This window comes from Drosophila willistoni, unplaced genomic scaffold (assembly GCF_018902025.1).
Source record: "Drosophila willistoni isolate 14030-0811.24 unplaced genomic scaffold, UCI_dwil_1.1 Seg346, whole genome shotgun sequence".
Taxonomy (NCBI): domain Eukaryota; kingdom Metazoa; phylum Arthropoda; class Insecta; order Diptera; family Drosophilidae; genus Drosophila; species Drosophila willistoni.
The window spans coordinates 27,761-99,849 of record NW_025814296.1 but is presented as its reverse complement, the minus strand read 5'-3'; the positions used below and the strand labels follow the sequence as shown (position 1 = coordinate 99,849).

General features: G+C 41.1%; 1 protein-coding gene, 1 long non-coding RNA gene and 3 other non-coding genes across 9 annotated transcripts; all 5 read right to left on the bottom strand.

Moving 5' to 3' along the window:
• Nucleotides 1-8,248: 8,248 nt before the first annotated feature.
• On the bottom strand, nucleotides 8,249-11,105 carry LOC124461325. 5 transcript variants are annotated; one of them, XR_006955025.1, is made up of 7 exons: nucleotides 11,091-11,105; nucleotides 10,644-11,028; nucleotides 10,417-10,477; nucleotides 9,100-9,539; nucleotides 8,811-9,008; nucleotides 8,529-8,568; nucleotides 8,249-8,475 (listed from the first exon to the last, which is right to left on the bottom strand). XR_006955025.1 is itself a non-coding variant. In XM_047012855.1 (4 exons), exons 1-3 carry the CDS (start codon nucleotides 9,245-9,247, stop codon nucleotides 8,551-8,553), a joined length of 342 nt encoding a protein of 113 aa, XP_046868811.1. In that variant the 5' UTR covers nucleotides 9,248-9,571; the 3' UTR covers nucleotides 8,249-8,475; nucleotides 8,529-8,550. The 5 variants fall into 5 exon arrangements, 1 of the variants encoding a protein (XP_046868811.1); XR_006955024.1 differs by lacking the exon at nucleotides 11,091-11,105 and having other exon boundaries at nucleotides 10,644-10,783; nucleotides 10,861-11,070; XR_006955023.1 differs by lacking the exon at nucleotides 11,091-11,105 and having other exon boundaries at nucleotides 10,644-11,069.
• A 28,550-nt stretch (nucleotides 11,106-39,655) lies between these two features.
• On the bottom strand, nucleotides 39,656-53,749 carry LOC124461323. The gene is made up of 2 exons (XR_006955018.1): nucleotides 52,940-53,749; nucleotides 39,656-40,082 (listed from the first exon to the last, which is right to left on the bottom strand). It is a non-coding gene; the product is annotated as an uncharacterized LOC124461323 (long non-coding RNA).
• Nucleotides 53,750-54,294: 545 nt separating this feature from the next.
• LOC124461328 lies at nucleotides 54,295-54,474 on the bottom strand. The gene has a single exon (XR_006955028.1). It is a non-coding gene; the product is annotated as a 5.8S ribosomal RNA (ribosomal RNA).
• Nucleotides 54,475-55,087: 613 nt separating this feature from the next.
• On the bottom strand, nucleotides 55,088-57,081 carry LOC124461331. The gene has a single exon (XR_006955031.1). It is a non-coding gene; the product is annotated as a small subunit ribosomal RNA (ribosomal RNA).
• Nucleotides 57,082-71,392: 14,311 nt separating this feature from the next.
• LOC124461329 lies at nucleotides 71,393-71,572 on the bottom strand. The gene has a single exon (XR_006955029.1). It is a non-coding gene; the product is annotated as a 5.8S ribosomal RNA (ribosomal RNA).
• Between the last annotated feature and the right edge of the window lie 517 nt (nucleotides 71,573-72,089).

Genomic DNA, 72,089 nt, shown 5'->3' with positions numbered 1-72,089 from the left:
ATATTATACTTACCTCTAATCCAAACTCTAACCTAAAGCATAAAAAACGAAACCAATAATACTTACCTCAATTGCCATACCTAAATCTAAATCAAAGCTAAAATAAACCTAATACTTACCATTAATATCTCTATTTCACTAATAACTCTAAATATACTTACCTATTATACCACCTAAGCTGAAATTTTTATCTATGTCTATTTTTAAGAAATTATATGTAATCAATTTTTAAAGGGTATTATGTCGCCCATATAGATTGTAAGTAGGGAAAAATTGTGAAGATCTCAGTTGAGATATATACAATAAAGTGGCCAGCAACTCAGTTGCTTGGCTATGGGCATATGCTTCGGCTGCCAAACAGGAAAATCAAACCACAGCCACTACGATCTCCCACAAGGGGGCCAACCACTAATTGGGCTAGCCTTGGGCCACTAGCCCATCCCGTAGTACCGAATCACAGCTTCGGTCGGCTGTTCGCAGTCGAAACTACTAGCCATATGTGTCCTCGACAACACGGAATGGATCGTCCTCGACTCCCCCCAACTAGGGTTCGTCTACCAGATTGCAGCTTTGGCGGGCTGTTCGCAGTCAGAGACTACTAGCCATTTTAGTTCAACACGAACATGGAATGGATCATCCCCGACTCGCCCCTCATGGGGTTTGTCTACCAGATTTGCAGCTTTGGCGGGCTGTTCGCAGTCGAAACTACTAGCCATTTCTGTTCAGCACGAACAGGAAATGGATCATCCCTGACTCGCCCCTCATGGGGTTCGTCTACCAGATTTGCAGCTTTGGCGGGCTGTTCGCAGTCGAAACTACTAGCCATTTTAGGCAAACATTGACATGTGGGCGTCCTACTCAGACTTCTCTCATACAGGAATGCATTCAGCGATCCATAGCCAGTCAGCAAGAATCCAGCGTGAAGTCCAAAACCAAAGTCCTTCCGGCTGAAGACGAAGCATGCGTCCGGGATAAACTCATGAGTCGGTCGACCGTGCTCATCGTCATCCCACCTGCATTGCCACTCGCAGCACATACGTTCGTCTAGCATCGCCTTCATCTGCTTCCGATCCAGATTTGCTACATCCAGACCGAACAGCCAATTGCCTTCCTCGAGGGGGTGGGAATGCTTCACCCTGTACCTAATCGCCAGTTGCCTGGCAACCAAGTCCAACGGGGGGGCTCCAGCAAGCACCTGCAGTGCCACAGTGGACACTGTACGGCATACCGGCAGGCATCCCAAGAGCATGACCGTCTGGCAAGAGCAGAGGTGCCTCCTGGCGACCATCGTACTCTTAACCGCGGAATACCACACTGAGGCACCAAATAGCGCACAAGGCACCATGAGTCCAGCATACACAGTGCGTCTGGATCGGGACTGAGACCCCAGTCAACCCTCAGAACGCGACTGAGTGCACCACTGACTCCAGCCAACTTACCGCGTAATCCTGCGATGTGCGGCTCTCAACGAGAGCATTAAATGCCCGATGGCCTTCCATTAAAGCGACAATTCCGGCAGTCCACCGGATTTTCGCACTTCCAGATCTTGTCGCCCTTCTGACCACATCGGAAGCATGTCGCCTCTGTTGCACCACACTGGGCCACCTTATTGTCGTAGCCTGCGCATCTGTGGCAGTGGGTCCTTACGATCCAGCGGAACCTGTAGCTGAACCACTGAATGTAGAACCTCTCACGGCCTTCCAGCAAGGACGCAATCGAGTCGTCTACCTCGATAGAGACGTTCACTCTCTTGCCTTCTTGCGCGACCCATGGCTTTGACACCATGTGCACTGCCTTTTTAAAGGACTCTACCGTCATCTCTTTGAAGTTGTTTTCGTAGAGCTGCTGCATGAAGACCTCCGGGTGAGTTTGGTGTCAACCTCCATCACCTTCAGGGAAGGTCTTGCCGCCTTCTTCTGTTGGACATTCAGTCCAACTTCTGCGAACTTCTTATTCGCTACCACCCGCTGTATTTCGACAACCGACGGCGTGCGGATGACAGCGCCTCCGCTCCTGAGTTCGCGTACTTCATGTACACGCACTCCCAGCGTCGGTGCGACCTCCTTCATCACCCGCTCGGCCACTTGCTTGCTGGACACGTTCGGGTCCCGACTCGTGACCACCGCGGACCACGTCTCAGCTGGCTTGCTGATCCGTGGCGCGGCGACCGGCACTCCGGGGACGGGGACAACGGCAGCAGCTCTGGCGGTGACCGCGGGGAAGGCAGCATTGTACGCAGCAATATGCGCAGCAACAGGGTGGTGGGCGGCTGTGCAGCAGGTTTGCTCTCTGCCGCTTCCAACAGAGCGTTCCTGAGGGTCAGCGATGTCGCCAACTCCTCCAAGCGTCTGATAGCAGACGATAGCTGCGATGCAGCTACTGACTCCATGTCAATCATGGCATTTCTAATGGCTTGCCCTGAGGCGCCAATCTCTGCGAGAATCGCAGACGAGCCACCGGCGACAATTCGCCACGCTCCGCTTCGCGGTATCTCCGTCTCGGCTGGTCCAGCGGCTGGACTTTCGACAGCTTCAGGAGAAGCAGCAGCGGCGGCAGCCTTACGTTTGGCTGGCTTCACGGGGGGCGCGGGCATGGATACGCTGTCCAGATGCGGCTTTTTCGCAACGGGGGCGACTTGCTCCAGCACCGGCGACGAACGAGCCGAGCGAGCCTTCGCTTTCCGCGACTTCTTTTCCCGCTTACCGACGACGACCGTCATCTCGGCGCCCGACTCGTCAACGGTGTCACTACCAGTGACATTCATCGACTCCGCGGCCGACTCAACACACGACGTAGCGCTGCGGGCGCTTTCAACAACGCTGGAAGCGCTCATCACGCTGATGGTGCTTCCACTGCGTTTCATGGATCCGTCCATGACAACGTCTCTACACGAATAGTTCGTGTCACGAAAAAATTCGAAAAAAATTTTCCGTGTCACGCACGAACTATCGGCTCACGCACAAACAATCGGCTCACGCACGAGTCCGATCACGCACGCCGAAAACAGCACTTGGCCCTTTTAGCGAGGGCGCACTGTACTAGCACTCTTCTCGAGTGTCCACTGTACTTGAGCACGTGCTCGCACACACACTTGCACTGTCACTCACACGCACAGTCTCAACTGGTAAACAAGTTACCGTTGCTTGGCACACTAATCCACTTGTTTACGACAAGTGAGCACTTCACCGTTTCAATCGGTGTCTCTGTCTTGCACTTTTCCACTGTTTCTTTTGCGTTTGATTTTCGCAACTGACACTACCGCGACACAACCGCACGCAACGACAGTCCAAACAAGACTGAGTAGATAGGGACATGAAGTCTTATTTGTTTTACGTGGCGTGTACCCATTAATAGGGTTTAACTACCACGGCACTCGAGTCGAAACTACTAACCATTTTCGTCACCGCCAAACAGGAAATGGGTAAACCTCGCCGCTCGAATCGGCTACTGCTGAAAAATTTCAACAGCACCCAGGAAGCACCACTTGGAGGTTTCGAGTCGACTTGACCTGAATCATGACTTATGAATTACGGTACATCCAGGCCCCTTCTGCGATCATCAGGCCCAAGCTTCCCAGTAGATAGGGACATGAAGTCTTATTTGTTTTACGTGGCGTTTACCCGTTAATAGGGTTTAACTACCACGGCACTCGAATAAGCCACAATTGTGACAAATAGTACACGTGACGATACAATGCGTCGCCAAACGCCCATTTGAGAACTGCTTTTGCAGTTTCTCTCCAGTGCCAGTTGAATGCCATGTTGGTCGGACATGACATTCCCTCTTGGGTGAGGCGAGGCCGACCTAAAACCTCTGCTGGTCTTTGGGTGCAGCACCCGGTTGTTTGCAACTCCACATTTGAGTTAAACTCATCCCCGCATTTGGGTATTAAACCACAGCCACTACGATCTCCCACAAGGGGTCCAACCACAAAGGGCTAGTGGGCAAACTAGCCCATCCCGTAGTACCGAATCACAGTTCCGGTCGGCTGTTCGCAGCCGAAACTACTAACCATTTTCGTCACCGCCAAACAGGAAATGGGTAAACCTCGCCGCTCGAATCGGCTACTGCTGAAAAAATTCCAACAGCACCCAGGAAGCACCACTTGGAGGTTTCGAGTCGACTTGACCTGAATCACGACTTATGAATTACGGTATATCCAGACCCCTTCTGCGATCATCAGGCCCAAGCTTCCCAGTAGATAGGGACATGAAGTCGAGTTTATTTAACGTGACGTGTACCCATTAATAGGGTTTACAACCACGGTACTCTAATATGCCACACTTGTGACATATAGTACAGCGGGTCAAAACAATGCGTCAACCAACGCCCTTCGGAGATACTGCTATTGCAGCATCTCGTCAGTGCTATTGAATGCCATGCTGTCGGACATGACACTCCCCCTGGGTAAGGAGCGAGGCCCATCTAAAACCTCTGCTGGTCTATGGGTACAGCACCCGGTTGTGTAACGCAACTCCACGCTGAGTCCAATGACTCTCCCCGCATTTGGGTATCAAACCACCCGTAGTGGGGCATAGCGACATATCTCCGACGACATATCTCCGCCCAGTACATTTTTCTGGCGGAGATATGTCGCATTTTTAACGGCGGAGATATGTCGTTGTAAAACGACATATCATCGCCGGTGATCTGTGCGGAGATATGTCGTTTCAAAACGTCATATCTCCGCCGTTAGAAAAACGACATATCTCCGCGCGAAATTATGTCGTTTCAGAACGACATATCTCCGCGCGAAATTATTGTTGGGGTTTATTATTATATCATCGCCGGTGATTTGCGCGGAGATATGTCGTTTCAAAACGTCATATCTCCGCCGTTAAAAAAACGACATATCTCCGCGCGAAATAATGTCGTTTCAGAACGACATATCTCCGCGTGAATTTATGTCGTTTCAGAACGACATATCTCCGCGCGGAGATATGTCGTTTTTCTAACGGCGGAGATATGTCGGCGGAGATATGTCGTTTTTCTAACGGCGGAGATATGTCGGCGGAGATATGTCGTTACCCCCCACTACGATCTCCCACAAGGGGGCCAACCACTAATTGGGCTAGCCTTGGGCCACTAGCCCATCCCGTAGTACCGAATCACAGCTTCGGTCGGCTGTTCGCAGTCGAAACTACTAGCCATATGTGTCCTCGACAACACGGAATGGATCGTCCTCGACTCCCCCCAACTAGGGTTCGTCTACCAGATTGCAGCTTTGGCGGGCTGTTCGCAGTCAGAGACTACTAGCCATTTTAGTTCAACACGAACATGGAATGGATCATCCCCGACTCGCCCCTCATGGGGTTTGTCTACCAGATTTGCAGCTTTGGCGGGCTGTTCGCAGTCGAAACTACTAGCCATTTCTGTTCAGCACGAACAGGAAATGGATCATCCCTGACTCGCCCCTCATGGGGTTCGTCTACCAGATTTGCAGCTTTGGCGGGCTGTTCGCAGTCGAAACTACTAGCCATTTTAGGCAAACATTGACATGTGGGCGTCCTACTCAGACTTCTCTCATACAGGAATGCATTCAGCGATCCATAGCCAGTCAGCAAGAATCCAGCGTGAAGTCCAAAACCAAAGTCCTTCCGGCTGAAGACGAAGCATGCGTCCGGGATAAACTCATGAGTCGGTCGACCGTGCTCATCGTCATCCCACCTGCATTGCCACTCGCAGCACATACGTTCGTCTAGCATCGCCTTCATCTGCTTCCGATCCAGATTTGCTACATCCAGACCGAACAGCCAATTGCCTTCCTCGAGGGGGTGGGAATGCTTCACCCTGTACCTAATCGCCAGTTGCCTGGCAACCAAGTCCAACGGGGGGGCTCCAGCAAGCACCTGCAGTGCCACAGTGGACACTGTACGGCATACCGGCAGGCATCCCAAGAGCATGACCGTCTGGCAAGAGCAGAGGTGCCTCCTGGCGACCATCGTACTCTTAACCGCGGAATACCACACTGAGGCACCAAATAGCGCACAAGGCACCATGAGTCCAGCATACACAGTGCGTCTGGATCGGGGACTGAGACCCCAGTCAACCCTCAGAACGCGACTGAGTGCACCACTGACTCCAGCCAACTTACCGCGTAATCCTGCGATGTGCGGCTCTCAACGAGAGCATTAAATGCCCCGATGGCCTTCCATTAAAGCGACAATTCCGGCAGTCCACCGGATTTTCGCACTTCCAGATCTTGTCGCCCTTCTGACCACATCGGAAGCATGTCGCCTCTGTTGCACCACACTGGGCCACCTTATGGTCGTAGCCTGCGCATCTGTGGCAGTGGGTCCTTACGATCCAGCGGAACCTGTAGCTGAACCACTGAATGTAGAACCTCTCACGGCCTTCCAGCAAGGACGCAATCGAGTCGTCTACCTCGATAGAGACGTTCACTCTCTTGCCTTCTTGCGCGACCCATGGCTTTGACACCATGTGCACTGCCTTTTTAAAGGACTCTACCGTCATCTCTTTGAAGTTGTTTTCGTAGAGCTGCTGCATGAAGACCTCCGGGGTGAGTTTGGTGTCAACCTCCATCACCTTCAGGGAAGGTCTTGCCGCCTTCTTCTGTTGGACATTCAGTCCAACTTCTGCGAACTTCTTATTCGCTACCACCCGCTGTATTTCGACAACCGACGGCGTGCGGATGACAGCGCCTCCGCTCCTGAGTTCGCGTACTTCATGTACACGCACTCCCAGCGTCGGTGCGACCTCCTTCATCACCCGCTCGGCCACTTGCTTGCTGGACACGTTCGGGTCCCGACTCGTGACCACCGCGGACCACGTCTCAGCTGGCTTGCTGATCCGTGGCGCGGCGACCGGCACTCCGGGGACGGGGACAACGGCAGCAGCTCTGGCGGTGACCGCGGGGAAGGCAGCATTGTACGCAGCAATATGCGCAGCAACAGGGGTGGTGGGCGGCTGTGCAGCAGGTTTGCTCTCTGCCGCTTCCAACAGAGCGTTCCTGAGGGTCAGCGATGTCGCCAACTCCTCCAAGCGTCTGATAGCAGACGATAGCTGCGATGCAGCTACTGGCTCCATGTCAATCATGGCATTTCTAATGGCTTGCCCTGAGGCGCCAATCTCTGCGAGAATCGCAGACGAGCCACCGGCGACAATTCGCCACGCTCCGCTTCGCGGTATCTCCGTCTCGGCTGGTCCAGCGGCTGGACTTTCGACAGCTTCAGGAGAAGCAGCAGCGGCGGCAGCCTTACGTTTGGCTGGCTTCACGGGGGGGACGGGCATGGATACGCTGTCCAGATGCGGCTTTTTCGCAACGGGGGCGACTTGCTCCAGCACCGGCGACGAACGAGCCTTCGCTTTCCGCGACTTCTTTTCCCGCTTACCGACGACGACCGTCATCTCGGTACACACGCACCAAGAGAAAGACAAAGGAAAGGGCCGATAATATGCCTGGCAAAGCGGGATCGCCAGACGACGAGTGGCCCCCCCTTTATGCCCCTTGCCCGATCAAAAGCTCGTATGCGGAGAACAAAATAGGCGGGCTGCCTGTTGCCAGCCTAAAACAACTGGAAAAAATCTTTTCGCCTATCCCACATCGCCCCCCCCCGTCGCTCCCGCCCACCTAGCTGTGCAAGCGCGGGAATAATGGACGATGATGATGCTATTATCAATGTTAACCAACAACAACAACAGCTACCAATATGCCCAACTAACAAAGGGCTACATATAAAGAAGGAGCGGCAAATGGACTATGAGTCCCCAGAGGAGTCCAACGAAACCGTGATCTCCATTAATTCAACCCCAAAAAATTACACCCACATCGACTCCATATCCCCTATGGTCACCGATGATGACAGCCCAACCCCCTCTAACAACCCAGATCAATCCAACAAAACTACACCGAATAAAATAAAACAATACTTAAAATCTATTGAGGCACACTTAACTACAACTAACAATGATAAAAGAAACAACAACAACAGCCAAAAAAATAGTGAAAACATTGAAACTCACATAATTGATCACAAACAAACAAATTATAATGCTACAACTAATGAAACTAGTGACAATAAAACTAACCACCTAGAACAACCACTAAAACAGCAACAACAAACAAAACAGCAGCAACAAATTAAAAGAAAACTAAAACAAGAAACCATAACCTCGCACATCTCTACTACTGCTAAAAAACCCACAAAAACGATTGCCCAAGAACTAAAAAAACAAGCCAACAACAATTTTAAACCAAACTTAAAGCTATTTAATTTTAATGCTCATACTATAACTAAAACTAATAAAACAAATACAGAGTCAAAAATAAAATTAAATACTACGACTAGCTCCATTGCGACGTGCAACCAAGGTGAGAGGAGAGACGAGCAATCCGTAAATGACGGCCGTTCTGCTTCTGATCACAGCGGTCATCGAAGCGAGAGGATTCCGGACATCTGGATCTCCCGCATCCCAGACGTTGGCCCGCTGCTCGCCCAATTAGAAAACCTAAACCTGAAAAATAAATTTACAATTAAAGCTGAACAAGGAAATCAAATCAAACTTACCTGCTACTCCAATGAAGACCACTCAGCCGCAATGACGCACCTAAAAAGAAACAAATATTCATTCTTTACATTCCAACCATACAATCAAAAAGGATTTAGAATCATCATAAAAGGACTCCACCATTCAACACATGTTAAATGGATCCCCAATGAGCTTACAAGAAGCGGATACCGTGCGAGATTTGCCAAGCTGTTAGTGCAAAATCGTACAATGATTCCGTATAACTCGTTTGAGGTGGAACTGGAGCCCCTCACTGATGAATTAAAAAAGAATATACTCACTCTAAAACTTCTAGGCCCTTACCAAGTGAGAATTGAAAAATTCCACAGGCGCCTGACCCCGGCACAGTGCCACAAATGCCAGGCGTTCGGACATACAAGGAACTACTGCCATGGTCAGGTCGCCTGTATGAAATGTGCCGGCACTCACGACACCAAGGATTGCCAACACAAGAGAAACCCCAATCCAGTATGCGTCAACTGCAATGAAAAACATATTTCAAGCTTCAAAGGATGCAAAGTCTACCAGCAGGAGCTGGCAAAATTACAAAAAAAAGGAATAACAACTTACCTTTTAAAAGAGAGGCTGACTGGCATTTCCCCCGGGTGCCCTCGACGCAATATTTTGGCGAAATAAGCCAAAACTCCACGACCGTCTCCTGCTCGAACTCTGCTATGAACACAAAACTGGAAAATACAAACAAAACGTTAATAAACATTAAACCTAATACTAATAATAACAAACAAAATGATAATACAACACGATACAAAAGTAAAAGCTACTACAACAACAATAAACACCACTACACAACACAAAAACAAAACACTCCCCTAAAACAACGACTGCCACAAGAAGCAGATACTCCTGGTCAAATGCAGCCAATATATCGAGACCTCATGGCCATGATGCAGCAGCTAAATTTGGTCATCGGTCAGCTGATGACATTGTTGCGGGATCCAAACAGGAGCAATCCAGGACTGACGCTGTCGAATTTCTCATCAAATTCACACCTAAAAATATAAAATAAACAATATTAAAAACCATACAAAAAAATGAAACAATTAATACAAAATAAAAGAATATATAAATTACCTAAAACTAAAACTACAACAACACATCTTAAAACACAACAAAACTCAATTCAAAATAACATGCACGCAACACTGCAATTTAAAAGAATTTAACTAAGGAACTAATACAACAACATAATTAAAACTAAAATAATTCATATAATAATTACCCAATACAACAAAAATCTATAAACGTCAAAACAAACGAAACAAACTAACAAAAATATACAAAATGCATTAAAATTTACTTAACTAAAATACAACAATAACAACTAAAAACTAAAACAACATACATCTTAACTGTCTAATCTAACCCAAATTTATAAACACATTGCATAAACTAAAACTACAGAAAAACACTTAAAACTCTATAACAATAAATCAAGCTAACATGGCAAAAAACCACAAAATAACACAATACAATACTAAATTAAAATCATGCAAAAACAAATATCTATCCAATAAGAACAGCAAAACTAAATTAATACATAAATACACTATCTAAAACAACAATACATACAAATCGTTTGGCAAAATTTTTTAACAAAAACAACACATACTTAAACATACCAAAGCAACACATATGAATACAAGAACACTATATTAACAAATGCAACACAATACTAAAGAAAAAGCACATAATCACAACAAATAATACAAATTTAAAACTAGAACTAATACAATACACAAATTAACTATTTAATACAACACAAAAATTCTTAAAATACCTACTTAAACTATTAATATAACAAGAAATACAAAACACACCTAAAACAAAATAAAATCAATTCATATTATAATAAAAATTAAAACGAACCAGCGGAGTCCTTCTGGTCGGCGCCTTCGGATCCGACATCTCCAATCCTGATGCACAAAACCTATAAATAAAAAGAAATTAAAAACGAATTAGATAAAATTGCAACAAAAATCAAAACAACAAGCTATTCAACTAAATAAACATGCAAATCTAAAACTACGCAAAACAAATCAACTAAACACAGATAAAACATACACAACATGCAACCAAAACAACATGTACTACACCTGAACAACACAAACTGCCACAACACAGCAAAATGTGCCAATGAGACGTCCCACCTGGCCCCAACAAGCTTACATGAACTGTCGAGGTCGCTCTGGAAAAGTCAACTCCTTACTGGGCTTTCACTCCAACCTGCCCATACCTGAAAATAAAAACACACAGATGAATATCGGGATTCCTGCCTGGCAAATCATCCTCTCCTTGCAGGATTCTACTTACCTCACACCAACGCCTACTCTTCACCTGTGGCCGGCATGAGCTGGCTGGCAACCCAAAGGCCAAGTCACGACAACACCTAAAAAACAAATGAGACCAATACTTACCAACAAATTACCTACCCGTGATTCCTCCTAGATGCGCCGGAAACCTGGAAGCGAAACATGGTACCTGGAAAAAAGAAAAATTGTAAATTATAACTCAAAAACTTTGCAAATTGGGCCTTTGTTTACCTTTTTCATCTAATGTGACCTAACCATACAATTTAAATAACATGCCCACTAAATGTTAAATCAAAATGTTAATTAACATGCCAATGTAAATGACTGCCGATACTCACCACATCGCATACATTTGCAATGGCACTACTTTCAAACCATTCTACTTTAAACAATTCTCTTAAAAATTTAATCTAAGGCATGCAACTAACTAATAACTCTAATAACATAAACATTTTCAAGCCGATACAACAATTAACATAACTCTTAACATCGATAACAATGCCACCAAACGATAAACCACAGTCGATAATGTAAACAAAACACACACATAGTGGCAGCCATAACTACTAACACACTTAAAAGAAACACTTTGATACAAATTCTATGATAAACACATGAAAATAACCAGATCTTAACATAAAAACTTAAAACTACACAAGCTACCTCTATCTCACACATGTAACTAACTAAAACAATGCCCAATATTATGCTAAAAATAATTCTACCAACAAATCTACCTACATACTATGCTAAACATGCAAACCCTGAAATTTTTAATACACACTGCACACTGGTCAAACCACTATATGACATGCTACAAAAAAAATAATAAGAGAAATTAAAAACACTCTGAAATTAGCAAAAATCAGGGAAAACACACTAAAAAAAATACTTCAAATTGAACTAAACACTAAAAATGGGCAAAATATAATATAAAAAAAGCATTAATAAAATATATACAAAAATAATAAAACTAACACATAAAATAAACTAAAAACAAACCATAAAACAGACTAAACACTAAATCAATCTAAACATAATACATATCACTAAAACTAAATCAAAAACTTAAAATACTCACCAACACACTCACATAAATATCCTAAACATGCTATAAAATAAAATAAATTACCTAAATCATTCTAAACATAATACATATTACTAAAACTAAATCAAAAACATATAATACTTACCAACACACCCACTAAATATCATAAACATGCTATAAAATCAAATAAATTACCTAAATCAAATAACCAAAAATAATACTTACCACAAAAATTAATATTAAAATATATATAAAAAACAATTTAAATCATAAAATATACTAAATAATACAAACCATTCATACTTACCAAAACACTCACCTAAAAATCATAAAACAAACCTAAAAATCATGAACCTAAATCATAAAAAGATTTATAAAGAAATACTATATATTATACTTACCTCTAATCCAAACTCTAACCTAAAGCATAAAAAACGAAACCAATAATACTTACCTCAATTGCCATACCTAAATCTAAATCAAAGCTAAAATAAACCTAATACTTACCATTAATATCTCTATTTCACTAATAACTCTAAATATACTTACCTATTATACCACCTAAGCTGAAATTTTTATCTATGTCTATTTTTAAGAAATTATATGTAATCAATTTTTAAAGGGTATTATGTCGCCCATATAGATTGTAAGTAGGGAAAAATTGTGAAGATCTCAGTTGAGATATATACAATAAAGTGGCCAGCAACTCAGTTGCTTGGCTATGGGCATATGCTTCGGCTGCCAAACAGAAAAATCAAACCACAGCCACTACGATCTCCCACAAGGGGGCCAACCACTAATTGGGCTAGCCTTGGGCCACTAGCCCATCCCGTAGTACCGAATCACAGCTTCGGTCGGCTGTTCGCAGTCGAAACTACTAGCCATATGTGTCCTCGACAACACGGAATGGATCGTCCTCGACTCCCCCCAACTAGGGTTCGTCTACCAGATTGCAGTTTTGGCGGGCTGTTCGCAGTCAGAGACTACTAGCCATTTTAGTTCAACACGAACATGGAATGGATCATCCCCGACTCGCCCCTCATGGGGTTTGTCTACCAGATTTGCAGCTTTGGCGGGCTGTTCGCAGTCGAAACTACTAGCCATTTCTGTTCAGCACGAACAGGAAATGGATCATCCCTGACTCGCCCCTCATGGGGTTCGTCTACCAGATTTGCAGCTTTGGCGGGCTGTTCGCAGTCGAAACTACTAGCCATTTTAGGCAAACATTGACATGTGGGCGTCCTACTCAGACTTCTCTCATACAGGAATGCATTCAGCGATCCATAGCCAGTCAGCAAGAATCCAGCGTGAAGTCCAAAACCAAAGTCCTTCCGGCTGAAGACGAAGCATGCGTCCGGGATAAACTCATGAGTCGGTCGACCGTGCTCATCGTCATCCCACCTGCATTGCCACTCGCAGCACATACGTTCGTCTAGCATCGCCTTCATCTGCTTCCGATCCAGATTTGCTACATCCAGACCGAACAGCCAATTGCCTTCCTCGAGGGGGTGGGAATGCTTCACCCTGTACCTAATCGCCAGTTGCCTGGCAACCAAGTCCAACGGGGGGCTCCAGCAAGCACCTGCAGTGCCACAGTGGACACTGTACGGCATACCGGCAGGCATCCCAAGAGCATGACCGTCTGGCAAGAGCAGAGGTGCCTCCTGGCGACCATCGTACTCTTAACCGCGGAATACCACACTGAGGCACCAAATAGCGCACAAGGCACCATGAGTCCAGCATACACAGTGCGTCTGGATCGGGGACTGAGACCCCAGTCAACCCTCAGAACGCGACTGAGTGCACCACTGACTCCAGCCAACTTACCGCGTAATCCTGCGATGTGCGGCTCTCAACGAGAGCATTAAATGCCCCGATGGCCTTCCATTAAAGCGACAATTTCGGCAGTCCACCGGATTTTCGCACTTCCAGATCTTGTCGCCCTTCTGACCACATCGGAAGCATGTCGCCTCTGTTGCACCACACTGGGCCACCTTATGGTCGTAGCCTGCGCATCTGTGGCAGTGGGTCCTTACGATCCAGCGAACCTGTAGCTGAACCACTGAATGTAGAACCTCTCACGGCCTTCCAGCAAGGACGCAATCGAGTCGTCTACCTCGATAGAGACGTTCACTCTCTTGCCTTCTTGCGCGACCCATGGCTTTGACACCATGTGCACTGCCTTTTTAAAGGACTCTACCGTCATCTCTTTGAAGTTGTTTTCGTAGAGCTGCTGCATGAAGACCTCCGGGGTGAGTTTGGTGTCAACCTCCATCACCTTCAGGGAAGGTCTTGCCGCCTTCTTCTGTTGGACATTCAGTCCAACTTCTGCGAACTTCTTATTCGCTACCACCCGCTGTATTTCGACAACCGACGGCGTGCGGATGACAGCGCCTCCGCTCCTGAGTTCGCGTACTTCATGTACACGCACTCCCAGCGTCGGTGCGACCTCCTTCATCACCCGCTCGGCCACTTGCTTGCTGGACACGTTCGGGTCCCGACTCGTGACCACCGCGGACCACGTCTCAGCTGGCTTGCTGATCCGTGGCGCGGCGACCGGCACTCCGGGGACGGGGACAACGGCAGCAGCTCTGGCGGTGACCGCGGGGAAGGCAGCATTGTACGCAGCAATATGCGCAGCAACAGGGGTGGTGGGCGGCTGTGCAGCAGGTTTGCTCGCTGCCGCTTCCAACAGAGCGTTCCTGAGGGTCAGCGATGTCGCCAACTCCTCCAAGCGTCTGATAGCAGACGATAGCTGCGATGCAGCTACTGGCTCCATTCAATCATGGCATTTCTAATGGCTTGCCCTGAGGCGCCAATCTCTGCGAGAATCGCAGACGAGCCACCGGCGACAATTCGCCATGCTCCGCTTCGCGGTATCTCCGTCTCGGCTGGTCCAGTGGCTGGACTTTCGACAGCTTCAGGAGAAGCAGCAGCGGCGGCAGCCTTACGTTTGGCTGGCTTCACGGGTGGCGCGGCGGGAGCGGGCATGGACACGCTGTCCAGATGCGGCTTTTTCGCGACGGGGGCGACTTGCTCCAGCACCGGCGACGAACGAGCCTTCGCGAGCCTTCGCTTTCCGCGCCTTCTTCTCCCGCTTACCGACGACGACCGTCATCTCGGCGCCCGACTCATCAACGGTGTCACTACCAGTGACATTCATCGACTCCGCGGCCGACTCAGCACACGACGTAGCGCTGCGGGCGCTTTCAACAACGCTGGAAGCGCTCATCACGCTGATGGTGCTTCCACTGCGTTTCATGGATCCGTCCATGACAACGTCTCTACACGAATAGTTCGTGTCACGAAAAAATTCGAAAAAAATTTTCCGTGTCACGCACGAACTATCGGCTCACGCACGAACAATCGGCTCACGCACGAGTCCGATCACGCACGCCGAAAACCGCACTTGGCCCTTTTAGCGAGGGCGCACTGTACTAGCACTCTTCTCGAGTGTCCACTGTACTTGACCACGTGCTCGCACACACACTTGCACTGTCACTCACACGCACAGTCTCAACTGGTAAACAAGTTACCGTTGCTTGGCACACTAATCCACTTGTTTACGACAAGTGAGCACTTCACCGTTTCAATCGGTGTCTCTGTCTTGCACTTTTCCACTGTTTCTTTTGCGTTTGATTTTCGCAACTGACACTACCGCGACACAACCGCACGCAACGACAGTCCAAACAAGACTGAGTAGATAGGGACATGAAGTCTTATTTGTTTTACGTGGCGTGTACCCATTAATAGGGTTTAACTACCACGGCACTCGAATAAGCCACAATTGTGACAAATAGTACATGTGACGATACAATGCGTCGCCAAACGCCCATTTGAGAACTGCTTTTGCAGTTTCTCTCCAGTGCCAGTTGAATGCCATGTTGGTCGGACATGACATTCCCTCTTGGGAGAGGCGAGGCCGACCTAAAACCTCTGCTGGTCTTTGGGTGCAGCACCCGGTTGTTTGCAACTCCACATTTGAGTTAAACTCATCCCCGCATTTGGGTATTAAACCACAGCCACTCTATCTCCCACAAGGGGTCGAACCACAAAGGGCTAGTGGGCAAACTAGCCCATCCCGTAGTACCGAATCACAGTTCCGGTCGGCTGTTCGCAGTCGAAACTACTAACCATTTTCGTCACCGCCAAACAGGAAATGGGTAAACCTCGCCGCTCGAATCGGCTACTGCTGAAAAATTTCAACAGCACCCAGGAAGCACCACTTGGAGGTTTCGAGTCGACTTGACCTGAATCACGACTTATGAATTACGGTATATCCAGACCCCTTCTGCGATCATCAGGCCCAAGCTTCCCAGTAGATAGGGACATGAAGTCGAGTTTATTTATCGTGACGTGTACCCGTTAATAGGGTTTAACTACCACGGCACTCGAATAAGCCACAATTGTGACAAATAGTACACGTGACGATACAATGCGTCGCCAAACGCCCATTTGAAAACTGCTTTTGCAGTTTCTCTCCAGTGCCAGTTGAATGCCATGTTGGTCGGACATGACATTCCCTCTTGGGTGAGGCGAGGCCGACCTAAAACCTCTGCTGGTCTTTGGGTGCAGCACCCGGTTGTTTGCAACTCCACATTTGAGTTAAACTCATCCCCGCATTTGGGTATTAAACCACAGCCACTACGATCTCCCACAAGGGTCCAACCACAAAGGGCTAGTGGGCAAACTAGCCCATCCCGTAGTACCGAATCACAGTTCCGGTCGGCTGTTCGCAGTCGAAACTACTAACCATTTTCGTCACCGCCAAACAGGAAATGGGTAAACCTCGCCGCTCGAATCGGCTACTGCTGAAAAAATTCCAACAGCACCCAGGAAGCACCACTTGGAGGTTTCGAGTCGACTTGACCTGAATCACGACTTATGAATTACGGTATATCCAGACCCCTTCTGCGATCATCAGGCCCAAGCTTCCCAGTAGATAGGGACATGAAGTCGAGTTTATTTAACGTGACGTGTACCCATTAATAGGGTTTACAACCACGGTACTCTAATATGCCACACTTGTGACATATAGTACAGCGGGTCAAAACAATGCGTCAACCAACGCCCTTCGGAGATACTGCTATTGCAGCATCTCGTCAGTGCCTATTGAATGCCATGCTGTCGGACATGACACTCCCCCTGGGTAAGGAGCGAGGCCCATCTAAAACCTCTGCTGGTCTATGGGTACAGCACCCGGTTGTGTAACGCAACTCCACGCTGAGTCCAATGACTCTCCCCGCATTTGGGTATCAAACCACAGCCACTACGATCTCCCACAAGGGGGCCAACCACTAATTGGGCTAGCCTTGGCCACTAGCCCATCCCGTAATACCGAATCACAGCTTCGGTCGGCTGTTCGCAGTCGAAACTACTAGCCATATGTGTCCTCGACAACACGGAATGGATCGTCCTCGACTCCCCCCAACTAGGGTTCGTCTACCAGATTGCAGCTTTGGCGGGCTGTTCGCAGTCAGAGACTACTAGCCATTTTAGTTCAACACGAACATGGAATGGATCATCCCCGACTCGCCCCTCATGGGGTTTGTCTACCATATTTGCAGCTTAGGGCGGGCTGTTCGCAGTCGAAACTACTAGCCATTTTTGTTCAGCACGAACAGGAAATGGATCATCCCCGACTCGCCCCTCATGGGGTTCGTCTACCAGATTTGCAGCTTTGGCGGGCTGTTCGCAGTCGAAACTACTAGCCATTTTAGTTCAACACGAACATGGAATGGATCATCCCCGACTCGCCCCTCATGGGGTTTGTTTACCAGATTTGCAGCTTTGGCGGGCTGTTCGCAGTCGAAACTACTAGCCATTTTTGTGCAGCACGAACAGGGAATGGATCATCCCCGACTCGCCCCTCATGGGGTTCGTCTACCAGATTTGCAGCTTTGGCGGGCTGTTCGCAGTCGAAACTACTAGCCATTTTAGTTCAACACGAACATGGAATGGATCATCCCCGACTCGCCCCTCATGGGGTTTGTCTACCAGATTTGCAGCTTTGGCGGGCTGTTCGCAGTCGAAACTACTAGCCATTTTTGTTCAGCACGAACAGGAAATGGATCATCCCCGACTCGGCCCTCATGGGGTTCGTCTACCAGATTTGCAGCTTTGGCGGGCTGTTCGCAGTCAGAGACTACTAGCCATTTTAGTTCAACACGAACATGGAATGGATCATCCCCGACTCGCCCCTCATGGGGTTTGTTTACCAGATTTGCAGCTTTGGCGGAATGTTCGCAGTCGAAACTACTAACCATTTTTGTGCAGCACGAACAGGGAATGGATCATCCCCGACTCGCCCCTCATGGGGTTCGTCTACCAGATTTGCAGCTTTGGCGGGCTGTTCGCAGTCGAAACTACTAGCCATTTTAGTTCAACACGAACATGGAATGGATCATCCCCGACTCGCCCCTCATGGGGTTTGTTTACCAGATTTGCAGCTTTGGCGGAATGTTCGCAGTCGAAACTACTAACCATTTTTGTTCAGCACGAACAGGAAATGGATCATCCCCGACTCGCCCCTCATGGGGTTCGTCTACCAGATTTGCAGCTTTAGCGGGCTGTTCGCAGTCGAAACTACTAGCCATTTTAGTTCAACACGAACATGGAATGGATCATCCCCGACTCGCCCCTCATGGGGTTTGTTTACCAAATTGCAGCTTTGGCGGAATGTTCGCAGTCGAAACTACTAGCCATTTTTGTTCAGCACGAACAGGGAATGGATCATCCCCGACTCGCCCCTCTTGAGGTTCGTCTACCAGATTTGCAGCTTTGGCGGGCTGTTCGCAGTCGAAACTACTAGCCATTTTAGTTCAACACGAACATGGAATGGATCATCCCCGACTCGCCCCTCATGGGGTTTGTTTACCAAATTGCAGCTTTGGCGGAATGTTCGCAGTCGAAACTACTAACCATTTCTGTTCAGCACGAACAGGAAATGGATCATCCCCGACTCGCCCCTCATGGGGTTCGTCTACCAGATTTGCAGCTTTGGCGGGCTGTTCGCAGTCGAAACTACTAGCCATTTTAGTTCAACACGAACATGGAATGGATCATCCCCGACTCGCCCCTCATGGGGTTTGTTTACCAAATTGCAGCTTTGGCGGAATGTTCGCAGTCGAAACTACTAGCCATTTTTGTTCAGCACGAACAGGGAATGGATCATCCCCGACTCGCCCCTCTTGAGGTTCGTCTACCAGATTTGCAGCTTTGGCGGGCTGTTCGCAGTCGAAACTACTAGCCATTTTAGGCAAACCACTAGCACGTACTGCCAGTCTTCGCACAGCGCACCACATTGACATGTGGGCGTCCTACTCAGACTTCTCTCATACAGGAATGCATTCAGCGATCCATAGCCAGTCAGCAAGAATCCAGCGTGAAGTCCAAAACCAAAGTCCTTCCGGCTGAAGACGAAGCATGCGTCCGGGATAAACTCATGAGTCGGTCGACCGTGCTCATCGTCATCCCACCTGCATTGCCACTCGCAGCACATACGTTCGTCTAGCATCGCCTTCATCTGCTTCCGATCCAGAATTGCTACATCCAGACCGAACAGCCAATTGCCTTCCTCGAGGGGGTGGGAATGCTTCACCCTGTACCTAATCGCCAGTTGCCTGGCAACCAAGTCCAACGGGGGGGCTCCAGCAAGCACCTGCATTGCCACAGTGGACACTGTACGGCATACCGGCAGGCATTCCAAGAGCATGACCGTCTGGCAAGAGCAGAGGTGCCTCCTGGCGACCATCGTACTCTTAACCGCGGAATACCACACTGAGGCACCAAATAGCGCACAAGGCACCATGAGTCCAGCATACACAGTGCGTCTGGATTGGGGACTGAGACCCCAGTCAACCCTCAGAACGCGACTGAGTGCACCACTGACTCCAGCCAACTTACCGCGTAATCCTGCGATGTGCGGCTGAAAACTAAGCCGCTCGCCGACTGTGATGCCCAGGTATCAGTATTGTGTTACATACCGTAGGCCTGCTCCTGCAAACTCTACAAAGGGTGACCTAGAAGCGGCCAATCTCCCTTTAAGTAACATCATTGCCATCTTGCTGGTCGAAATCGAAACTCCGACTTCAGCTCCCCAGGCTCCCACGACGGACATCAGCTCCTTTCCACAACGTTTCAGCTCGGCTCTTGACCTTCCCTCGACGAGGACCAGCAGATCGTCTGCATACGCACTGAATACACACAGGGCTCCAAACGTTGGAGCAGCACATCCATCATAGTGTTCCAAATAAATGGTCCACTGATGGATCCCTGCGGACATCCTCGAGTGACCTCCACGTCAACCTCTCCGAATCTGCTGGTCATCCTCGCTTTTCTGCCACTGAAGAAGCTTCTCCATAAGCTGGCTTCCTGGCATCCCGCGTCGATCAAGCGGCGCATCACAGCGCTCCACTCAACGTTGTCGAAGGCACCCTTAAAATCCACGAAAAGACCCAACACGTATACCGCCTGGCTGGCGGCAACGCTGGCCCTTACGTGGTGCCAGGCATCCTCAACACAGCGTCCAGGTCGAAAGCCGAATTGCCATCTATTTCCTTCCGGAAGCACCTCTTTCATCCGATTCACCATAATCCCCTCTAGCACCTTGCCAAACACTGGCAGCAGGCAGATGCCCCGATAGGAAGCTGGATCACTCGTTTCCTTATCGGGGCCCTTGAGGAGCGCCACTACTCTCGGGCATTTCCACTCAAGGGGAAAATATCCCTCTGCCACACAGCGAGATAACAACGCTGTTATGTGCTCGGGGATAGCACGCCATACTGCCTTGCAGATACCACCTGTGATGCCGTCCAATTCGGGAGAGCGCCTGCTCTTCAACCGGGCGACGCATACTCCGATCTCGAAGGCTTCGAGAACCGGTGTAGCTCCGCTTGGAATGACAATGTCGTCACTCGCTGCCGCAACTGGGAAGAAGTTACGGAGGAGGAGACTCGCGCAGTCGTGCCAGGTTACGACCGGCCTGCCATCCTCGCGAAGGCATCCCAAATCTGTGGACCGCTTTCGTCCTCGGCAAATCTTGTACGCATGCCCCCATGGGTCATCTCTGTGGTCTCCAACGAAGTTCCGCCAATGGTCCTCCTTCGTCTTTAGGATGAGCTTCTTGAACTCGCGGACCGCCGTCCGCAGATGAGTTGCAAGAAACTGCGCAGATTCGTTCCCTCTGCGCCTAGCATCCTGGAGCCTCCGCCTAAGTCTCCTGACTTCATGACGTTTTGTACTCAGCTCAGTGGACCACCACTTCACCTTTCCAGCGGCTCGCGACGTTCTGCGACCTAGCACCCTGTCGCACGTAGACTGTACGGCAAGGCGTAGCGCAGACACCGAGGAGTCCAACAGCGACATCCTGATGTGCTCCAACGGAAGGTGCTCCCGAATTTCCTCTACCAGTTCAGAGTCGAACAACCGCCAGTTAGCATTCCTGAGCTTCCAGGACGGCACAGGAGCATATGTGCTCTCAACTGTGTCTGTCAATATCGCTCTGTCCACGGCGATTATTGAACGTGTACACCTCGCTGAATCTGTTGACGACTCCGGCTCGGCTTGCGAGAATCCAATCCTCTAGCTGCTCACCCCGTCTGTAGTTCGGCTGGCCACGATAACTATCGTAGCGTTTACAGAACCACATCGGAGATACAGCGTTTGCATCTAGGCAGAGAATGACCGGAGTACTGCTCGCCAGTAGCAATATGGCATCCATGTACTGGAAAGCGCCTATCAACTCAGCATGTGCATGGCAGTAAAGTGAGGTCAGGTAAATAGAGCCAAATTTACCCGTGACCCTCACGCATACTCCAGCCTCGGTGATAAGCGACTCGACCGGTAGGCAGATGGCATCTGGATCGTTGATGATGACGGCAGAGTTCCTTCGGTGTCCCTCGAAGATTCGACTACCGACATCCCGGCTGGGAATCCAATTATTCGGCCATCCAAGTCTGTGTGGGGCTCCTGCAGCAACGCAAAGGAGTGGCCGAAACCTCGCATACGCATACCGATATCGATGCACGCAACGCGACCCCGACCACAATTGGCTTGGAGGAAGCTAAACATTTCATTAAAGCGGCAATTCCGGCAGTCCACCGGATTCTCGCACTTCCAGATCTTGTGGCCCTTCTGACCACATCGGAAGCATGTCGCCTCTGTTGCACCACACTGGGCCACCTTATGGTCGTAGCCTGCGCATCTGTGGCATACGTGGGTCCTTACGATCCAGCGGAACCTGTAGCTGAACCACTGGATGTAGAACCTCTCACGGCCTTCCAGCAAGAACGCAATCGAGTCGTCTACCTCGATGGAGACTTTCACTCTCTTGCCTTCTTGCGCGACCAAGGCCTTTGACACCATGTGCACTGCCTTTTTAAAGGACTCTACCGTCATCTCTTTGAAGTTGTTTTCATACAACTGCTGCATGAAGACCTCCCCGGTGAGTTTGGTGTCAACCTCCATCACCTTCAGGGAAGGTCTTGCCGCCTTCTTCTGTTGAACATTCAGTCCAACTTCTGCGAACTTCTTATTCGCTACCACCCGCTGTATTTCCACAACCGACGGGGCGCTTTCAACAGAGCGTTTCTGAGGGTCAGCGATGTCGCGAACTCCTCCAATAGTCTTATGGCAGACGATAGGAGCGATGCAGCTACTGGCTCCATGCCAATCATGGCATTTCTTATGGCTTGCCCTGAGGCGCCAATCTTTGCGAGAATCGCAGACGAGCCACCAGCGACGATTCGCCACGCTCCGCTTCGCGGTATCTCCGTTTCGGCTGGTCCAGCGGCTGGACTTTCGACAGCTTCAGGAGAAGCAGCAGCGGCGGCAACCTTGCGTTTGACTGGCTTGACGAGGGGCGCGGTGGGGGCGGGCATGGACACGCTGTCCAGACGCAGCTTTTTCGCGACGGGGGCGACTTGCTCCAGCACCGGCGACGAACGAGCCGTGCGAGCCTTCGCTTTCCGCGACTTCTTTTCCCGCTTACCGACGACGACCGTCATCTCGGCGCCTGACTCGTCAATGGTGTCACTACCGGTGACATTCATCGACTCCGCGGCCGACTCGACGCACGTCGTAGCGCTGCCGGCTCATCACGCTGATGGCGCTTCCACTGCGTTTCATGGATCCGTCCATGACGACGACTCTTCACAAATGATTCGTGCCACGAAAAAATTCGAAAAATTTTTTTCTTGTCACGCACGAACAATCGACTCACGCACGAGTCCGATCACGCACGCCAAAAAACGCACTTGACCCTTTTAGCGAGGGCACACTGTACTAGCACTCTTCTCGAGTGTCTACTGTACTAGAGCACGTGCTCACACACACACTCGCACTGTCACTCACACGCACAGTCTCAACTGGTAAACAAGTTACCGTTGCTTGGCACACTAATCCACTTGTTTACTACAAGTGGGCACTTCTCCGTTTTAATCGGTTTCTCTGTCTTGCACTTTTCTACTGTTTCTTTTGTGTTTGATTTTCGCAACTGACACTACCGCGACACAACGTCACGCAACGACAGTCCAAACAAGACTGAGTAGTAGATAGGGACATGAAGTCTTATTTGGTTTACGTGGCGTGTACCGATTAATAGGGTTTAACTACCACGGCACTCGAATAAGCCACATTTGTGACAAATAGTACACGTGACGATACAATGCGTCGCCAAACGCCCATTTGAGAACTGCTTTTGCAGTTTCTCTCCAGTGACAGTTGAATGCCATGTTGGTCGGACATGACATTCCCTCTTGGGTGAGGCGAGGACCACCTAAAACCTCTGCTGGTCTTTGGGTGCAGCACCAGGTTGTTTGCAACTCCACATTTGAGTTATTTAACTCATCCCCGCATTTGGGTATCAAACCACACGATCTCCCACAAGGGGTCCAACCACAAAGGGCTAGTGGGCAAACTAGCCCATCCCGTAGTACCGAATCACAGTTCCGGTCGGCTGTTCGCAGTCGAAACTACTAACCATTTTCGTCACCGCCAAACAGGAAATGGGTAAACCTCGCCGCTCGAGTCGGCTACTGCTGAAAAATGTCAACAGCACCCAGGAAGCACCACTTGGAGGTTTCGAGTTGACTTGACCTGAATCATGACTTATGAATTACGGTACATCCAGGCCCCTTCTGCGATCATCAGGCCCAAGCTTCCCAGTAGATAGGGACAGTAGGAATCTCGTTAATCCATTCATGCGCGTCACTAATTAGATGATGAGGCATTTGGCTATTTTTTTTTTTTTTTTTTTTTTTTTGATCGCCGAGGAAGGAAATCTTCTAAAGATACGAGCAACCAACTACTGGACAATCTCGTATGCACGATTCGCTGCATCATCAGGACAATGAAGTCCCACAGCGCCTACGTACTAAAACCACCTCTTTTTGACAATGCGATGTTTGTACCTTTTTTCCGTTTGCACCATTTTCCGCCGTTAATCTATCTCGAGCCCTTTGCAATTCGTCGTCAATGAAAGAGCTAGCTACCTCGGATTGTTCGAGGTGGGGCCATTTAATATTGCTCAATCGCTTCAGACGCAGCATCGGTGCCATCCATCTAATTGACGGAATCCCGAGACCCAAACAAGTGTGGGGGGCGTGAAAGTACGCTACTGGTACATCCAGTGGGAGATCTAACCATCTCCTTACGAATTGCCGTACCAATCTGTCACATTTTCTTAGGACGCCTATCATCACACTCCCAAGTGTTAGTTGGTGATAGAGTTGTGGGATAAGGACAGTCCTAAGTGCAAATAACTTCTGTTGTGGTTTCAGAGGGGCTCTTGTTAATCTTAACAGCTTCGGACCGAGGTCGTCTGCTGGACTATATTGAGCCCGCCCATCCGCAGTGAACCGGTTACCTAAATACTTCCACTCTTCAGTACGCTTCAATGAAGGACACTCGCGCTAGTTAACATCTTGGCCAAGTCGTGTTCGAGGAAAAGAGTAACTTTTCCCTGTGTTTATTTACTTTTAGTTTTTTTTTATAAAATAAAAACCTCTGTCTTGTTTGACGTTCAACACACAATGAATATTTTTATTCGGCAACAATGCCGTTCTCTCTTTCAGTTAATTATGTATGTATGTATATGTGTATGTATATATGTATGTATATATGTATGTGTGTAAATATGTATGTACGTATATATGTACATATGTGTTATTTGTTGCCCTTTTTGATGTGTTGTCCATGGCTTGTGTAGTTGAAGGTGAATTCGTTGGTGTGGTGACCGGGTAGGTAACTCCTCCCCGACTGGATTGAAGTGAGGGCCATAGCGGTGGTCTGAACGAAATTAGTAGTGACTGGTGGTGGTTTGAGAACAATTGATCCTCTTAAAAGGATTAAAATATAGTTGCGCTTTGATTGCTTCCAGGTGAGGTTGTCTATGCTAGGTTTTAAGTCTATTTAACACCAACAAAACGAACTCCCTTTCTGGTTCCAGAATTTCCGGTTGTTCTGTCCATTGATGATTCCTTGTAGATAATTTGTATCCCACGTTGGGGCAAAAAAAAAATAATTTTATCTTTAAGAGGCCTAATACTATATCTATTATTAATAACATGTTTAGGTATTTTCAGATATTTAGTCTTGTCATTAGCAATGGTATATTGAATGAATTTATAGTCTTTAATTCTGAACATTGGTATTTTTATGTAAAATATTACATTAGTTTTGTTTACAAATGTATTTATTTCAAGTAATCTATATAAATGTTCTTGCGATGAAATTGTGACATTTCGTCTTGCTAAAATTTCTGTGATTTTGTCTTCTTTGGTTGACAAAATAAATTTTGGGATAATTTTAAGCAAAAAAAAATAAAGTATTATTTAAATGGTTATACATAACATCAATGCTAAGGCCAATTCTATTTAAATATTGAAGAACATGGATTTCGTTGTGTTCAGTGCTTAATTCCTTATAGATCTTATTTTTATAGTTTTTTTTTTTTTTTTTAAATTACTTATAATATTCTGTTTGTTATTAGTATGATCGGTAATGTTTGAAAATCTTATAATTATTTTATTATTAACGTTTCATTGATGATTGACATTGTTTATTCATTTGTTCATGCTCCCTTGAATTTCCGTAAATTCCTTTCTTTTTTTTATACCCTTGCAGAGGGTATTATAAAATTGGTCAGATGTTTGTAACGCACAGAAAGAGACGTTTCCGACCCCATAAAGTATATATATTCTTGATCAGCATGAGAAGCTGAGTTGATATAGCCATGTCCGTCTGTCCGTCTGTCCGTCCGTCCGTCCGTCCGTCCGTCTGTGCGAATGCGTTTTACTCAGCCGTCTTAAGAGCTATCGGGCTGAAATTTTTTTTCGGTGTTTTTTATTACCCGGGAAAAATAAAGTATGAAAACCATCAGGATCGGACCACTATATCATATAGCTCATGAAGAACTAGAAGAAACATTTTCATAAAAATCGGAGTATGCTATGTAATTTACATATGTGATTGTAAAATAATTGTAAAATAGAGAGTAAAATTGTTTTGTTTGTATATTGATGAATTGAGTTGCAGAAAACAAATTTTGAACATGTAAAATTATTATTACCAAGGACTGCAAGGGTATATAAACTTCGGCATAGCCGATGTTAGCTTCTTTGATATTTTTTATTCTTTTTGTGTAATAAGTATGTTGTTGTTTACAATAATTAGGTATGTATGTATGAAAAATCGTATGTAATAATTTTTTGTTTGCTTGTGTTTTTGTATTTTATCTTTTATATATATGTACCTGGTTTTTTTTTGCTAAGGCTTTCTTGTCAATCGTTTTATTTTTGACTTGTGAATTTTTTGCTTTTTCTTTGTAATAAATGTGACCCCCTTATCTTTAGTGACAATATGTTTTGAAAAGCGAGGAGTCAATTTATTTCTTCTATTTTCTTTTCTGAATACTGTCTCGTCAGTTTCCACTTCTGGTGGATCCCTCCTTTCTTCGTTTAGTTTTAAAATTCGTTTTTTATTTTGATCAGATATTTGTTGAGCAACCTTGGGGTAAATTTTTCTCTGATAAAGGTCTAAGTCTTGTAAATAATCGTGTTCGTTAGTAAATTTTAATGCTTTTTGAAACAAGTGGGTTCGACCCGAGAATAGTTCAAAGGGTGTGAAATTAGTTGCAGAGTGTATAGCATTGTTGTAAGTGATCAATGCTTCAGCGAGGATATCGTCATGTATTGTGGGGGTTTTTTCAGTTTTCCTCTTTTCCATTATTAGTCTGTAAATTTCTGTTAAAGACGAATGAAATCGTTCAACAGGGGCGTTACTTGAAGACTGTTGAAAAGATTTCACATGTCTGGTGATATTGTATTGAGTGCAAAAATCAATGAAAAGATTTCCTGCGAACTCTGCACCCTGGTCACACACAATCTTTTTAGGTATGCCATGAGTGCACATAAAATGTCTGATTGATTTTACTATATTTATCTCTTGCTGGTATAGTGTACCCAGCAGAAAATTTTGAGGACTTGTCTATTATTGTTAAAACATTTTGATGGTTAATGGTGTACAAATCGATATGAATTATGTCTAATGGGAGTTTTGGAACCTCTGTTTCCTGATAAGGAACTTTTTGCGGATGTCTATCGTATTTCAGGGTTTGGGATAAGTCACAATTGTTTATTGTTTTTGTAATTTTTTGCTTCATATGTGGAAAATATATTGTTCTTTTTAAATGGGCTAGAGTTTCATCAATTCCCCTGTGATTATTATAATAGTGATAGTCTCTAATTTCTTTTTCTTGTTCATCCTGTGTGGTACGTTCTTCCAAAAACTCTGTGCATCTAACAAGTTTATAGAGTGTACTGTTTGAGAAAAACTCTGAAAAAACCTCTTGTACTATTTTGAATATTGTGTCAGTGGTAAAAATTGCACAAGTTTTATTTGGTTTTAAAATAGTTTTCAAAATTTTAATCACGACTTTTTTATTAAAAATGGGTTCTGATATAATGCGGCGAAGTTTCTTTTTAAACGGGCTTTCGATTTTGATGTTAGAAACCGGATCTTTGTTAAGGATAATTTGGATATTAAAATCGTTTAAACATTTTTCCGAAATTGCTATAAGTTGTGATTTGTTCTCTAGGCCTGAATCACTAACCATAGAACACATAGATGGGACAAACTCATGATTTTTTGATTGCAAACGCTAGCCTAGTCATGGAACCCCAGAGAACTTCGGGAAAACCCGAACGCTCTCACTCTCAATGAGAGTGAGTAAAATGGGGAGCGGGCAAAGCAGCTACGAAAAAATTTCAGTCTAGCACAGACTACCGAACGACGAAGGCAGGCCTATGTCGCTTGTGATTTCGTTCTGTCTATGTATGTGTACACTCGTCGGTACATGCTCAGGCTTCGTAGTGTGTGTGTGACGTGAAGTTGTACAACATCGCATTTCAAAAGCTCGCTCGACCAAAATTTTTCATTTTCGACAAAACAGCGGCAATGCGAATAGGATATGCCCCTGTCGAAAGAATATCAAGAAATATTGGCATCAGCTACGTATGTATCCCGGTGGCTGTGCCGATAGAGTGTTTGCTTGGCAATAGGAATGTCGCTGGTTCGAATCCCAACTCGATTATCGTTAACGAAGTTTTTTTTTGTCTATTTTTTTTATTTATATAAAAATAAAAAAATAAAAATAAACAAAAGGAAAAAAAAACAAAATGAAAATAAATAAAAAAAAAATCAAAAAGGAACAAAATAAAAAATAGACAAATGAAAACTTCGTTAACGATAATCGAGTTGGGATTCGAACCAGCGACATTCCTATTGCCAAGCAAACACTCTATCGGCACAGCCACCGGGATACATACGTAGCTGATGCCAATATTTCTTGATATTCTTTCGACAGGGGCATATCCTATTCGCATTGCCGCTGTTTTATCGAAAATGAAAAATTTTGGTCGAGCGAGCTATTGAAATGCGATGTTGTACAACTTCACGTCACACACACACTACGAAGCCTGAGCATGTACCGACGAGTGTACACATACATAGACAGAACGAAATCACAAGCGACATAGGCCTGCCTTCGTCGTGCGGTCTGTGCTAGACTGAAATTTTTTCGTAGCTGCTTTGCCCTCTCCCCATTTTACTCACTCTCATTGAGAGTGAGAGCGTTCGGGTTTTCCCGAAGTTCTCTGGGGTTCCATGACTAGGCTAGCGTTTGCAATCAAAAATTCATGAGTTTGTCCCATCTATGTGTTCTATGGTTAGTGCCTGAATGTACGGTTTCCTCACATGTCGCCTCGACTGATTCTTGGTCATCACGTTTTGAGACCCCTTTTTGTATATAACTTCGTAATCGTACTCTAACAGTCTGAGCTTCCATCTCACCAATTTGGAATTTGGTTCCTTGAAACTCATAAGCCATGTCAGGGGCTTATGGTCAGTGACAATTTTAAAATTATGGCAAGCATCTCTTTTTCGACGGTAGAGTAGTTCGCCTCGGTGTCCGTTAGTGTTCTGCTAGCGAATGAAACTGGCTTGTCCGATCCCAAGTTTCCTTGAGATAAAACAGCCCCTAAAGCGACATTACTTGCATCTGTAGTAAGTATTATTTCGGTTTATCGAAATCAGGGTATATTAGGATCGGGTCATTACATAACAAGGTTTTACAATATTCGAAAGTTTTTATAAAGTCCTCGTCAACAGTAACCTTTGATTTTCCCTTCAGCTGTTTAGTTAGTGGTTTTGTTATTTTAGCAAAATCTTTAATAAACTTTCTATAATAACCCATGACACCTAAGAATGATTTAATTTGTTTCTGTGTAGTAGGCAAAGGGAATTTCTTTATTGTCTCAATCTTTGTCGGGTTTGGCTTTACAGTATTAATATTCCAAGTTCGTCTATTAGATTATACTCGGTTCTTTTATCGACAAAGTGTTTAATTAAGGTATCTTTAATTTCATTCCAATTAAGTCGCACATTTGATTGATACAAGACTTCATGAGCTTTACCCTGAATTTTGTTCCTGATTGCTCTCAAAATCATGACCCCTGCAGGTGTCTGATCTGCTCCTTTAATAAGCATTAAAAACTCCTCAACATTGGTAATGAATTCTTTTAGTCCCTTTTTATTTCCCTCATATACAGGCATAGACTGAATCAATTGTAATAAATCGGATATCTTAAACCCACCCAATGGCTCCTGTGTTTGGGGGCCAGTGGGTTGGGCTGGAGGAATCTCCTGATCTAAAGGCATTGATAATTCAAAACTCATTGGTAATTCGAAAACTTCTTTTTTTTTGAATTTGTTTTTGTTAGTATCGAGTCTCTTACATCGTGTTTCTTACTTTTTAACTTAATCGTAGCTCAATATATCTTTCTTACTTATGTTTTATTGTAATTAGTGTTATGTGTAAGCAGGGTGTCCTTTCTTTTTTTTTTTGAATCTGTCGACGCACGAATTGTTGTCCCTCCGTGTGACAAGCGATGAAATGATGGGTTTAAATATTTGTTGGTTTATTTCGCGGTTGTGCTGAAGCTAGCTGAGTTTGTTGCTCGTTGCAGTAGTCCCAACTAAGGGCGGACAGTGATCAGCCGTGAATTTCACCAGATTAAGCTATGACACACCTTGTTAATAAAAAAAAAATTATTATTTTTTTTTGAATAGACAAGCTTTTATGTGTATTCAACATCTTTATTGTTGTTTCAAAATTGATACATAGTTTTTTTTTTTATTTTTTTTGTGTTTGTGTTTTTTTTTTTTTTTTATTAGCTTTGTTTAATACAGCAGGTTCCGGTTACACATACACACAAACTTGTGGGCACGGTTATATATGCCAATATATGTTATATGTAGCGCAATAAGAACACGAAAAAATTTGTACAACAACTTATGTGTTGGTTTAAACAGCTTATGTGTCGTTTAACTATTTGTTCTCTTCTTTTTTTTTTTTGAGAATGAAAACCAGAGGCTGGTTTGCCCCCTTTTACTTTGGAGGGTTCCTTGGGAATCACAAAGTTGGGGAAAGTTATACTATTTTTATAGTAGTGTTTTTTGTTTATAGTTTTACATATTTTATTTGAAACAATTTTGTTGTTGTTTTTTTTTTTTTTTTTTATATCTATATATATACATGTACATTACCCCTTTTACTTTCGGCTAATATTGTTGGGCCTTTGCTCGCTCCAGTTGACAAACTTGAAGCATTCGAATTTTCCAGCTTGTTGTTTAATTTGCACATACTTTGACTTCTGTCTACTTTTCTTTTATATTTTTTTTTTTGAAGATCGATGTTGCTTGCAAGGCGGTTGAAATTTAAATGACACGCCCAAAAGGTAAGGAAACTACAAAACGCACTCCAAAATTTGTGACGCAACTCGTCGAACAATTCTGACTGTCGCGACATCGCTGTCGTTCTGCTTTAACGGAACACGTAAAGCCACCAAAATGTGCGACTCGCGACGCGGTCAGACCAAAAAGATGATGAAATAGAGACGCTTGTCGCGAAGCAACTTTGTACCGTTGAGGCATCGCCGTCACTCTGACAAGACATGCAAGTCTGCAAAATGTAGCAAACGATAATGTCGCCTGTTACGCAGCTTGTACCCATATACATGTGTGTATGTGCTTAACGGGAATTGCTGAATTCGGGGGAACAAATACACCCGAAGCAAAAATTTTTAAGAGATGATGAAATATTGTACTCAAAGGCAACACCAACATCAATATCACTGAGTGCATAGTTGACGATTTATGCATATGTATGTATATGTATGTACATACATGTTTTTTTGTCTTTATCGCTCTGTCTGATTCAGTTGGTTCAATCGCTAAATCCACTGGTTTAGCGCACTTAACAATCTCTAGCACGATTAGGCAACAATTTATGCATTATTAAACATTTTTTTTTTTTTTTTTTTTTTTTTACCAATGAAATATTCGTGAATCATTATTTAAATATTTTTTTTTTTTTTTGATACTTATGCATGAACGTAAGTTCCTTCGGGGCACTTTTTCCCGTCCCTGAAGTCGTTAAGCTGCGCCAGTTAACATCTTGGCCACGTCGTGTTCGAGGAAAAGAGTAACTTTTCCCTGTGTTTATTTACTTTTAGTTTTTTTTATAAAATAAAAACCTCCGTCTTGTTTGACGTTCAACACACAATGAATATTTTTATTCGGCAACAAAGACGTTCTCTCCTTCAGTTAATTATGTATGTATGTATATACATATGTATGTATTTATGTATGTATGTATATCAAAAAAACTTTCACTCGTTGCAGAGGACGGACGTGTTTTTTTTGCGCTTATCAACTTTTATTTTTTCTCGCGATTAAATACTTTTATATAACTCTTAAATTATCGGTTTAATTAATAACAATTACAACATCCGAATTTTATTTTCATTTCGCGAATTCTTGCTGTCGTTTTTGTTTAAATTTAAATAAAATCAAAACTTACAACAATACTTGCATTAGCGGTGTTGTTGTTTTGTTTATCTCTTTTGCTTTTGTGTCTTTACCGTTTTAACTAACTCTCGCGCTCTTGCGTACAAATTGTTGTTGCATGTGTTCAATTTGACGCGCTCTCCCGCTCTTTCCTATTCTTGATTGATTTGCGCTCTCGTCTTTTGCCTACCCGCGACTCTGTGATACGTGTTTTTGTTTTTGTGTTTTCATTTCTTTTTATTCTTTAGTTGTGAAGGCTTACTCTGCACATTAACCCTTGTGTCAGAACTGGTCAGTATATTCTTATACACAGATTTTTTACCTTTAGAATTTTTATTTTTTATTTTTTTGTATTTCCTTTTGTAATTAAATTAAACTTTTGATAAAAAAATATCAACTGCTCAAAAAATAATTGCATAGTTGCCACTAATGCGGTTGACTCCCATGATTATATTCTTTGTTGGTTGTGTGACAATGCGGTTCACGTTAAGTGTGCAGGTTACACAGGCAGAATCAAGGAGTCTATTGCTAAAGGTGGTGGCTTAAAATATGGATGTGATGCTTGCCGGGAGGTCGAGAATGAGATGCGCTCTTTCATGAGGCGGACTAGAGATAGTTTTGACACTTTAAGGGCAGGTTTTAATAAACTCCAAGCGGAGTTTACTGCGGTGGAGACTCAGTTCAGAAGTTTATCGCTTATGAATGAGTCTCCGAAACGTAAAAGGACCAGTCCTTGGGGTGTTTCTGTATCTGTAGATCCGCCAGCGTCTCTTATCGTCCCCGACCGGTCTCATGCACCGTCCACTCCTAATGTACAGCAATTGATATCGTTTAAGAGCCCGGTTGTGAATGCTATTAGTAATGAATTACCGGTATCACCTGGGAATGATCTCTTAAAAACGATGCCTATTGTAGTGTCCGATGTGTCTGGGCAATTACCCATTCCAATGGAAATTGCCGATAGTTCTAAAAGTATCGAGGGCCCCGTGAACAAGTTGACTGCTGCAGTGGGTGACTTGTCCAACGTTACTGCTGCGGCTGACGCTTCGGGACCGCGGCCTCTCGTTGGCATACCACCAAAGAAACATATATTTGTTTCTAGGCTAGACCCTGTTGTCACATCTGATGATGTAATAGCCTATATTCGGAAGAAAGTTAACGTCTCGAATATTGCGGTGGAGAAGTTTAAATTTTCTTATTCTCGGGACATTTCGTCCTTTAAAATTAGTGTTTCTGCCAATATCTTCGACACTATATGTCGAGAAGATTTTTGGCCTAAACATATAATAGTTAAGGAATATACTGTAAAAAAGAAAAATCGGCAACCGATTCGCTTGCCTACAACAACAACTAATACTATTCCTGCCACATCAGCATCTGCTGGTGTGTCAAAAAACTAGCTTCGTCCCTTAACCTGGGTTACCAGAACGTTAGAGGACTGAAATCTAAACTTCCTAATCTCTATGTAGATAGTCTTTCTTTTGAGCATAACATTCTAGCTTTCACAGAGACGTGGCTAAAACCTGATATTGCTGATGCATCGGTTTTTTCCACAAACTTTTCTATTTTCAGACGTGACCGGATTTCTCGCATAGGTGGTGGCGTTCTGATAGCTGTGGATGCTGCTTTATCATCTGAAATGATTCAATTTTCTAGTACCCAGGAGATTGAGTTTGTCGGTGCTAAAGTAAATTTTAAATCTTTTAATGCTTTCATTACTTGTTCCTATATTCCACCATTGTCAGGCATGGTGGTATATTTAAATCATTTAGAGGCAATTCAGTTTGTCTCCTCTTTAGTTTCGAGTCAAGACATGCTCATAGTTGTAGGTGATTTTAATTTACCCGCTTTAGCATGGTCACTAACAGATGAATCTACCACGTTGCTGCCCTCTTTGTCACATGACTTTATTGATGGCCTTCTAGGCTTATCTTTATCCCAAGTCAATCCTGTCTTAAATTCTAATGGAAAATCGTTGGATCTTATTTTTGTATTGGATTCTTCTTATTGTGAGGTTTCTAGGATCGAACCATTTGTTCTTCCAGAAGACAAATTTCATCCTACATTAAATTTAAAAATTGATTTGCCCTTGCTTTCACCATTACTTGGTTCAAATGAGTTACCACTAACTAGGTGCTTTCGTAAGACTGACTTTGCCAGCCTTAATGAAAACATTGCTACTACCGATTGGTCTTATCTGTACAATTGTAGTGATATGAACGCGGCTGTTCGTTTTTCCTATGATACTCTGAATTCACTCTTTGATATTTGTGTGCCTCTTGGTAGGCTGGAGCGGCTTAACAAACCTCCCTGGTTCTCTCGCGAGCTATCCAATTTGAAAAATGTGAAGACACGATATTATAAGAAGTTCCAAAAAACACGTCGTTCATCAGATTATGCTCTGTATAAAATTCATGATGCTTAATACACAATGCTATAAGAATTATCTTCAGCGGTGTAAGCTTCAGTTTTCTTTTGACCCTAAACAATTTTATAATTTTGTTAATTCTAAACGTAAGACCTCTGTGCACCCATCTTTTTTGTCTTTTCAAAATAAAAAAGCGAGCACTGATCAGGCAATTGCCGATATGTTTGCGAGTTTTTTCAAAACAACTTATTCCTCAACGGAATATCGAGCAAGTCCGTATCCTTATCATTTAAAAAAGGCTAATTGCATTTTCAATCCAGTGATTGATGAAAGTTCTATTCTTACCGAACTTAAATTAGTTAAACCTGTTTATTCTCCGGGGCCAGACGGTATTCCTGGATGTATACTCAGGTTCTGTGCAAACGCATTATGTAAACCCATTTTAAAATTGTTTCTATTGTCTGTAGAATCTTCCTCTTTTCCATCTATTTGGAAGGAGTCGTATATTATTCCTCTGCATAAAAATGGCAAAAAGTCCGAAGCCTCTAACTATAGGGGTATCTCAAAATTGTCCGCTATTCCGAAAGCTTTTGAGAAAATTATAACCTCTCAATTGCAACATTTTTGCAGCTCTATTATTTCGCCATCCCAACATGGGTTTGTGAAACGTAGATCTACAACCACTAACCTTTTAGAATTTACATCAATAATTATCAAGGGGTTCAAAAATGGTAAACAAACTGATGTCATATACACTGACTTCAGCAAAGCCTTTGATTCCGTTAATCATACCCTTTTACTTTCTAAGCTGAGCGACATTGGGTTTCCACCCCTTTTCCTTTCTTGGGTTCGAGAATATTTAACAAATAGAAAACAGAAGGTACTTTTTAACTCTTCTTTTTCCGTTTCCATTCCTGTGACTTCTGGTGTACCTCAAGGTAGTCATCTTGGCCCTCTGCTCTTCACACTATTTATTAACGATCTTCCATCAGTCATTGTTCATTCGCGTGTGCTTATGTATGCTGACGATGTCAAGCTTTGTCTTACTTATAAAGATACAGATTCATTTTGTCGGCTACAAGCTGATCTTAAAAACTTTCAATCCTGGTGCCAGTTTAATCTACTAAATCTTAACACTACCAAATGTAAGGTAATGACTTTTTTTCGTAACTCTCCTCAACTGGTCACTTATATTCTAAACAACAGCCCTTTAGAACGTCTAAATAATATGAATGATTTGGGCGTACTTATGGACCATAAGTTAAATTTTAACACCCATATTTCCACCACGGTCGCAAAGGCCATGAGTGTCCTGGGTTTCATTAAAAGATGGTCAAAAGAATTTGATGACCCCTATACAACTAAAGTTCTTTTTACTTCGCTTGTCCGTCCTATTTTAGAGTATGGATCTTGCATTTGGTCACCTCAATATGAGTCGCACCAGATTAGACTAGAATCCGTTCAAAAGCAGTTCTTGCTATTTGCTCTTCGTGGCTTAAGCTGGGATCGCAATGTCAATTTGCCTTCGTATTCTAGTAGACTTCTCTTGATTAACCTTCCGTCCCTAACTAACCGTAGAATTATGCTTGGTGTCATTTTTATGCACAAGCTCCTAATTGGTGATATCGACTCGCCTGAGTTATTAGCTCAGGTGAATCTTTCGGTACCATGTAGACGGAGTAGACATCCTTTAATACCTTTATCCCTTAGTCGTTGTTCTTCTAACTATGCTATGCATGAACCTTTTAGGGTCCTCTGCTCTGATTACAATCTTCTATTCCCTGTAATCGGCTCAGAGTTTTCTATTAATATGCTTAAAACATCTATCCTATCCCATTTAGTTAATAGATAGCTATAGTATTATGTGTTTGTCTGTCTTTTCTATTGTGAATTTTGTCCACGCGATTCGTGCCGTGCGTTATACGGCTGCACCCCTCGGTCGGTCGGGTGGGAGGTGTGCAGTTATCTGCTTGGGCTCGCGCGTAACATGCTTTGTCCTGGTGTCGTAGGGGCCACTTGAACGTACTGCGCATAGTATCGTCAACGTCCGCTAAAAATATGTATGTGTCTATATATGTATGTATGGATATATGTATGTGTGTAAATATGTATGTACGTATATACATATGTACATATGTGTTATTTGTTGCCCTTTTTGATGTGTTGTCCATGGTTTGTGTAGTTAAATGTGAATTCGTTGGTGTGGTGACCGGGTAGGTAACTCGCTCCCCTCCCCTCCCCACAAGAGCTCCGTCGTTCTACGACAGTACACTTCTGCTTGGCTTGCCCCTTTATACTGACAGTGAAGCACTTATCAGCATTAAGGGAGAGTCCCACGGAGGCTAGGAAGCATACCGTGGTATCCAACAATGTTTGAAGCCCCATCGGAGTTTCCGCAAATAGCACCAGATCATCCGCGAACGCTGCTGCGCCTGTCATGGTATTTCCGGCTTTGGCACCAATCTCTCTGGGGTAGGACCTAAGTAATCTATCAATGATAAGATTAAATAGTAATGGAGACAGAGGGTCACCTTGCTTAACGCCCCGCGCGGGTATAAACACCCCTGAACTCCATCCTGCCCCATTGAGGGAGGTTTCGCCGCCCTTATACTGTTCTTCTATAAAGCTGACAAAATTTGTTGGAGCACCATAGGCCTGTAAAGTCTTGATAATGGCCTGGTGTGATACTGAGTCAAAAGCCTTGCTGACATCCAGCGTCGCAAGGTAACATGACTTCCACCGTTTATGGTGCTCCCGCTAAATGAGATCAACCAACGTTGCATTATCAGCACACCCATCGGTAGGTAGGAAACCGCGCTGCCTTGGATTCCAGTTAACTTTAGAAGCCAATCGAGAAGCCAGAACAGCGTTTAATTGCCTGACCGAAACCGAGGGGACTGTTATTGGACGAAAGTCTTGCGGTCGATTTGCCGTCACAGTCTTCGGAATGAAGATAGTTCTGGCCATTCGGGTAGAGAATGGTATTTTGCCGAACCAGAGAATCAGGTTCATTATGCGTAGCATAATGCCTAAGGGTACACTCCTGGCTGTTCTTGGAGTGATACCGTCAGGACCCGGAGCACTTGACAACTTTAATTTATTTTCCCTCAGGTCGCGTGGCGTTATCGCTGACCAAACCGTCTCAAGTGAATGTTCCATACGGAATCTTGTGTTATCGAAAGAGCATGTGCTGGGATTCGTCATTACTTGTTTCCAATAGGGTTCCATTATCTCTTGGTTTGGCATAACCGACTCATCTGTTCCATCAAGCAAGGATTTAATGCATCTCCCAGTATTCTTATCCCAACGACGCTGAACCTGTGCGTACTCTAGTTGTCTGACACCGTCTCCTAGTTTGAGGTCTTCGCAAATTGCTCCGACGGATGGTGTGTGGTTCGTTTGGTAATGGAAATATTTCCAGGAGATAGTTGGATAAGCATTGGAGAGTGGTTTCCTTCCCTACGGTTCGCGCCCTATCTACAATAGTTTGCAAGACCTGGGCTCTCCACCGGGGACTACATTCTACGGGGCGATTGCCCTATAGTATCTGCATGATTTCCCAGTTCGACTGTTCTTCTGATCGATTGATTGGTTGCGCTTCCGACGATGATACTTGGTGGTTTCGCTCGAGTAAACTAGGGCGAGGCTGTGAGGTAATTGAGTCCACTGCTTCTGGGGTGGGAGTTGATTGCCCTCTTATCTGCTCCAGTTTTGCCTTATATTCACCCCTCTTCCGAAAACATTTAATTGCTTTGGAGCTACGGTGAGTAAATACTTCCGCTAGCTTCTTATTAGGAAATCTCAAATTACCACTTGCTTCGAGCTCCACCTCCTTTCTCGCCATCATCCACGCTTCTTCCTCACTCCATCGGAGTTTTACATCTTCACGCTGACGTTGCGTATCTAGTTCGTCTTTGTGTTGATGTGACATGTGTACACCGAGCCCCCTTTTAGTATTGAAGAGGCGCCCACATACTGCACAGGGAATCTCTCCCGCGAGATTTACCACTGCTATAGCCTCTTTCGGTTGGTCCCCAGGACGGGAAGTCGCTGGAGTTGTTGTTGTGTTGTATACCCGAGGCACAGTATTCACATCTTGACCAACGTTACTTGGCTCAAGGGGCTGGTAACCCCAAGAGTTGCTTCGCCGCTCGAATTAGCTACTTGAAAGAACCTAGAGACTAGGAGTTCAACAGCACCCAGGAAACACCACACCTTCAACGTCATAGTTACTCCCGCCGTTGACCCGCGCTTACTTGAATTTCTTCACTTTGACATTCAGAGCACTGGGCAGAAATCACATTGTGTCAACACCCGCTAGGGCCATCACAATGCATTGTTTTAATTAGACAGTCGGATTCCCCAAGTCCGTGGCAGTTCTGAATTGATTGTTAATTGATAATCGTTATAATTTAAAAGAACTAATTAAAAATTAGTATTCCTAAAAATTTTAGCAAGAAAGTTCCACTATTGGCTACGTAACTAACTATCTGGGGAACAAATAACTATCATACATGATAGAAACTCTATTTACCCAGAACGAGCACATTAACCATGTTATTGTTTCCCAATCAAGCCCGACTATCTCAATCTTCAGAGCCAATCCTTATCCCGAAGTTACGGATCTAATTTGCCGACTTCCCTTACCTACATTATTCTATCGACTAGAGACTCTTCACCTTGGAGACCAGCTGCGGATATTGGTACGGCCTGTTGAGAAGTTTGCGTATCCCCACTATAAATTTTCAAGGTCCGAGGAGAAAATATCGACAAAACAGTATATGTCATGCTCTTCTAGCCCATCTACCATATCTCTCTGCGAAAGACTTCCATGGTAGTACGGCTATAAAACAGAAATGAAAACTCTTCCGATACCTTCCGATGTATAGATATACAACTTAAGCTCCATCCATTTTAAGGGCTAGTTGCTTCGGCAGGTGAGTTGTTACACACTCCTTAGCGGATTTCGACTTCCATGATCACCGTCCTGCTGTTTTAAGCAACCAACGCCTTTCATGGTTTCTGTATGAGTTGTTAATTTGGGCACCGTAACATTACGTTTGGTCCATCCCACAGCGCCAGTTCTGCTTACCAAAAGTGGCCCACTGGGCACAATATATCATAACCTTAAACTTCATATCAAGAAAGTTAAGGTTCTTACCCATTTAAAGTTTGAGAATAGGTTAAGATCGTTTCGACCCTAAGGCCTCTAATCATTCGCTTTACCAGATAAGATTATTTTATATAACATTTAAATGCACCAGCTATCCTGAGGGAAACTTCGGAAGGAACCAGCTACTAGATGGTTCGATTGGTCTTTCGCCCCTATACTCAATTCTGACAATCGATTTGCACCTCAGAACTGTTTCGGTCTTCCATCAGGGTTTCCCCTGACTTCAACCTGATCAAGTATAGTTCACCATCTTTCGGGTCACAGCATATATGCTCAAGGTACGTTCCAGTTAGAGGTATAAATAATATAAATATCATTATACATAACTATATAGAACGCCCCGGGATTGTGTTAATTATCTATAAATAGTTAAAAAACTAATCCCATTATTAGTCAAGTTAATTATGCTATTAGGTTTATATCCCAATAACTTGCACACTGTATTCATATAAATCTATCAACACTTTATCAAATTAATGACATTTATTCTATGTTAAAATGCAAGCAAAATAATTTAAATAAACTATAAGTCATATTTTATGATAAATTTGGTTTATGTTAATAGATTACAATGTCCTTATATGGAAAAAATGCACACTATTATTATAATATTATTAAAATATTAAAACTCTAATGATGAATTTTCCATAATGGATATTCAGGTTCATCGGGCTTAACCTCTGAGCAGTTTCACGTACTATTTAACTCTCTATTCAGAGTTCTTTTCAACTTTCCCTCACGGTACTTGTTTACTATCGGTCTCATGGTTATATTTAGTTTTAGATGGAGTTTACCACCCACTTAGTGCTGCACTATCAAGCAACACGACTCTTTGGAAACACCATCTAGCAATCATTAATGTTATACGGTCGTGGCACCCTCTATGGGTAAATGGCCTCAATTAAGAAGGGCTTAAATCGTTAATTTCTCATACTAGAATATTGATGCTCCATACACTGCACTGACATTACTTGCATCTGTAGCAAGTATTATTTCGGTTTATCGAAATCAGGGTATATTAGGATCGGGTCATTACATAACAAGGTTTTACAATATTCGAAAGTTTTTATAAAGTCCTCGTCAACAGTAACCTTTGATTTTCTCTTCAGTTGTTTAGTTAGTGGTTTTGTTATTTTAGCAAAATCTTTAATAAACTTTCTATAATAACCCATGGCACCTAAGAATGATTTAATTTGTTTCTGTGTAGTAGGCAAAGGGAATTTCTTTATTGTCTCAATCTTTGTCGGGTTTGGCTTTACAGTATTAATATTCCAAGTTCGTCTATTAGATTATACTCGGTTCTTTTATCGACAAAGTGTTTAATTAAGGTATCTTTAATTTCATTCCAATTAAGTCGCACATTTGATTGATACAAGACTTCATGAGCTTTACCCTGAATTTTGTTCCTGATTGCTCTCAAAATCATGACCCCTACAGGTGTCTGATCTGCTCCTTTAATAAGCATTAAAAACTCCTCAACATTGGTAATGAATTCTTTTAGTCCCTCTTTATTTCCCTCATATACAGGCATAGACTGAATCAATTGTAATAAATCGGATATCTTAAACCCACCCAATGGCTCCTGTGTTTGGGGGCCAGTGGGTTGGGCTGGAGGAATCTCCTGATCTAAAGGCATTGATAATTCGAAACTCATTGGTAATTCGAAAACTTTTTTTTTTTTTGAATTTGTTTTTGTTACTATCTAGTCTCTTACATCGTGTTTCTTACTTTTTAACTTAATCGTAGCTCAATATATCTTTCTTACTTATGTTTTATTGTAATTAGTATTATGTGTAAGCAGGGTGTCCTTTCTTTTTTTTTTTTTGAATCTGTCGACGCACGAATTGTTGTCCCTCCGTGTGGCAAGCGATGAAATGATGGGTTTAAATATTTGTTGGTTTATTTCGCGGTTGTGCTGAAGCTAGCTGAGATTGTTGCTCGTTGCAGTAGTCCCAACTAAGGGCGGACGGTCATCAGCCGTGAATTTCACCAGATTAAGCTATGACACACCTTGTTAATAAAAAAAAATTATTTTTTTTTTTTTGAATAGACAAGCTTTTATGTGTATTCAACATCTTTATTGTTGTTTCAAAATTGATACATAGTTTTTTTTTTTATTTTTTTTGTGTTTGTGTTTTTTTTTTTTTTTTTTTTATTAGCTCTGTCCAATACAGCAGGTTCCGGTTATATGTGCCAATATATGTTATATGTAGCGCAATAAGAACACGAAAAAATTTGTACAACAACTTATGTGTTGGTTTAAACAGCTTATGTGTCGTTTAACTATTTGTTCTCTTTTTTTTTTTTTTTTTTGAGTATGAAAACCAGAGGCTGGTTTGCCCCCTTTTACTTTGGAGGGTTCCTTGGGAATCACAAAGTTGGGGAAAGTTGTACTATTTCTATAGTAGTGTTTTTATACCATACACCCATAGGGTGAAATGGTATATTAAAGTCGCCAAAATGTATGTAACAGGCAGAAGGAAGCTTTTCCGACCCCACAAAGTATATATATTCTTGATCAGGATCAACAACCGAGTCGATTTAGCCATGTCCGTCTGTCCGTCCGTCCGTCCGTCCGTCCGTCTGTCCGTATGAACACCTAGATCTCAGAGACTGTAAGAGCTAGAGCCACCAAATTTGGTATGTAGACTCGTGTAGTATGTAGAGTGATGTAGAGTGATCAAGCCCCCGAAATTTAAGAAAAGCGTTTATCTCAAAAACTATTCCAGCTAGAGACACAATATTTGGTATGTATATTCGCTTAGTAAATGCACACACGCTGTATGTATAAAAATTTTGCCACGCCCTTTTTCGCCCCCGTAATTTGAAAAACTTGATTAACTCCCGTATTGTTTTACCTTATGCAATCCAATTAAGCACACTTAAATTTAATACTAATATCTAGCAAAATACCAAATTTGATCAAAATCGGACAAAAAACAGTCGAGTTATGCATATAAACGTTTTTCCATAAGGCCGGAGTTGGCCGTTGGCTGGTGGGGGCGCTAGGGTGCTCGCATGATTGAGTGAGCGAGATACTAAGATATGCTTGTAAAAAGCATGTGAAAATGCATTTGTTTAATAAAGTTGAAATATTTGCTTTACTGGTGTATGGTATACCTAAGTCGGCGAGACGACTTACTTACTTCATTTGTTTATAGTTTTACATATTTTATTTGAATCAATTTTGTTTTTTTTTTTTTTATATCTATATATATATACATGTACATTACCCCTTTCACTTTCGGCTAATATTGTTGGGCCTTTGCTCGCTCCAGTTGACAAACTTGAAGCAGTCGAATTTCACAGCTTGTTGTTTAATTTCCACATACTTTGACTTCTGTCTACTTTTCTTTTATATTTTTTTTTTTTGAAGATCGATGTTGCTTGCAAGGCGGTTGAAATTTCAATGACACGCCCAAAAGGTAAGGAAACTACAAAACGCACTCCAAAATTTGCGACGCAACTCGTCGAACAATTCTGACTGTCGCGTCATCGCTGTCGTTTTGCTCTAACGGAACACGTAAAGCCACCAAAATGTGCGACTCGCGACGCGGTCAGACCAAAAAGATGATGAAATAGAGACGCTTGTCGCGAAGCAACTTTGTACCGTTGAGGCATCGCCGTCACTCTGACAAGACATGCAAGTCTGCAAAATGTAGCAAACGATAATGTCGCCTGTTACGCAGCTTGTAGCCATATACATGTGTGTATGTGCTTAACGGGAATTGCTGAATTCGGGGGAACAAATACACCCGAAGCAAAAATTTTTAAAAGATGATGTAATATTTGAAATTCGAGTGAAACTCAAAGGCAACACCAACATCAATATCACTGAGTGCATAGTACACATTGACGATTTATGCATATGTATGTATATGTAGGGGAAAGTTGTGGCTCAGGCCCAGTTGTGACATTCTCAAATATTTTTGAAATGCGGTATTGAATGACAGTTTGAGCCCTGTAAATCATGTTTGTTAGACGTTCTGCAGTTTTTGGACAGACCCCAACGTTAATAATCGTATTGTATATACGCGTACCAAACATGGTGTTGAAAATCGTGCGAAAAAGTTTTTTTTAATTTTTTTCAAAGTACCAAAATTTTGTGAAATTAACAGTGAAAAGGTGAGTGTAATGCATCAAAATACTGTATTTGCCGTATATTTTGTGATTCTATAAATTTATAATAAATTTATGTGATTATGTAGTGTCTATAAAAAATATACATATAAACTTAAAACTATAAAACTATAAAACCGGTTATGACTCAGCTGGGGTGCCCAGTTATGTCCCATTTTTTTTTTGCACTCGGATTATGTAAAATTGTCAAATTTCCACATTTTTGTTGTTGTTTAACAACAAGGAAAGGATATTTTCATATTGAGACCAGTTTGTCCGAGAATATTCTGGAAGATCTCGATCGGGAATGTTCATTCGAAGTGCGCTAGCATTTAAGCAAGTTATTTCGCTTGCAAAAACTGCGAAAGTGACATGGACGACGAGGGCTAAAAATCGTTCTCATATATGGTCATTTTCTTTTGGGGTTTTAGTTTTGAAGCCCTTCATAATAAGTAAACCATTAAATCACAACAATTCGTGTGACATTCCTTTCATATTTTCTTATTTTCAGTGAATTTCTTAAGGTGAGTCATAACTTTTTTTTGGGTTAAAAAAAGTTATCCAAATTAAATCTGTTCCAAAATTTTTTGAGTAACTCAAATAAACATACATTCTTTGGAAAAAAGTTGCGTTTGGTTAATATTTAAATGTTAAACTTCTTAATTTTTCATTTTCCGGAACTGAAGAAAAAATTTCGAGGTTTTTCAAAACCCTGGTCATAACTGGGCCCTCTCCCCTATGTATATGTATGTACATACATGTTTTTTTGTCTTTATCGCTCTGTCCGATTCAGTTGGTTCAATCGCTAAATGCACTGGTTTAGCGCACTTAACAATCTCTAGCACGATTAGACAACAATTTATGCATTATTAAACATTTTTTTTTTTTTTTTTTTTTTTTTACCAATGAAATATTCGTGAATCATTATTTAAATATTTTTTTTTTTTTTTTTTGATACTTATGCATGAACGTAAGTTCCTTCGGGGCACTTTTTCCCGTCCCTGAAGTCGTTAAGCTGCGCCAGTTAACATCTTGGCGACGTCGTGTTCGAGGAAAAGAGTAACTTTTCCCTGAGTTTATTTACTTTTAGTTTTTTTTTATAAAATAAAAACCTCTGTCTTGTTTGACGTTCAACACACAATGAATATTTTTATTCGGCAACAATGCCGTTCTCTCTTTCAGTTAATTATGTATGTATGTGTATATGTATGTATGTATTTATGTATGTTATATATATGTATGTGTCTATATATGTATGTATGGATATATGTATGTGTGTAAATATGTATGTACGTATATACATATGTACATATGTGTTATTTGTTGCCCTTTTTGATGTGTTGTCCATGGTTTGTGTAGTTAAATGTGAATTCGTTGGTGTGGTGACCGGGTAGGTAACTCGCTCCCCTCCCCTCCCCACAAAAGCTCCGTCGTTCTACGACAGTACACTTCTGCTTGGCTTGCCCCTTTATACTGACAGTGAAGCACTTATCAGCATTAAGGGAGAGTCCCACGGAGGCTAGGAAGCCTACCGTGGTATCCAACAATGTTTGAAGCCCCATCGGAGTTTCCGCAAATAGCACCAGATCATCCGCGAACGCTGCCGCGCCTGTCATGGTATTTCTGTCTTTGGCACCAATCTCTCTGGGGTAGGACCTAAGTAATCTATCAATGATAAGATTAAATAGTAATGGAGACAGAGGGTCACCTTGCTTAACTACAATTGTCCCTAAAGTCTGGTGGTGATATGCAGTAGAGGTGAGATTCTTGATCTTTATATACTTGCATATATCAGTTATTACTTGGTTTTTATACTCTGTTCCCATGTCCGAAATGAACGTCTTCATTGGACCGTATTTGAGTATAAAGTTTTCAAAAATTGCTTTTGCGACATTGTTTGCACTTTTGTTTTTGATCGGTATGGTTACTAAATATTTTGTTAGGTCACATATTAATGTGACTATATATTCGTTACCATGCTCCGATTTTGGTAGTGGACCAATTGTATCCACTATCACTATGTCGAAAGCGTTTGCTGGTGTTTCAGTGAAAGTCATAGGAGTTTTTGTATGTGTCGTGGTTTTAGACACCTGGCATTTTTGACATTTACGTACGTACTCTTTTATATGACGTGTCATATTTTTCCAATAGTAATGTCTTTTGATTTTCGATATTGTTCTTGTAATGCCACTATGACCTCCTTGAATTGGATCATCATGGTATGTAGACAGTACTTGTTGTATCTCTTTCTCATTTCTTAAATGGGTCACCGGCTGGAGTAGCGCTACTCGTAATGATCTTAATATTTTATTGCCCATTTGTTTGAAAGTATCTATTGAAATTGATTCAAAGACCTTTTCACTCGGTGCCACTTTGAGTTGGCGGATGTTTAATATACCGGCCTCTTTTTCAAGCCTTTGGAAGAGCTGACCTAAGTCGAGAATTCCATTAGTATATATGTCGCTAACTTCAATTCTTGCGATCACTTTATTTCCATGCTTAAAGAAACATTTAGATTCTGTGATGCGCAAGGTCACTACTTTTCGTACTTCATCATTTGCAATGACTTCGTACACGTTGGGCTTGGATACATTTAAATGATTTTGCCTTGGCAAAAGTTCATTGTTTTTAACTGTACAGTTCTTCTCTTGTCTACTTTGTCGCCTGGTAGTGACTTTCAGGACTTTATGTTGAGTGTCTTTTAAATCGGTTATTGTTATGCGGGAAAGTGCATCCGCAACAAAATTATCTTTTCCCTTTAGGTATTCTACTGTGAAATCATATTCTTCAAGTTCCAGCCGCATGCGTGTTAATTTGGAACTTGGATTTGTCATTGAAAATAAATATGTTAGTGGTCTGTGATCTGTTTTTACTGTAAAATGTTTTCCATAAATATATGGTCTAAAATATGTTATTGCCCAATGAATTGCTGCTAACTCTTGTTCTGTTGTACTTTTATTGCTTTCGCCTTTTGTAAATGAACGTGATGCATAAGCTATTGGGAGTTGAAGTCCACTATGGTTCTGAGTTAGAACCGCTCCACAAGCTTGTTTACTTGCATCAGTTATTATACAAAATTCTTTGCTAAAATCGGGATATTGAAGTAGTGTTGGATGCATAAGCTTTTCTTTAAGATGCATAAATGCGTTTTGGCATTCGCTCGTCCATTCAAAAGGGACATTCTTTTTGCATAATCTAGTTATGTGTCGCGAATGGTCGGCGAAGTTTTCTATGAAACGACGGTAGTAATTACAAAATGCTACGAATCGCCTCGCGCTATCTGCATCATGCGGAACCGGATAGTTTTTTATGACATCGTATTTTTTGTCATCGGGCAGGACTCCTTTATCAGTGCATTTGTGACCTAGGAATGTCACTTCATGCATAAAAAATGAGCATTTTTCTGGATGCAACTTTAGGTTGTATCTCCTACATACGTTAAAAACATCAGTTAAGTTTTTAATCATATGTTTTTCGGAACATCCTATCACCATTAAGTCATCCATATAAAGGAATGCCTGCGAAGGTTCCAATCCTGAAAATGCTATTGTCATCATTCTCTGGAAAGAGTTCGGTGCTATTTTAAGTCCAAATGGCAATCGCGTGAAGCGATATGAGCCATTGCTTGTTGAAAAAGATGTTACGTTTCTTGAACTTTCTTCTAGTTCAATTTGGTGAAAACCGGACATTAGGTCGAGGCAGGAGAAATATTTAGCTCGACCCAATTGGTCTAGAATGTCATCAATTCTGGGAAGCGGAAATTTATCGGACAATAATTTTTTGTTTATTTGACGATAGTCAATTACTAATCGCCATTTCTTTTCTTCTGAGTTAGATTTCTTTGGGACTAATAAGAGTGGGCTATTGTATTCGGATACAGATGGTTCTACGATTTTATCATTTATTAATTTTCCTACTTGTTTTGGATTTCTTCTATTTGGCTATGCGGACTTCTATAGTTCTTAATATAAATAGGTTCATCATCCCTTAGTCTTAATGTTTGCGTATAGAAATTGTTTGTTGATATCGATTCGGTTTCTAGTCCGAATACATCGCTATATTTGGTACATAATTTTGTTAACTGTTCTTTAAATTGAGGGGGAAATTTTTCTTTAAGCTATTCAAAACTGTTTCACATCTGATGTCTGGGTTTGTTCGGACAATTTCGTAATTTGAAAGTGTTTCATATTTTAGTTTTCCTACATTGACCAATTGGTCAGAATTAGTTGTATTCAACAGACGGACGTAAACATGTTTGGACGTTGCTATTGTATTAGCGACATAAATTCCATTGTGAATTTCTTGATTTGGTATCAATATGCACTCTTCTTCTGTGTTTATTTCTATTTTTCGGACCACTTGGGATCTAGCTGGTAAAAGTAGTGCATTATTGCCTGAACTATATGTAATCGGAACATAAATCGGATAATTTAGGTTGTTTGGTCTAATTATTAACCACTCTTCGGTTGGGTTGAAGTCTAACTGGCAATTGAATTTTTTTATGAAGTCAATGCCGATTATTCCATCGCATGGTATTGCGAAATCGGGATCTACTAAATGGAATTCATGTGGAATTATGTATTTGGCTGTTTGAATTTCTATTGCTGTGATTCCTTTGGATTGAATTATTCCTTGGCCTATGCCTTCAATGTCTATAATTTTATTGTCTTTGATATTGTAATTATCTGAATTTATTTTTAGGAGTGATATATCTGCTCCTGTATCTACTAAAAATGTTAAATTTGTGTTTGTTTCGTGATTTGTGAAGCAAACAAATATGTTAAGACTAAGGTTGATAGTGTAAATTTTTGGATTTATTGTGTGTTGCCTAAAGGGTTCTGTTGGTTTTCCGATGTATTCTGTAATAATCTGACATTACCGGTATTATAACCTCGGTTGAAGTTTCCTCGGCCTCTTCCTCTATTCTGGCCTCGTCTTCCACCACGGTTATTATTATTATGGAAGTTGTTATTGTTGTTGCTGTTATTATTATAGTTATAATTTCTTCCGCGATTATAACCTCGGCCTCCTCTATTGTTATAACTTGTACCTCGTCGATAATATAGGACTGAATTGCTTTGTCCTGTTATCTCAGTACAAGTGTTTACAAATTTGGATACAGCATCATCCATATTTGTGAAAATACCTCCCATCATGATGTTCTTAACCCTTTCTATTGTGCAATTTTTCGTCATTGCCTTTACTGCTGTTACTGTGCTATACTTGGTAGCAAGAGTTGGGGTCACACCATCGCTGATGTAGGCACCTTCAAGGTCCTTTGCTAACTTTTCCACCTCTTGGGTGTATTGGGTAGCAGTTTTGTTTCTTTGCTGGAGATTGAGAAGCTTAGCTGATACCACTTCTACCGACTCTCCCTTCACTGTTGTAGACAAGTGAGTAATGATCTCACCTATTGTCTGTTCAGTGGTTATCAAATTTCTGGCGTGGCCTTTTAATTTTGTTTTGATCAGGCTTATGGCTGTTTGCTCATGGTCGCCTTTTAGTGTGTTTACTAGATTCAAAGAATCTAGGAAACTTTGCAAATTTTCTGGCTTACCGTCATAGTCTGATATTAGACTTGAGGCCAGCTTCAAAAAATCTACAATTGTTAGTGCCATTTTTATTATTATTTCTTCGAACAATGATTCAATGTCACTATCTTGTTCGATGTCGACTGTTGGCTTTGACTCATTTAGCTCGCTTAGTTGATTTGCATCGAACTCGGCTAAAGCTAATGGTTCTTCTGGTATTTGTATTTCCAGACTTCTTCTCGCGCTTATTTTTGTCAACCTTTCATTTAAAGATTGTATTAAATTGTAGCACTGTGTTTTATGAGCAGGAGTAAGCTGGTCGTCGACCAATTGAATTTTTAAAACAATATTATTATATTGTTGAATAAGGTTATTTATGTGTAATTTTAGAGTTTCTATTTTAATAACTGTATCTTTATTGATACAATTATATGATCTGTTAAATTTGTCTCTGGAATTATTTAGATTTTTTACTAAATTATTCCATTCCATATTTTTTAGATCTTGTCTAAGTCTATGGCCCTACTTTGGTATTTCTTTTTGATGCATCTATTGTGCAATTTATAAAGTTTCGTCAGGGAGTTTGCTAATAGCAAAACGACGATTATTACTAATAAAATTGTTATAAATTTTAAGTCGATTGAAGATGTTTCGACAGTATTTATAACATTAGCGGTTGAATCCGCTACCTTGGACTCATGGTCCAACATGCTAACTAATTTTCTAATGCTTTCTTCTGTACTATCTAGCTTTGATATGGAGTTCGACTCCATACATTTAATGAGAGTTTCATGGGAAAATTTGAAAATTTGAAAATTTGAATTTGAACTTTGAGAAAAAAAAAAATTGTAAGCTCTCTTTTTGTATTTCTTTTTCAATTTTATGCAAATATAAGTATTGATATTTATAAGTATTGATATTTAGTGAGCCAGAGATGATTTTTTTTTTTGTGCATCAACTGTGAATGCAGTGAGCCAGAGAAAAGGAAAAGAGTTAAGGGCATGTGGTAGACTTACATAAGTTTTACAATTTTGATTAAATCTATGTCTACCACATGTGTTAGTACAAGCCTATTTTTTTTTTTAGTAATTTGTAAACAGCGGTTTCCCGCATAGATTTGTTATAAATAATTAAAATTAAGGGCAAATTGGGGCTACTGCAATTATGCAGCCCGTTTGCCGTTGTTTCGCACCTTGGCGAAGCTCGTTATTTATTTGTTGCAGGCGCTCTATGTAGCGCTGTCGGTCTTCTTTTTCTTTGGTGGCCTCCACCATGTCCTTCATTAAACGTCTCTGTTGTAGTAGCTTTATCCTCCGGCCGCTTCGTTTATGTTTTGGTTTTTCCTGTTTCCTTGCAGTCCTCGCCTTATATTGTTCTATGGTAAGAGGACGGGGTCCATCGGCTGGACACGCCTCGAGTGCTTCCTCGAGTGTTGGCGCGTCCCTTTGCACGACAGGTGCAGAATTTCCAAATCCAGTGTCACTCATGTGGGCATATTTGCCTTCTCCGACACTGTGGCCTTAATTGGCTGCTGCTGTTGCTGATATTTCGCCGCATCAATTATTAGCTGTTGTTTTTTTTCGTATATATTTTTTTTTTTTTTATTTAATTAATATTTCTTTTTTTTTTAAATTTTTACACAGGTCCTGTTTAGGTCCTGTCACGGTCGCCATGTAATGACCGGGTTCCGAGTTTGAGTATTAATTATAAAGTTTAAATAAAAACAGCGGCACGTCTGTGCCCTTAGCTGTGAGTTTTGATAATCATTTTACTTTATTTCGTTAAAGAGTTCTTAGCCTATATCTGTTCTTATGCTGCCGTTGGACGGCAGCTACAAATGGAATGGGGGGGGGGGGGGGGGGGGGGGGGGGGGGGGCCAAAGTGCTGACTCAGCGGTCACACGCTCTCTTAGCCCTAGCTCATATTACGCATATGCATAATCAGTATGTTTGCATGTGCATACCTGCACATACATATATACAAACAATTGAAGATTGTTTATGCTTGCAACCAAGTTTTACAAGTTGAGCTATACTTTAAGTATGAATGATAGGCGACTATGTGAATACACTACAACGGGAAGTCGCTGGAGTTGTTGTTGTGTTGTATACCCGAGGCACAGTATTCACATCTTGACCAACGTTACTTGCCTCAAGGGGCTGGTAACCCCAAGAGTTGCTTCGCCGCTCGAATTAGCTACTTGAAAGAACCTAGAGACTAGGAGCTCAACAGCACCCAGGAAACACCACACCTTCAACGTCATAGTTACTCCCGCCGTTGACCCGCGCTTACTTGAATTTCTTTACTTTGACATTCAGAGCACTGGGCAGAAATCACACTGTGTTAACACCCGCTAGGGCCATCACAATGCTTTGTTTTAATTAGACAGTCGGATTCCCCAAGTCCGTGCCAGTTCTGAATTGATTGTTAATTGATAATCGTTATAATTTAAAAGAACTAATTAAAAATTAGTATTCCTAAAAATTTTAGCAAGAAAGTTCCACTATTGGCTACGTAACTAACTATCTGGGGAACAAATAACTATCATACATGATAGAAACTCTATTTACCCAGAACGAGCACATTAACCATGTTATTGTTTCCCAATCAAGCCCGACTATCTCAATCTTCAGAGCCAATCCTTATCCCGAAGTTACGGATCTAATTTGCCGACTTCCCTTACCTACATTATTCTATCGACTAGAGACTCTTCACCTTGGAGACCAGCTGCGGATATTGGTACGGCCTGTTGAGAAGTTTGCGTATCCCCACTATAAATTTTCAAGGTCCGAGGAGAAAATATCGACAAAACAGTATATGTCATGCTCTTCTAGCCCATCTACCATATCTCTCTGCGAAAGACTTCCATAATAGTACGGCTATAAAACAGAAATGAAAACTCTTCCGATACCTTCCGATGTATAGATATACAACTTAAGCTCCATCCATTTTAAGGGCTAGTTGCTTCGGCAGGTGAGTTGTTACACACTCCTTAGCGGATTTCGACTTCCATGATCACCGTCCTGCTGTTTTAAGCAACCAACGCCTTTCATGGTTTCTGTATGAGTTGTTAATTTGGGCACCGTAACATTACGTTTGGTCCATCCCACAGCGCCAGTTCTGCTTACCAAAAGTGGCCCACTGGGCACAATATATCATAAACTTAAACTTCATATCAAGAAAGTTAAGGTTCTTACCCATTTAAAGTTTGAGAATAGGTTAAGATCGTTTCGGCCCTAAGGCCTCTAATCATTCGCTTTACCAGATAAGATTATTTTATATAACATTTAAATGCACCAGCTATCCTGAGGGAAACTTCGGAAGGAACCAGCTACTAGATGGTTCGATTGGTCTTTCGCCCCTATACTCAATTCTGACAATCGATTTACACGTCAGAACTGTTTCGGTCTTCCATCAGGGTTCAATGACTTCAACCTGATCAAGTATAGTTCACCATCTTTCGGGTCACAGCATATATGCTCAAGGTACGTTCCAGTTAGAGGTATAAATAATATAAATATCATTATACATAACTATATAGAACGCCCCGGGATTGTGTTAATTATCTATAAATAGTTAAAAAACTAATCCCATTATTAGTCAAGTTAATTATGCTATTAGGTTTATATCCCAATAACTTGCACATATGTTAGACTCCTTGGTCCGTGTTTCAAGACGGGTCCCGAAGGTATCCTGGAGCTTTCGCATTGTTAATCATACAAGTGCATATAATAAACACAGAAAATCAATGATAATCATGCTATTATATAATTCCGAAAAATTAACGCACTGTATTCATATAAATCTATCAACACTTTATCAAATTAATGACATTTATTCTATGTTAAAATGCAAGCAAAATAATTTAAATAAACTATAAGTCATATTTTATGATAAATTTGGTTTATGTTAATAGATTACAATGTCCTTATATGGAAAAAATGCACACTATTATTATAATATTATTAAAATATTAAAACTCTAATGATGAATTTTCCATAATGGATATTCAGGTTCATCGGGCTTAACCTCTGAGCAGTTTCACGTACTATTTAACTCTCTATTCAGAGTTCTTTTCAACTTTCCCTCACGGTACTTGTTTACTATCGGTCTCATGGTTATATTTAGTTTTAGATGGAGTTTACCACCCACTTAGTGCTGCACTATCAAGCAACACGACTCTTTGGAAACACCATCTAGTAATCATTAATGTTATACGGTCGTGGCACCCTCTTTGGGTAAATGGCCTCAATTAAGAAGGGCTTAAATCGTTAATTTCTCATACTAGAATATTGATGCTCCATACACTGCATCTCACATTTGCCATAAAGACAAAGTGACTTAGTGCTGAACTATTTTCTTTTCGCTCGCCGCTACTAAGAAAATCCTTGTTAGTTTCTTTTCCTCCCCTAATTAATATGCTTAAATTCAGGGGGTAGTCCCATATGAGTTGAGGTTGTATATACACACAAATATATTATTTAATATATTAAAACCATTGTTAATTTTTACTTTAAGTGAAGAATAATATTATGACACAATTATTTTTTCATTTCATATCATTAATAAGAGGCAATTCTAGATTAAAATTTAATATTTTTTATGCTAGACATTCCCCAGTATCATTTGATTTGAAAAAGAAAATTATACATCTTCGTTTTTCTCATACATATGTGAGCCAATGTGTTTCAATTATTATTAATATTATGAATATACATATATATCCAATAATATACCATATGCTTTAATATTTCGTAAAATATTAAAACAACTTATTTAGCATAGTCTTACAACCCTCAACCATATGTAGTCCAAGCAGCACTCTAAAATTAATTAAAGTACCATAACAGCATGGACTGCGATATGCGTTCAAAATGTCGATGTTCATGTGTCCTGCAGTTCACACGATGACGCACAGTTTGCTGCGTTCTTCATCGACCCATGAGCCGAGTGATCCACCGCTTAGAGTGATTATTAAATTGTTTGTTTATTTCATTACGTCAATAATATTTTTATTGAAAGAAATTTAAAATACACCATTTTACTGGCATATATCAATTCCTTCAATAAAATCTTAACCCAAACGAATGCTGCGAAATGTCTTAGTTAACATAAGTGATTGAATACTGGACTTGACAAAATTTAAAAACTTGAAATTTAAAGTAAACTATCAATTTATGTAAAACGTTAACCTTAAATGCAGGTACAACATTGTACATTTGGGATGTTGCTTTAACCAATGTATGCCCAAACCAACAATGGCCAATACATTACGCAACGCCTGTATATTATGGTACATATACACGCAGATAAATAAAGATATACAAAAATCATTTTCAATCTCCGATCGGAATACATAATTCAAGAAGAGTTAATATATTTTTTTTCTACCGTCAATTGTTATATATTTATACTCATTTTACTTTATTTAAATTTAATTTAATTTAATTTAATTTTTCAAATCAAATATTGTATTAAATTGACTTCCCCTGATCTCTCTCTCATCTTCAATTTCATTTTCATTTTATATATCTTTATATTAATTTGGTATTTATTTATTTTAATAACGGTTGGAAAATACAATAATGATCCTTCCGCAGATTCACCTACGGAAACCTTGTTACGACTTTTACTTCCACTAAATAATCAAGTTCGGTCAACTTTTGCGAAACAACCGTAACACGCAAGGCGTCACAGTGATCACGTCCGGAGACCTCACTAAATAATTCAATCGGTAGTAGCGACGGGCGGTGTGCACAAAGGGCAGGGACGTAATCAATGCGAGTTAATGACTCACACTTACTTGGAATTCCAAGTTCATGTGAACAGTTTCAGTTCACAATCCCAAGCATGAAAGTGGTTCAGCGGTTTACCCGGACCTCTCGGTCTAGGAAATACACGTTGATACTTTCATTGTAGCGCGCGTGCAGCCCAGGATATCTAAGGGCATCACAGACCTGTTATTGCTCAATCTCATTATTGCTAGACGCAATTTGTCCATTTAAGAAGCTAGTGTCCTTATAATGGGACAAACCAACAGGTACGGCTCCACTTATATAAACACATTCAAACACAATAAACATTTTACTGCTACCATGAATGAAGGCAATATAAGCTTCAACACCATAATCCTGAAGATATCTATTTAATATATTTGAGTCTCGTTCGTTATCGGAATTAACCAGACAAATCACTCCACGAACTAAGAACGGCCATGCACCACCACCCATAGATTCGAGAAAGAGCTATCAATCTGTCTTACACACTTATGTTCGGACCTGGTAAGTTTTCCCGTGTTGAGTCAAATTAAGCCGCAGGCTCCACTCCTGGTGGTGCCCTTCCGTCAATTCCTTCAAGTTTCAGCTTTGCAACCATACTTCCCCCGGAGCCCAAAAGCTTTGGTTTCCCGGGAAGCGACTGAGAGAGCCATAAAAGTAGCTACACCCAATTGCTAGCTGGCATCGTTTATGGTTAGAACTAGGGCGGTATCTGATCGCCTTCGAATCTCTAACTTTCGTTCTTGATTAATGAAAACATCTTTGGCAAATGCTTTCGCTTAAGTTAGTCTTACGACGGTCCAAGAATTTCACCTCTCGCGTCGTAATACTAATGCCCCAAACTGCTTCTATTAATCATTACCTCTTGATCTGAAAACCAATGAAAGCAGAACAGAGGTCTTATTTCATTATCCCATGCACAGAATATTCAGGTATTTGAAGCCTGCTTTAAGCACTCTAATTTTTTCAAAGTAATTGTACCGGCCCACAAAAACACTCGATTAAGAGCACTAATGTAGGTTTTTAAATAGGAGGAATATATAAAAAAGCACAAGTACTTAATTACATATAAGAACTCCACCGATAATACGCTTACATACATAAAGGTATAGTACTAACTACAAATGTATGTTGTACTACCCGTATGAAGCACAAGTTCAACTACGAACGTTTTAACCGCAACAACTTTAATATACGCTATTGGAGCTGGAATTACCGCGGCTGCTGGCACCAGACCTGCCCTCCAATTGGTCCTTGTTAAAGGATTTAAAGTGTACTCATTCCAATTGCAGGGCCTCGGATATGAGTCCTGTATTGTTATTTTTCACCACTACCTCCCCGAGCTGGGAGTGGGTAATTTACGCGCCTGCTGCCTTCCTTAGATGTGGTAGCCGTTTCTCAGGCTCCCTCTCCGGAATCGAACCCTGATTCCCCGTTACCCGTTGCAACCATGGTAGTCCTAGATACTACCATCAAAAGTTGATAGGGCAGACATTTGAAAGATCTGTCGTCGGTACAAGACCATACGATCTGCATGTTATCTAGAGTTCAACCAATATAACGATCAATTGATCGCTTGGTTTTAGTCTAATAAAAGCACACGTCCCAGAAGGTCCGTGTTTTAATTGCATGTATTAGCTCTAGAATTACCACAGTTATCCAAGTAACTGTTAACGATCTAAGGAACCATAACTGATATAATGAGCCTTTTGCGGTTTCACTTTTAATTCGTGTGTACTTAGACATGCATGGCTTAATCTTTGAGACAAGCATATAACTACTGGCAGGATCAACCAGAATAATGTTATTTATTAAATGTGTTGTTAAATAACGATAAGTTTTATGATTTTTAACAAACACATATTTTTAAATATTTAAAGATACTTGACAATATGATATATTTTTGAATAAAATAAATTAAAATACATATATTATTTGTGGTAACATTTTACGAATACGGCCATAATTTAATAGCGTTCATTTTCGTTTTTCATTAATTGAATATATTTAATAAATTTGTTCAAAAATATCTTTATTTTTACACTTACAAAATATATAATCACATTTGCTTTAATTTTGCTCATTTCAAAAGAAAATAAACATTTGTATTTTGATATTAAATTTAAAATTTAACTTGAATTTGACATTAAATGCGTGAAATTATATATCAAGTAAAACCATCATTCACATTAAGTGAGATGAGTGTTTTATAATTATAAGAAATTAATTCAATAATAATAATTTGATTTTAATAATGGAAAAATTTTTGCTCTATTTATTTATTTATTTATTTATTTACGCCAACTAACACAGCAGTCGACGAAAAAGCTTAAGCAAAAGACAGATAGTAATTAAATGAAGAAGGTAGCTTAGCTTTATACACAACTAAACATCCCCGGCCCGGTGGAGGTGTTTTATTTGCACAAGGTGCCAGCTATGCCATGATTCACAGCCAATGTGGCCAGGGATGAGTTGCAGCCAATCCAAGTCCAGAATCCAGTTAGTCAGACATCTACTAAGGTGAATAGGAAAAAAGTTTCTGGTCCGACTTGAGGGAACACAAAAATACAGCGTATCTAGTAAATTGGTAAAAATGACTTCGCCGTTGACTAGTTTATTGAGAAAGAGATTGCCAAAAACAAGCCTACGGTTATAAAGTGAAGGAAGATTAATAAGAAGAAGTCTGTCAGAATAAGAAGGTAGGCGAAGACCCGGGTCCCAATTTAGACCGCGTAGCGCAAACTTAAGGAATTGCTTCTGTACCGATTCAATACTACGCTGGTGAACATCATATTGCGGTTTCCACACTGGCGAGCAATATTCTAGAGTAGGGCGAACTAACGAAGTGTATAAAACCTTTGTTACATAGGGATCATCAAATTCTTTGGCCCAACGTTTAATGAAGCCGAGAAGACTGCTTGCTCTGTTGACAATTGAAGAAATATGAACATTAAATGAAAGTTTAGGGTCAAACATAACGCCTAAGTCTTTGAATGATGGAACACAATCTAACAGAACAGACTTAATAGAGTAATGAGCTAGGAGCGGAGACAAACGACTGAAAGTCATAAAAGAACACTTAGAGGCATTAAGGTGTAATTTATTAACGTGGCACCAATCACAGAACGCATCGAGATCTGAGTGCAAGTACTGTTGGAAAGAAGGATCATTATAGGAATAACAAATCTTGACGTCATCCGCAAACATGAGCACGCATGAATGAGCCAAGGCCAAAGGCAAATCATTTATAAACAATGTAAATAACATTGGGCCCAGATGACTGCCTTGGGGTACACCTGACGTAACTCGAACAGTTTTAGATATCGAGGAACGAAAAGCCACCTTTTGGGTTCTGCCAATAAGATACGACTTTAACCAACCCAATAATTTTGGTGAAAAACCCATGATGTTAAGTTTCGCGAGAAGCAAAGAATGATCAACCGTATCAAAAGCCTTACTGAAGTCAGTATAAATAACATCAGTTTGACACTTTTTACGGAAGCCATGGTGTACAAGGGTAGTCAATTCTAAAAGGTTGGTAAGCGACGAACGACCTTTCATGAAACCATGCTGACAAGGAGAAATAGTGGATCAGGATAGATGTTGAAGAGAAGACGTAATAATTTTCTCAAACAGTTTAGGTATTGCCGAAAGTTTGGCAATGCCACGGTAGTTGGAAACATCCGATTTGCTACCCTTTTTAAAAAGCGGAATAATAAAAGACTCCTTCCAAATATCAGGAAATCTACAAGTCTCACTCGATATAAAGAATAACCGAGCTAAAGGCTTAGATAGGGAAATAGAACACATTTTAAGGATGCAACTAGGTATATCATCAGGCCCGGGAACGAAGGAAGACTTCATAGATGACAAGCTAGAGAGAATACAGTCTTCAGTAATACTGGGAAAAAACATACAATTTAAATGTGGGATTGAAAAGGGATAGGGTGTGGGATCCGAAACAGTAGTAGAATATGTCGACTGAAAAAATTTAGCAAACAGATCTGCAATATCTAAATCATTATTAGCAGACTGGTCGTTAAGTCTGAAGGTGGAAGGTAGGACATTAGAACGTCTTTTGGAATTGACAAAGTTGTAAAATCTTTTGGGGTTATTATAAAATTCAGCCTTACAGCGAACGAGATAATTGTTGTAGCATTGAGTATTTAAGAGACAAAATTGAGATTTGGCTATACAATAATTTGCATAGTCAAGTCGCGAACCAGTTTTATTAAATCTTTTAAAATATCTCGATTTAATGTTACGAAGATTAGAGAGCCTACGTGTGAACCAGACTGGCGAGCTGGAGACGGTAGAGACATTCACATAAGGAACGCATTTATCAATTAGAGAATTAAGAGCAGAATAGAAAAACTTCACTGCACAATCTATATCGCAGCACTCAAATAGAAACGACCAATCAAAAGAGAAAATAAGGCTGTTAAGACGATTGAAATTTGTTTTACGAAAACATCTACGACGAGAATTTGAGATGTTTTTAAATAAATTAGTAACGGAATTGTAAGAAATAGTAACTTCAATGGTAGGATGATAAAGATCTTCAGGTTTCACTAGTGGCTGTGTTTGCGATACAGCACTAACAGTGGGATCAGAGAAAAAACAAGATCAAGGATTCTTTTAGAACAGTTAAGGAAAGAATTCAACTGATATAGTGGACATTCAAGTAGGCTATCAAGAAAAACATGTTGAGATGAAGGAATTAAGAAAGATAGATTATCATCAACAAGCCAAGAAATATTAGGCAAGTTAAAATCACCTAAAACTATAAGAACATCACGATCTTTAAGACGACCAAAAATAGTTCGTAAAGCATCAGCATGGTGCACGTAGATCATGATATCAGAAGCTGGAGGAATATAAGAACAAGAGATATATAGGCTAAAGTTAGAACATGTAACTTCGACGCAAATAAACTCAACACCTAAGGGGAGATCAATCGGCACCACACTTGAAGACAGATTCGAGTTTACAGCAATGAGTACCCACCGCCACGACGACCAACACGATCAAGCCTATAAGAAATAAAATTATTAGAAAGAATTTCATTATCTAGAACAGAGGAGTTAAGCCAAGTTTCAGAGAAAGCTAATATGTCAGCTGAAAAGGTTTGGCTATCACAGAAAAGGTTCGACAGCTTGGTAAGAAGTCCTCTTACATTTTGATAATGAATGCAAAGACTAGACGTTGTTAGTTTTTTGAAGCAGAAGATAAAGTAGGAAGGTGGACAGGCAACGGACGAGAGCGCTTATTGGGCGCAAACTCGTGTACAACTAGGCCCTCTGGCCAAAAATTAGGGTCAACCATAGCTGAGAAGTACTCATTTGGTACTGTAATTTTAAAAGAGGAGATTTCGCGAGGCCTAGAAAACTTAAACTTTTGAATTAAAACCTTAGCAGGGCAAATATTACCAATGTAAGCTGCCACAGACGACTCAGAAGTATCTGGAGCAAGCCTAGAAATAAATAATTGTTTGCGATGAGGCACTACAGTTAGTGGAGGAGGAGGAGCATTGGGATCCGCAAGTGATTGAGAGCCGGCATGATCCTGTGATTGATCAGAGTTCCCGTGAGGGATAGATTTAGGTACACCAGGGCTTGTAATGGGTACTTCAATCTGAAAAGAAGAGCATAAAGAGGGACAAGAAGATGGTGTAGGCGAAAGTAAAACCAAATTCTTTGGCCCAACGTTTAATGAAGCCGAGAAGGCTGCTTGCTCTGTTGACCATTGAAGAAATATGAACATTAAATGAAAGTTTAGGGTCAAACATAACGCCTAAGTCTTTGAATGATGGAACACAATCTAACAGAACAGACTTAATAGAGTAATGAGCTAGGAGCGGAGACAAACGACTGAAAGTCATAAAAGAACACTTAGAGGCATTAAGGTGTAATTTATTAACGTGGCACCAATCACAGAACGCATCGAGATCTGAGTGCAAGTACTGTTGGAAAGAAGGATCATTATAGGAATAACAAATCTTGACGTCATCCGCAAACATGAGCACGCATGAATGAGCCAAGGCCAAAGGCAAATCATTTATAAGCAATGTAAATAACATTGGGCCCAGATGACTGCCTTGGGGTACACCTGACGTAACTCGAACAGTTTTAGATATCGAGGAACGAAAAGCCACCTTTTGGGTTCTGCCAATAAGATACGACTTTAACCAACCCAATAATTTTGGTGAAAAACCCATGATGTTAAGTTTCGCGAGAAGCAAAGAATGATCAACCGTATCAAAAGCCTTACTGAAGTCAGTATAAATAACATCAGTTTGACACTTTTTACGGAAGCCATGGTGTACAAGGGTAGTCAATTCTTGGTAAGCGACGAACGACCTTTCATGAAACCATGCTGACAAGGAGAAATAGTGGATCTGGATAGATGTTGAAGAGAAGACGTAATAATTTTCTCAAACAGTTTAGGTATTGCCGAAAGTTTGGCAATGCCACGGTAGTTGGAAACATCCGATTTGCTACCCTTTTTAAAAAGCGGAATAATAAATGACTCCTTCCAAATATCAGGAAATCTACAAGTCTCACTCGATATAAAGAATAACCGAGCTAAAGGCTTAGATAGGGAAATAGAACACATTTTAAGGATGCAACTAGGTATATCATCAGGCCCAGGAACGAAGGAAGACTTCATAGATGACAAGCTAGAGAGAATACAGTCTTCAGTAATACTGGGAAAAAACATACAATTTAAATGTGGGATTGAAAAGGGATAGGGTGTGGGATCCGAAACAGTAGTAGAATATGTCGACTGAAAAAATTTAGCAAACAGATCTGCAATATCTAAATCATTATTAGCAGACTGGTCGATAAGTCTGAAGGTGGAAGGTAGGACATTAGAACGTCTTTTGGAATTGACAAAGTTGTAAAATCTTTTGGGGTTATTATAAAATTCAGCCTTACAGCGAACGAGATAATTGTTGTAGCATTGAGTATTTAAGAGACAAAATTGAGATTTGGCTATACAATAATTTGCATAGTCAAGTCGCGAACCAGTTTTATTAAATCTTTTAAAATATCTCGATTTAATGTTACGAAGATTAGAGAGCCTACGTGTGAACCAGACTGGCGAGCTGGAGACGGTAGAGACATTCACATAAGGAACGCATTTATCAATTAGAGAATTAAGAGCAGAATAGAAAAACTTCACTGCACAATCTATATCGCAGCACTCAAATAGAAACGACCAATCAAAAGAGAAAATAAGGCTGTTAAGACGATTGAAATTTGTTTTACGAAAACATCTACGACGAGAATTTGAGATGTTTTTAAATAAATTAGTAACGGAATTGTAAGAAATAGTAACTTCAATGGTAGGATGATAAAGATCTTCAGGTTTCACTAGTGGCTGTGTTTGCGATACAGCACTAACAGTGGGATCAGAGACAAAAACAAGATCAAGGATTCTTTTAGAACAGTTAAGGAAAGAATTCAACTGATATAGTGGACATTCAAGTAGGCTATCAAGAAAAACATGTTGAGATGAAGGAATTAAGAAAGATAGATTATCATCAACAAGCCAAAAAATATTAGGCAAGTTAAAATCACCTAAAACTATAAGAACATCACGATCTTTAAGACGACCAAAAATAGTTCGTAAAGCATCAGCATGGTGCACGTAGATCATGATATCAGAAGCTGGAGGAATATAAGAACAAGAGATATATAGGCTAAAGTTAGAACATGTAACTTCGACGCAAATAAACTCAACACCTAAGGGGAGATCAATCGGCACCACACTTGAAGACAGATTCGAGCTTACAGCAATGAGTACCCCACCGCCACGACGACCAACACGATCAAGCCTATAAGAAATAAAATTATTAGAAAGAATTTCATTATCTAGAACAGAGGAGTTAAGCCAAGTTTCAGAGAAAGCTAATATGTCAGCTGAAAAGGTTTGGCTATCACAGAAAAGGTTCGACAGCTTGGTAAGAAGTCCTCTTACATTTTGATAATGAATGCAAAGACTAGACGTTGTTAGTTTTTTGAAGCAGAAGATAAAGTAGGAAGGTGGACAGGCAACGGACGAGAGCGCTTATTGGGCGCAAACTCGTGTACAACTAGTCCCTCTGGCCAAAAATTAGGGTCAACCATAGCTGAGAAGTACTCATTTGGTACTGTAATTTTAAAAGAGGAGATTTCGCGAGGCCTAGAAAACTTAAACTTTTGAATTAAAACCTTAGCAGGGCAAATATTACCAATGTAAGCTGCCACAGACGACTCAGAAGTATCTGGAGCAAGCCTAGAAATAAATAATTGTTTGCGATGAGGCACTACAGTTAGTGGAGGAGGAGGAGCATTGGGATCCGCAAGTGATTGAGAGCCGGCATGATCCTGTGATTGATCAGAGTTCCCGTGAGGGATAGATTGAGGTACACCAGGGCTTGTAATGGGTACTTCAATCTGAAAAGAAGAGCATAAAGAGGGACAAGAAGATGGTGTAGGCGAAAGTAAAATCGGAGAGGAAGTAATAGAGAGAGCTGGCGACTGCTTACGAGGCAACTCAAGGGTACATTTCTTGTGCAATTTCTCAGAAGGTGGAACAAATTTGAATTGCGACAATAATTGAACGCTAGAGTCACACTCGTTTGACAGCTGTTTGGCCAGTTTATTTAAAGAAAGAAACCTTAAACGAAGATCCCTATACATACGGCTAAAATCAAGCTGCTGGCTGGCACAAGATGGGCAAGTCCAGCGCATTAAGCCAAGCTCAGGCTTAGACACAGACAAACCAGAAAATTTGTCGTAGTCGCGGCCATTGAGGCCAGCACATTTTAAATGAATAAGATTATCGCAGAGCCAACAAGATATTGCTCTATACTGATCATCAAAACGATCAGAATGTTTGCAATTAGGTAGACAACAAGCCATTGAAAAGCCGAAAGAAAGGCAAAAAAAAAAATTATATATATATAAGAATATATAGAAAAATTAAATTCACAGCACAAAGATAATTATTGATAAATAATCAATAATTACAAATAAACAAAGAGACAGCTAGAGTGCACAGCACAACAGAGAGTGCAAGAACAGTTATAAGCCGAGCTTTGAGAGGCGGCCTTACAAAAGTGATTACGCGGGAGAGAAGCTAAGCACAAGCACAAAGCAGAGAGAACAACAAAGCCACTAGCACTGATGGTATGATGGGGGCGATGAGGGGAGCAACTGCAGAAGCAATGACGAAAGAGAAAAAAAAAAAGAAAAAAAAAATATGTAAATGCACCAAACACTAATCACGAAAAAGAAAAAACTGTTTAAACTGATTAATTTGGCGAATTATGGAAATAAAACACAAGGGAGTCAAGCGAACAACACCAGCGGAAGTGTAAACAAATTAAGCATAATTGAAAATTGAGAAAAAACAATAAATATTAATAAAAACTCAGGAGCTATGCAAAAACACGACCGTCACGTCAGAGAGCAGAAAGCTTTTTTTTAAGTGACATATTATTTAAGTTGCAAACATAACAAGATTTATGATGCATACTTATTTACTCTTCTTATATAAAAGGTTAAAGATTATGAACAATTAAACTTAATATCTACGAGGTAAATGAAACTGCTAATCATACCAACAGTCATACCCAACCTGGCCTCAGCTATGCAGATGCTGCCAAAACTCCAAATGAAGGCTCTCAGGCCAATACCCACAGTGCAAACGAGATATCCATCCTTGCCAAAATGGAAGCAATGATGGAGAAAATGTTTGACCAATTCAGCATGCTCACACAGCTACTTACCACCGTTGTGGCAAAGCTATGCAAATAGGTCTTAGAGCAGCCATATATAATGCCAACGGTCTCTGCGCACAAAGGCCAGATATCGAACTTTTTATAAAAACTCAACACGTGGACATTCTGCTGGTTTCAGAGACCCACTTTAACACCACGTAATACTTCAAAATCCCTGGATATGAGCTAGTCATCGCAAATCACCCAAGTGGTCGCGCACGAGGAGGATCAGCTATCTTGGTGAAATGTGGAATCAAGTACACAGCACTTCCACCAATTGAACAAACCTGGATCCAGTGTGCCCAAATAAAGCTATCAAGCCCAACAGGAGACCTGACAATTGGAGCAGTCTACATACCTCCACCCAACTCGGTAGACACTCAATTGTTCGAGCAGTTCTTCTCAGAAATGGGGCCAAGATTCATAGCAGCTGGCGACTACAACGCGAAAAATCCTTGGTGGGGTTCACGGCTAACAAATCCCAAGGGCAGAGCACTGCAACGCTGTCTAGGCTTAAAAAATCTGTGCGCCCACTCATCCGAAGAACCCACATACTGGCCTACTAACACCGGGGCAATACCTGACGTACTCGACATCGCAATCAGGAAGGGATTAGATTATTAAAAAAAGCTTTCTGCTCTCTGACGTGACGGTCGTGTTTTTGCATAGCTCCTGAGTTTTTATTAATATTTATTGTTTTTTCTCAATTTTTAATTGTGCTTAATTTGTTTACACTTCCGCTGGTGTTGTTCGCTTGACTCCCTTGTGTTTTATTTCCATAATTCGCCAAATTAATCAGTTTAAACAGTTTTTTCTTTTTCGTGATTAGTGTTTGGTGCATTTACATATTTTTTTTTTTCTTCTTTTTTTTTCTCTTTCGTCATTGCTTCTGCAGTTGCTCCCCTCATCGCCCCCATCATACCATCAGTGCTAGTGGCTCTGTTGTTCTCTCTGCTTTGTGCTTGTGCTTAGCTTCTCTCCCGCGTAATCACTTTTGTAAGGCCGCCTCTCAAAGCTCGGCTTATAACTGTTCCTGCACTCTCTGTTGTGCTCTGCACTCTAGCTGTCTCTTTGTTTTATTTGTAATTATTGATTATTTATCAATAATTATCTTTGTGCTGTGAATTTAATTTTTCTATATATTCTTATATATATATAATTTTTTTGCCTTTCTTTCGGCTTTTCAATGGCTTGTTGTCTACCTAATTGCAAACATTCTGATCGTTTTGATGATCAGTATAGAGCAATATCTTGTTGGCTCTGCGATAATCTTATTCACTTAAAATGTGCTGGCCTCAATGGCCGCGACTACGACAAATTTTCTGGTTTGTCTGTGTCTAAGCCTGAGCTTGGCTTAATGCGATGGACTTGCCCATCTTGTGCCAGCCAGCAGCTTGATTTTAGCCGTATGTATAGGGATCTTCGTTTAAGGTTTCTTTCTTTAAACAAACTGGCCAAACAGCTGTCAAACGAGTGTGACTCTAGCGTTCAATTATTGTCGCAATTCAAATTTGTTCCACCTTCTGAGAAATTGCACAAGATATGTACCCTTGAGTTGCCTCGTAAGCAGTCGCCAGCTCTCTCTATTACTTCCTCTCCGATTTTACTTTCGCCTACACCATCTTCTTGTCCCTCTTTATGCTCTTCTTTTCAGATTGAAGTACCCATTACAAGCCCTGGTGTACCTAAATCTATCCCTCACGGGAACTCTGATCAATCACAGGATCATGCCGGCTCTCAATCACTTGCGGATCCCAATGCTCCTCCTCCTCCACTAACTGTAGTGCCTCATCGCAAACAATTATTTATTTCTAGGCTTGCTCCAGATACTTCTGAGTCGTCTGTGGCAGCTTACATTGGTAATATTTGCCCTGCTAAGGTTTTAATTCAAAAGTTTAAGTTTTCTAGGCCTCGCGAAATCTCCTCTTTTAAAATTACAGTACCAAATGAGTACTTCTCAGCTATGGTTGACCCTAATTTTTGGCCAGAGGGCCTAGTTGTACACGAGTTTGCGCCCAATAAGCGCTCTCGTCCGTTGCCTGTCCACCTTCCTACTTTATCTTCTGCTTCAAAAAACTAATAACGTCTAGTCTTTGCATTCATTATCAAAATGTAAGAGGACTTCTTACCAAGCTGTCGAACCTTTTCTGTGATAGCCAAACCTTTTCAGCTGACATATTAGCTTTCTCTGAAACTTGGCTTAACTCCTCTGTTCTAGATAATGAAATTCTTTCTAATAATTTTATTTCTTATAGGCTTGATCGTGTTGGTCGTCGTGGCGGTGGAGTACTCATTGCTGTAAACTCGAATCTGTCTTCAAGTGTGGTGCCGATTGATCTCCCCTTAGGTGTTGAGTTTATTTGCGTCGAAGTTACATGTTCTAACTTTAGCCTATATATCTCTTGTTCTTATATTCCTCCAGCTTCTGATATCATGATCTACGTGCACCATGCTGATGCTTTACGAACTATTTTTGGTCGTCTTAAAGATCGTGATGTTCTTATAGTTTTAGGTGATTTTAACTTGCCTAATATTTCTTGGCTTGTTGATGATAATCTATCTTTCTTAATTCCTTCATCTCAACATGTTTTTCTTGATAGCCTACTTGAATGTCCACTATATCAGTTGAATTCTTTCCTTAACTGTTCTAAAAGAATCCTTGATCTTGTTTTTGTCTCTGATCCCACTGTTAGTGCTGTATCGCAAACACAGCCACTAGTGAAACCTGAAGATCTTTATCATCCTACCATTGAAGTTACTATTTCTTACAATTCCGTTACTAATTTATTTAAAAACATCTCAAATTCTCGTCGTAGATGTTTTCGTAAAACAAATTTCAATCTTCTTAACAGCCTTATTTTCTCTTTTGATTGGTCGTTTCTATTTGAGTGCTGCGATATAGATTGTGCAGTGAAGTTTTTCTATTCTGCACTTAATTCTCTAATTGATAAATGCGTTCCTTATGTGAATGTCTCTACCGTCTCCAGCTCGCCAGTCTGGTTCACACGTAGGCTCTCTAATCTTCGTAACATTAAATCGAGATATTTTAAAAGATTTAAAAAACTGGTTCGCGACTTGACTATGCAAATTATTGTATAGCCAAATCTCAATTTTGTCTCTTAAATACTCAATGCTACAACAATTATCTCGTTCGCTGTAAGGCTGAATTTTATAATAACCCCAAAAGATTTTACAACTTTGTCAATTCCAAAAGACGTTCTAATGTCCTACCTTCCACCTTCAGACTTATCGACCAGTCTGCTAATAATGATTTAGATATTGCAGATCTGTTTGCTAAATTTTTTCAGTCGACATATTCTACTACTGTTTCGGATCCCACACCCTATCCCTTTTCAATCCCACATTTAAATTGTATGTTTTTTCCCAGTATTACTGAAGACTGTATTCTCTCTAGCTTGTCATCTATGAAGTCTTCCTTCGTTCCCGGGCCTGATGATATACCTAGTTGCATCCTTAAAATGTGTTCTATTTCCCTATCTAAGCCTTTAGCTCGGTTATTCTTTATATCGAGTGAGACTTGTAGATTTCCTGATATTTGGAAGGAGTCATTTATTATTCCGCTTTTTAAAAAGGGTAGCAAATCGGATGTTTCCAACTACCGTGGCATTGCCAAACTTTCGGCAATACCTAAACTGTTTGAGAAAATTATTACGTCTTCTCTTCAACATCTATCCAGATCCACTATTTCTCCTTGTCAGCATGGTTTCATGAAAGGTCGTTCGTCGCTTACCAACCTTTTAGAATTGACTACCCTTGTACACCATGGCTTCCGTAAAAAGTGTCAAACTGATGTTATTTATACTGACTTCAGTAAGGCTTTTGATACGGTTGATCATTCTTTGCTTCTCGCGAAACTTAACATCATGGGTTTTTCACCAAAATTATTGGGTTGGTTAAAGTCGTATCTTATTGGCAGAACCCAAAAGGTGTCTTTTCGTTCCTCGATATCTAAAACTGTTCGAGTTACGTCAGGTGTACCCCAAGGCAGTCATCTGGGCCCACTATTATTTACATTGTTTATAAATGATTTGCCTTTGGCCTTGGCGCATTCACGCGTGCTCATGTTTGCTGATGACGTCAAGATTTGTTATTCCTATAATGATCCTTCTTTCCAACAGTACTTGCAATCAGATCTCGATGCGTTCTGTGATTGGTGCCACGTTAATAAATTACACCTTAATGCCTCTAAGTGTTCTTTTATGACTTTCAGTCGTTTGTCTCCGCTCCTAGCTCATTACTCTATTAAGTCTGTTCTGTTAGATTGTGTTCCATCATTCAAAGACTTAGGCGTTATGTTTGACCCTAAACTTTCATTTAATGTTCATATTTCTTCAATTGTCAACAGAGCAAGCTGCCTTCTCGGCTTCATTAAACGTTGGGCCAAAGAATTTGATGATCCCTATGTAACAAAGGTTTTATACACTTCGTTAGTTCGCCCTACTCTAGAATATTGCTCGCCAGTGTGGAACCCGCAATATGATGTTCACCAGCGTAGTATTGAATCGGTACAGAAGCAATTCCTAAAGTTTGCGCTACGCGGGCTAAATTGGGACCCGGGTCTTCGCCTACCTTCTTATTCTGATAGACTTCTTCTTATTAATCTTCCTTCACTTTATAACCGTAGGCTTGTTTTTGGCAATCTCTTTCTCCATAAACTAGTCAACGGCGAAGTCATTTCTACCAATTTACTAGATACGCTGTATTTTTGTGTTCCCTCACGTCGGACCAGAAACTTTTTTCCTATTCACCTTAGTAGATGTCTGACTAACTACTCTCTTCACGAACCTCTTCGTTTTCTTTGCCAATCTTTTAACAACCTTTCTCACCTTATCTCTCCTCATCTTTCTGTCACTTCTCTTCGCGCTATACTTTTTAATCATCTACAGCGAAACCAATGAAAATATTCTGGACTTGGATTGGCTGCAACTCATCCCTGGCCACATTGGCTGTGAATCGGGGCATAGCTGGCACCTTGTGCAAATAAAACACCTCCACCGGGCCGGGGATGTTTAGTTGTGTATAAAGCTAAGCTACCTTCTTTATTTAATTACTATCTGTCTTTAGCTTAAGCTTTTTCGTCGACTGCTGTGTTAGTTGACGTAAATAAATAAATAAATAAATAAATTAGTCAAGTTAATTATGCTATTAGGTTTATATCCCAATAACTTGCACATATGTTAGACTCCTTGGTCCGTGTTTCAAGACGGGTCCCGAAGGTATCCTGAATCTTTCGCATTGTTAATCATACAAGTGCATATAATAAACACAGAAAATCAATGATAATCATGCTATTATATAATTCCGAAAAATTAACGCACTGTATTCATATAAATCTATCAACACTTTATCAAATTAATGACATTTATTCTATGTTAAAATGCAAGCAAAATAATTTAAATAAACTATAAGTCATATTTTATGATAAATTTGGTCTATGTTAATAGATTACAATGTCCTTATATGGAAAAAATGCACACTATTATTATAATATTATTAAAATATTAAAACTCTAATGATGAATTTTCCATAATGGATGTTCAGGTTCATCGGGCTTAACCTCTAAGCAGTTTCACGTACTATTTAACTCTCTATTCAGAGTTCTTTTCAACTTTCCCTCACGGTACTTGTTTACTATCGGTCTCTTGGTTATATTTAGTTTTAGATGGAGTTTACCACCCACTTAGTGCTGCACTATCAAGCAACACGACTCTTTGGAAACACCATCTAGTAATCATTAACGTTATACGGGCCTGGCACCCTCTATGGGTAAATGGCCTCATTTAAGAAGGACTTAAATCATTAATTTCTCATACTAGAATATTGATGCTGCATACACTGCATCTCACATTTGCCATAAAGACAAAGTGACTTAGTGCTGAACTATTTTCTTTTCGCTCGCCGCTACTAAGAAAATCCTTGTTAGTTTCTTTTCCTCCCCTAATTAATATGCTTAAATTCAGGGGGTAGTCCCATATGAGTTAAGGTTGTATATACACACAAATATATTATTTAATATATTAAAACCATTGTTAATTTTTACTTTAAGTGAAGAATAATATTATGACACAATTATTTTTTCATTTCATATCATTAATAAGAGGCAATTCTAGATTAAAATTTAATATTTTTTATGCTAGACATTCCTCAGTATCATTTGATTTGAAAAAGAAAATTATACATCTTCGTTTTTCTCATACATATGTGAGCCAATGTGTTTCAATTATTATTAATATTATGAATATACATACTATATATCCAATAATATACCATATGCTTTAATATTTCGTAAAATATTAAAACAACTTATTTAGCATAGTCTTACAACCCTCAACCATATGTAGTCCAAGCCGCACTCTAAAATTCATTAAAGTACCATAACAGCATGGACTGCGATATGCGTTCAAAATGTCGATGTTCATGTGTCCTGCAGTTCACACGATGACGCACAGTTTGCTGCGTTCTTCATCGACCCATGAGCCGAGTGATCCACCGCTTAGAGTGATTATTAAATTGTTTGTTTATTTCATTACGTCAATAATATTTTTATTGAAAGAAATTAAAAATACACCATTTTACTGGCATATATCAATTCCTTCAATAAAATCTTAACCCAAACGAATGCTGCGAAATGTCTTAGTTAACATAAGTGATTGACTACTGGACTTGACAAAATTTAAAAACTTGAAATTTAAAGTAAACTATCAATTTATGTAAAACGTTAACCTTAAATGCAGGTACAACATTGTACATTTGGGATGTTGCTTTAACCAATGTATGCCCAAACCAACAATGGCCAATACATTACGCAACGCCTGTATATTATGGTACATATACACGCAGATAAATAAAGATATACAAAAATCATTTTCAATCTCCGATCGGAATACATAATTTAAGAAGAGTTAATATATTTTTTTCTACCGTCAATTGTTATATATTTATACTCATTTTACTTTATTTAAATTTAATTTAATTTAATTTAATTTAATTTTTCAAATCAAATATTGTATTAAATCAA

Coding starts and splice junctions, on each gene's coding strand:
- LOC124461325 (XM_047012855.1), bottom strand. CDS start 9,247: ATGTTTATTAACGTTTTGTTTGTATTTTCCAGTTTTGTGTTCATAGCA. Junction 9,009..9,099: donor GTCAGCCTCTCTTTTAAAAG/GTAAGTTGTTAT, acceptor TTTTCATTGCAG/TTGACGCATACTGGATTGGG.